This window comes from Theobroma cacao, chromosome 9 (genome assembly GCF_053813885.1).
Source record: "Theobroma cacao isolate CCN51 chromosome 9, ASM5381388v1, whole genome shotgun sequence".
Taxonomy (NCBI): Eukaryota; Viridiplantae; Streptophyta; class Magnoliopsida; order Malvales; family Malvaceae; genus Theobroma; species Theobroma cacao.
In genome coordinates this window covers 15,337,135-15,409,223 of record NC_142647.1, presented here as the reverse complement: position 1 = coordinate 15,409,223, position 72,089 = coordinate 15,337,135, and the positions used below count along the sequence as shown (strand labels likewise).

The window sequence follows — 72,089 nt, the reverse complement described above, 5'->3', positions numbered from 1 at the left end:
TTCCTATATTTTTGTTTTCTATTATTACATTTTCTTTAAAATTTTCTTTGTTATTATCTTTTAGAGTTAGAAATAGTAATCCTAGCTATTTATGCTTATTATTCACTTTTTGTGAATGTAGGCTCTCCATATTTGAAAAAGTCAGAGAAAAGATATTGACTTTTCAAGTGATTATAATTTGTATTTTAATAATTTAAAAGAATTTCAATTTTTTATATCTTCAAAAAACATAAATTTGCTTCATATATGTGTGAGTGTGTGTGTGTATTCATATTTTAATTGATATAATGAAATTGTTGGGTTTTCACATGTTATTTGTAACAAATTATTACCATAAAACCAAAAAAAGGATAAAAAATTATTGAGTTTTCATATGTTATTTGTAACATATTATTACCAAAAACCCCAAAAAAAGAGGGGAGGGCAATAATCTTTATATAATTTCATTTAAATGTTGTGTTCATATTTGATTTCTTTTTAATATTGTCTTTTAGAATCGGGTATGAGAAAGTAAATGAATGTGAAGAGATTTAGTACTTACTTCATTTTACTTATATACAATTTCATTTAAATGTTTTGTTCATATTTAATTTCTTTTTATATTGGTTTTTAGAATAGACTGAATGAGAAGTTGATAAAGGTGAGAAATATTCTTGTAGTTTGTTTCAAGTTGATGAAGGTAGTTTTAGTTTTAACTTTTGTGAATAAGATTCTTTATGTTCCCAACTTATACTGTTAGCCTTTTATGTCTTTTAGAATAAATGTTGTTACAGAGAAGTTCAAATCTTTAATCTTTTCACATAACCTCTTTTAGACGCCACCACACTTTACCCCAAAAGCCAAACCCTTAACTTTTGAATTTATAATCTACTGAATTGAGAATGAGTGAACAGGGAATAAGGAAAATGAGTAGAAATGTAGAATGCAGTTGATGTTAACAACCTTTAACAACTGGCAAATCCACCACTTCAAGAGCAAAATTGTCCTCCACAATGACGCCATTCTTCGACTTCACGACTCATTGAAAATCGAAGACTGCAAGTTCTTAACGGAGAAACCTAAAGATTTTTTTTTGTGTGTGTGAAAAGCAAGCCTATTGTCGTTAGGGCTTAACACAATGATTTAATGCTAATAAGATGTAGGACACTTGTCATTACAATAGAGATGGGACACCAATGAAGGCACTAAACTGGACAGGAGATTTTTATTCATATTCGTCATGCATATAAATTTTAAACTAATCCAAATATCTAATACTTAAAACATATAGATCAAGAATAATGTCTTATATATTACATACAGTAACAATTGAAACTTTTATTTTGTTAACCAAATATTTAGGCTTTTTTTATCAATATATTGTTAAATTTAAGTATCTTAAAATTGGATGGGCATAATTTATATTAATAATGAAATATTAAATATAATTTTTGGATTACACAATGTCAATTTTAGAATGCTTTTCATAAATGGGCCTCAAGCATAAGGTGTTTTTGAGAATGATCCTCTTTATAATTTTAACTGTTTTTAGCCAAGAGAAAAAAAATGGACAAAATTGTCCTTAATGAAACCGACCCATTCGCTAGGATCCGCACCTCAACTCGAAACCTATTAACGGGTCAAGTATGTCCTTTATGTGGACCACAACTCTTTGGTTTTCATCAAGAGACCATACATATCCTCAGAAGTAAGTCTACAAAAGCATTCCTTGACAGTTCAACTTTCGAGCATTTTGGAAGTGGTAGGAGCCTTTTGGAGTGGTTATTATTCGCACAAAGGTGGTTCACATATTGAGCAGTTTGAGGAAGTTGACATTACGCTGAGAAAGGTATAATATTTTTTTATGAATTTTTTTATTTTATTTTGAACCATGTGGAGGTTTTTGATAGAATGGTTATTGTTCATGTTTAGGGTTAAGGTTTTTGAGCATAAACCTATACATGTTGCACGTTCATATTGATATTTTTGTTGTTTGAAATTTTTGAATATAAACATGAAGATGGTATTGTTGGTGTTTAAGGGTGGAAAGGTGATCGGCCATGTGTGACTAGTTGATATGTATGTGTTAGGAATTCGGTTGAGGCTTTAGATGTTGCATGAGTGAGGGCGTGCTTAGGTTGTTGGCACCTTTTGCGTGAGTGGATTTTGGCATGGGGTCACATTGAGGTTGCGTGATTGAAAAAGGGTTCAACTTAGCGTGACTGATTAATAGGCCATTGCGTGACTAGTTTCTATGTTATTGTGTGAATATTGTTCAGGCACGGCGTCAGTTAGTGTGTGCGTCATTCGATTAGTTGTTCTTAGAATTGTGTGACTTGTTTATAAATCATTGCGTGATTTAATGTTAGTAATTGCATGACTAATTGAGTAGGCATTGCGTGACTATTGTTGTAGGAAATTGCACGAGTGTCATAACTACATGAAATTTACTTGCATGGGTCCATTTTGTATTATTTTGGGTCAACTATAATGCTTTAATGTGTATATGTTGATTTACTTAATAATCCATGCTCCACACTTGGATTAATTATTCTATTTCAGGGATGTCTAAAAACAGTTAAAAATATTGTTAGGGTTATTTTTTGAGTGAGCTTATGAGGAGGGCATTTCTCAAAAATTCCTCTAGTTTTTTTGTTAATCTACAATGATGGTATTGACATGACTAAAATGGGAATGTTATCTGTTTTATGTTGCAGATGGCCAGCACAGGAATAAAACAGTAAACGTGGAGTCCTTGCTTTGTGTGCCAAGGCACCGGTGGGGGTTCAATGAGGGCATTAACATCCACTGTAAGTGGTCACATCTGCACTTGATACGTGAGATGCTGTGTCAAGTGAACGAGCTGGAAAACTTTAAGAGAACATGCTTCGGGCACATGCTGGATGTCGAAGCAGACAAGGGTTTATTCTGCGCCAGTCTAGTGCACAATTTAATGCTGTGCAGAATCAATGAACCTGACGCCACTGAGGCAGAGTTATGGTTCGCAATAGGGAAAATGAAGGCCCGCTTTTCTAAGAGGGAGTTCTGTCTGGTGACAAGACTGAAGTTTGGTCCCCCATCGGCCCTCATTGTCAATCTGTACGAGGCCCTTCTTGGAGGAATTCACTTAAGATATTGGGGACCGAAGAAGGAGGTGAAGATCCAACAGATTTTAGATACGTTCAAAGGAGGGCAGTTTCAGCATGAGGGAGACGCGAGCAAGATGGCCCTCGTCTTGATCGCAACCAATGTTTTATTCGATCAAGACTACAGACGATCTGTGGTTCCATGGTTGTTGTCACTGGTCGAGAACATCGACGAGTGGAATGCATTCCCATGGGGCACATATGTGTGGAGTTTGACCGTGAATTACCTACTGAAGGGTTCCGAACCTCCTACTACAGGCGAAGCAGAGAAAAAGCGCTACCAACTCTATGAATTCATATGGGCATTTCAGGTAGTCTGCCATAGCCTAATGTTTATCATTATCATTATTCTTTTAGCATAAAAATTTATGAGGTGAGTAAAAATGTTACACAATTGATGTGCAATTTTGGGCGTTGGAAGCAATACCTGAAATCAGAAACTTGTTCGGAAGGCAACGACAGTCCGGACAGGTTTAGCCAAGAATGCTTAAATGGCAATGTGACGAGAGGCCTTCGGGCTTCCATGCTAATATTGCAAGTTTGGAGAGAGAAGGCAAGGTGAGTAAAGAAACACTATTTTTTTATTTTATTAATTTTTATTTTGATTGTCATAGGGTAGCAAGGGTTATACCTAATGGCAATGTATGTTTTGGTGCAGTTGTGAACAGTGAGGACATTGGAGCCAAAGGCAGAAGAGATGTTGACCGCATACTGGGTGGACATTGAGGTCAATATCTCCGAAGAGCAGCAATACATTCCATTATGGAAGTTGGAGGGTCGGCCAAAATTCGATCCCCAGCAAAGGAGGAAAATAATAGACCGTAAAGAGAAAAGTTCAGTACGACGAGCCGTTAAACAGAGACGCACCACCGACGAGGAGGTCCATTCCGAGCGAGGTACTACTGAGGCACCTCATTCTCCTCCTGTAGCTCTTCATGGTGCATCTCCTACTACTCTTGTTGCTGCTCCTCCTGCTTCTACTGTTGCCCCTCCTCCTGCTTCGAGTGTTGCCCCTCATGCTGAGCCACACAACCGGGTGCTGTGTCTGCAAATGACTACGAGCATTAAAAAAGAGCTGCAAAAGATGCGAACATAGTGGAAGAAAGACCTCTAATCCTTGCAAACGAATATGTAGATGCAGATGCAGTAAATGCAGTTGAAGATCCAGCAGTCAATGCAGTTAGAGATCCAGCGGGCGATGCAGATGCAAACACAGTCACTACATGAGCATATCTAGCACTCACTACAAGGGCTGAAGGATCAAATTGTCGATCGGCTGATCGACCATTTTGAGGTATGAGGTTTTACGTTATTCATCGCGCTAGTTATAACATGTACGATGTATACACTGTTCTAATGTGTTTGATTTTGTTGATCGTTTAGGGTCAAAGCTCACGTCTCGGTAGCCCGATTAAACATCATCATGCGCCTATCCCATCTTCGGTAGAGGCAGCCCAACATTCTCAGCCCACATCTTGTCTCGAGGCTCCACCTCCTCCGTTTGAGGTCAAAGAGGTACCTCATCTTGCGAGTAATGGAACTACAACTTTCTCGTGTACTACTCCTTCCCAACTCCAGCAGAGCCCCCCCCCCCCCCCCCCCCCCCGCATGGTGAGATCAGACCTTCTGCTGAGCGACCACCTCGACCTAAGCCCGAAGATGCACGTGTGGTCTTGGCTAGCAAATACCTTCGAAGCCCGTACGTTAACCCACTATTAGTCCAGCACAAAGCGAAGGACGATTTGAAGGACAGATATGAGTCCTTCCTGAAAAATGACCAAGCCAGGTAAAATGAAAACAATAGACCATATTAGGGTTAACGGTTCTAAGATATTTATTAAACAGTCCGCAATGTTATAATTTAAATATAACTCCATTTTAAATTTGCAAGATTAACATTCTGGGCATCGAAAGACAAGAAGGTCCTGATTTTTTTTTACGATTGGAGATGCCAACAGAGTTTATGGACACCGAACAGATTCATGCATGCATCAGTGTGTTGTGTAAGCGGACGCCCAAGCACCATCCACAACACTACAAGCAAAGAATATTGATCGTTGACACCACATTCTATGTAAGTATATTATATTTTACTGAGTTGTAATTATTCAAATGTATGGGGTTTAGGGTTACGTAATTGCATCTAACTATTATGCATAACGTAATTGACAGCTTATTTTACTCCATCTGAGCGAAGAAATGCAACCTTCCCCCACCGATAAGACATTCAAGTTGAGTGAGGTAGTTATGCCAAACGAGCTGCTTGAGTATGCAAGGGGTGGGAGACCTCCGTGGGGTTTGCCATGGCATGAGGTTGATGCAATTCTCGTACCGTGCTTCTTCAAAGGCCATTGGGTGGTAGTGCGCGTTAACTTGCTGAAATGGACTATGATGTTAGTGGACTCATCATACGATCAGAAAGAAGTACTAAATTCCAGCTTGCATGATAAGCAGATGAGTCCACTAACATCATTGTTTCCCATTATATGCCACCGGGCAGGGTACTTTGTCAGCTCGCGCCGTCAAAAGTGAGGTTTGATGCGGATGAAATATAAGTTAAATGAGAAGACCCCGATACAACAAGATTCGCACAGTTGCGGGGATTAGGTTATAGCCTCGTTGCAGTGGTTGATCGGCTTGGAGGATCAGATGTTGAAGGCAAACTCCATAGAAGGCATTCTAACAAAGTTTGCCCTTGAGATTTTTGCTAATAGCTCAAGTTGTTAAATTTTTGAATTTGTTTATTCTTTTTCATTCTATAATTAACGCTAACATTATTCTATATCATTTTTATATTATTTTTTATTGTATCATTTATATATTATTCTTTGTATTCATTCATGTGATACGCATACGGGTCCAATAAGAACAACATTGTTTTTTTCTTATTCATATCGTAAACTCTGTTAGTATTTTACACAATTTACATGACAGCGTTCATTCGTTTGCATATGCCAACCCGCCTTTACTTCTTTACTTTATAGCCTATATGACATGTTGAATTGCACTACGTGACATAGGGTTGTAAATAGTTGCTATTGAATGGCTTGAATGGTGTGGATGGAATCGCGTCACCAGTTGATATTGATTCGCGGGAGTATTTGTTATGGAGTCACGCGATAACTAAATTTTGAATCACATCAGTTGTTAATATTGAATCACGTCACTAATCCACTTGGAATAGTATGAATAGTAAATATGGATCGTGTGAACCGTTAAGATTTAAAATCGCATGAGTATTTGATATTTACTCTCATTAATAGTAAATATGGAGTGGCGTTATTAGTTAATATGAAAGCGCGTGACATGACTATTTTGTAGAATCGCGTGACAAGTTGATATTGACTCGCGTGACTGGATATTATGGAATTACATTAGTAGTTTATATGGAGTCGCGTGAGTAGTATGTATGGAGTGGCATTACAAATTCTTATTGAATCGCGTGACTATATGATATGGGATCGCGTGACTAGATGATCTTGCATCGCGTGACTCACCTATTTTGTGTCATGTTCTTTGAATAAGGGTAAGACAATTACCATGGACAATATCAAACCATAACTCAACCCCAAGCACCATCATAACAAAATATCAAGTTAAAGAAAATAAAATACCACAAGTGAATTATGAAATACAAACTACAGTATCCATAATCCAATTAACCCACAACTATCAAATATGAATGTTCATCTGGAATGGTTGACTCAGCCAGAAAATATGACAACTGACTTCCTTTTTCTCTTAGGTTAATGTCGGAGAAACTCATTTGAAGACAATCAATTTTGCCGCGCTTCTGCTACCCGAACAGTTATATCTGTTCTTTACATTAGAAGATTCTCAACATTCTGTATCCTCAATTCCAATGCCTGCATTGTAGCAGTTTGATTACTGAGTTTCTCATCAATCCTCAGAAGCATATTATACATCACATCATTGGAAACAGGAACTCTAGACGGTTGTCTGGATGGAGTATCATGGGCAGGATGAACTAGGCTACCTTCGACAGAGTTCGATGGCTCATCAAGACTCAAGTCATATCCCCTTTTCATGAGCCATCGAAACGAGAGATTATCAGGCTTGCAATTGGTTCAATCAGCTAGATACCTATTGCTCCATGTCCCTTTTTTCTTAACTAGAGCCGATATGATGTTCCCGTATGGAAGGGTCGTCTCTTCCTGCATGGCAACTTTTGGTGATCATATATTCTGTAATATTCACTCCAAACTCACTTCCAATTGTTTCCATCATCCATAGATCCTCAACGCTAACATGTCTTAAACGACTGATCCTTCCCTATAATGTGGACGCTAGAAAATTATGTACCAGCCTATCTAGTGCAGAATTCAAATGACGAGCAGAACATGACTTTATGGTGTACGGTTCTCTTCTACCTGTCACTTGGGCCCACATGCAGGATGGGTCATATGATGGTGGAGGTCTGTATTGTCCGTGTCTATACTCTGTTTTCAGGAGCTTTCCAATATCAAAAAGAGTCACTGTAAACTCTATTCCTCCCAAAAACACGTTCAAAACGTTAGGGTCAAAATCTATAGGATTTTTAAATTCATTTTCACTCCGGTGAATGAAAAAAATGGAAAGGTACTTAGACCCTTAAGTTTACCCATGTTGAAAAACGAAGATAGGTTACCCTCAAGGTATATGTTTTCCTGTAAGCTTTCCCAATCTACCACTTTCCCGCACGATACTATGGCATTCTCTATTATCCAATACCTACCACTATGTGATATGTCGTTAAATCGTAAAGGAGAGCACATATCATTACCTGGTTGAATTGAAAAACCAAATGATGCGGCAGGCAACTGAAGATCTAGTTTCCATTTCTTCCTTGATCGTAGGGTAGAGTATTCATCATCACCTATACTTTGGTCGCCATTGTCATGGACATTGGGTCTGCTAGAAGATGCGGCCATTACTTAAGACAGTGTAGGACGGTTCAGCTTTAGTGGTTCAACTTCCCTTCACCCTTAAACTAAGTTTGGAATGGTTGGAAGATGAAACGGCAGCTATCGATAGATATTAGAAAGACTGGAATATGAAAGAAACGGTTGGAAGCTATCTTATGCCCTTTATGTTTTTTTATTACAACAGTTGACATTAAGGGTGCGTTTGGTATAAGGGATGTACAGTCACATTCCTTGCAATGTGCCCAATTAAATTACATTGCAGTGTTTGTTTTGTAACAACCCACTGCAATGTAAGATTGTAATGTAATCACATTGCAACCAATGGATGTAATAACTCAAATTTATGTTGATTGAGACATATTTGTAATAACTCAAATTTTTGTTGATTGAGACATATTTGTATTTGTTCTTAATTAGATAAGTTATGTTTCTTCTTTAATTTTTAATTAACTATTGTATACTATATATTTGTTATTATGTCGTTTCTATATTATGTTTTATACTTGTAGATGGAAGTTGCATCATCTCAAGAACAACTATTACTATTATTATACATCATTTTTTGGGCAAAAATATGAAGCAAGATGCGTAATCAATCACGCAAATATTATTAAATGAACTATTTTGTGCTTTATTCAATGGTTTACAATGAAATACAAATTATTAAGGAGTACAATGAATTTGATGATCCAACAAATGGGCTAAGTACTGTAATTGGAATTTGATTATCCAACTATGCAATGGCATTTTCGTAAATAATGGGAACTGTAGTCAACTATAGAAAATATATCTAATTTTTTTCAGCACTTTCTCCTCACTTCCAGTAGCTTCTTATTCTTCTTCCCATCATTCTTCCTCAATAAACGTTTTCCATATTACGTGGAAGCCATCCCTTGAAACATCCATAACTTTCTCAAAGTAACTTCAATTCTCATGCTTTGGTACACTTTTTCAAACCTCCATAACTAGCATAAGGTATTTCTCTTCCATATGGACATCTTATGTATCTTACTTTTCATTCAAACTCTGTCAAACTCAAGTTGAAATAGTATTATTCAATGCAAATATCAATGGCAACTTCAAAACAATCCCTAACAACTAACGTTTGAAGGGCCACTATATTCAGGTACGACACCAATAACGTTATCAAAGTTTGTAGTCCGCATTGGACAACAGTTTCATCTGTGCTTGGGTTGTTTGCAAATTGCACATGCCTTGGGTCGACGTCGTCAAGTTGTCGGCTGAGCAGATGATGTTTCCCATTTTGTCGGTAGAGATGCAAACGAAGTCCGACAATTTTGTCTATTATGACCATAGCTCTTGCATTGTGAACATCTACGTCGTCTGCTGCCTTCCCCAACTAATGGAATCCTTTTCCTCCTAGGTCTTTTTGCTTGACCTCGCCAACTTGGTGGCAAAACGACATTTTGTTGAATGTCATCGGGGATGTCCCACTCACTAGGATGCCCAACTGGGCGAATAGGAATAGCATATCCCTCCGCCCAAGACCGAATCTTGTAATAGTCCAAGCAGTATTCAATGGCTGCACGTTTGCACTTACTACCAAGGCAATGAAATCACAGATAGCGAACAATGTAAAAATTCAATTCATCATGCACAATATAACAAAACATGATTGCCCATACCTTATTGCCGTCATGGCATGTGTACAGGGGAGTAGATCGGATTGAAACTCTCCGCATGAACATTCCTTGGTGGAGAGGTTCACGACTCTGTCCTTACTCCCGCCTATAACTTGAAACTCCACCTGATCGATTGCTTGTATGGAAAAGTGACATGCTTCATTGAACAGTCTGTTCAATAGATCGGTAGCCCAAGGGTTGAGGGGCATGGTCAAATTCAATGCCTCATTGTGCCGGTCATGGAACCAACGTTGAAACATGCCTCTAATGCACTCGATCAAGACCGTTATTGGCATTTTTCTTGCATGCCTCAGACAGGAGTTAATACACTCTGCAGTGTTGGATGTCATTAACTTGTATTGCCTTACTGGTGACTGTGCACATGCCCATCTCTCAGGGCCTAATCTCATAAGGCTGTCATAAGTAGGTTTGCAAAGCTGTTTCAACTGATTCATATGTCTGTCAAAATCGACGACCCTATAGCAGTTGGCGGCCATGGTGAAAATCGCTGCAACATCTTCGCACTTGAACCTGTTTTTAACGTTTTTCCCTAAGTGGTAATTGCATAAATCGTGATGAGCGTCCTCATACACTTTCTCAATTGCATTCTTAATGCCAAGATGCTGATTAGAAATGAAGATTGCATTTTCAGGACAACTAATCACACGACATAATTGGTTAAGAAACCATGACCAAGACTCTTCATCTTCGATGTGGTCAATGCCAAATGCAAGTGGATATATCTGTTCATTCGCATCTTTGCATACCGCCACAAAAAAAATACTCTTGAATCTGCCTTTCAGATGTGTGGCATCGATAGCGACTACAGGCCAATTACAGCACTGAAATCCCAAATACATGACTCGAATGCCCAAAAATAATATTTGAATCGTTGTTCCCCATCAGTAGTGACACACGTCAGAGTACCAGGATTTTCACGTTCCAACATATGGAAATACGAGGGGAGGAGTTAGAATGACTCTTCTGAAGGACCGAACACAAGACTCTCTGCGTACTCCTTGGCTTGCCAGGCCGTACCATATAGGCATTGTAATCCCCACTTGCGATTCATCTCTTCCATTATTTCCTTTGGTCTTAATGGGATTACACAATTTTCTTGCACCCTACTAGAGATAAGCTCACTAATTACCCTCGCGCTCGCAGTTCGGTACCCACATTGCAAACCATCGACAGCACACATGTATACCTTATGCAACGTCTGAATATGCCAATATTCTCCCTCAGGCAACTTCGTTGCACGCAAAGCAAACTTGCATGCCTTATCCTTACAACCAACCTCAAAACGAGCGTGACATGACTTTTTGACTCTAAACTCAAAATTCTCTTTTAGTGCCAACATGCTCAAAGCTCGTTTCAATTCAGCCTTCGATAAAAATACTTTTCCATGATATAAGTGGTCATCCATTGATTTGGATTCCTCACTCCCAACTATTTAGAAGGATATCATATCTAGCCCGAGAATAATCCATTGACGAGATACCCCTGTATTTACCCTTTCTTGATCATTGTCATCAGGGGAACGAATGTCGTTCTCAAGTGCAATGGCGTTCTCGTAAATAGGGTCCACACCCTCAACATCTTCTAATTCAATGGTTCTGCAATGGTCATCCAACTCAACCTTTTCTAACACAACAATTGTGGTATGACCTCTACCACCATCTGCATGATTGCAATCAGGAATATCGGTTTACTCAACCCTATCGTCCTCTGAACGGTCTTCATGTCCGCCAATGTAATCATCTTCATAGTCATAACACAACTCATGGTTCTGATCCGTCATGTCGTCTTATTTAACATTATCTTCAATCTGATCAAATGCATCGTCATCACTCACAACCATCACAATGTTGTTTGCTAATGACAATGGACTTAATGCATTTTCGAGCGACAGTTGCAAAGTACCGAGTATTTCGTTCGATGCACATTCCGATCGAAATTGTGCAGACATCATTTACAGACACCTAATGTGTGCGCCGAGCTGCTGAAACTCATAAGGATACATCAAACGTGATTGCCATGGTTGTTTGTTAGGAAATGAATGGTGTGGTATGTCAGAATAATTAACATTCTGTTCTTGTTGATTACTATGTTGGATACCATGCTCATGTGGAATATTTTTTGCATTTTCTACCTTAACTATCACAAACACAACAACTACCCTCTCATCTCACAAAATACTCGCTACATCTTCATCATCCCTGATACTTACGCGCGAAACCCCTGCGACATGGCTGAGAGATGCATGTAGCTTGATTTCATTATTATGTGAGTTGCAACAACCTCTTCAACCAGCTTCACTAGTCCCAAAAATGACAAATCACTCCCAACACCCCTCACTCATGTCTCACCACCCTTGTAAGTGTCATCGACCCAATGACCACCGGATGTAATCATAAGCTTCACATTTGACAAGTCACTGAAATTTAACAAAAAATAAGTGTCAGATCAGTCAATTTATCAAAAATAGCCCCTCAATGCATAGAAACCACTTATGCAATGCCTAAGTCACATTTGGTCGGCCGCATAAATTTAACAGAAATTAAGTGTCGTAATGTCTAATACACATTAATGCAATGCCTAATAACTAGTGAACAAACGCCCCTAAACAAGAAGCGAATTACACAAGTCACGCGTCATCGCTCTCGCAATATATAACAACAGGTCACGTAATACATAAAAACCAGTAACATAATCCTAAAAAACTATTGAACAAAAGCCTCTAAACAACACATGAATTACACAAGTCACGTGCAACCACTCTCGCAATACGTAACAACAGGTAACGCAATATATAAAAATCAGTCACGCAACCCTAAAAAACTACTGAACAAAAGCCTCTAAATAACACATAAATTGCACAAGTCACGCACCACCACTCACGCTACAACAAGTAACGTAATATATAAAAACCAGTCACATAAGCCTAAAAAACTACTGAACAAAAGCCTCAAAACAACACATGAATTGCACAAGTCATGCGCCACCACTCTCGCTATAACAGGTAACGTAATATATAAAAACAGTCACGCACTGCCTAAAAACTACTGAACAAAAGTCTCAAAGCAACACATGAATTACACAAGTCAGTCAAGCACCGTCAGGCTCGCAACACCAAAGAATAAGTCACCCAATGAATAATAAGCCTCTAAATAATAGGTGAATTGCACAAGTCATGCACCACCAGTCTCACAATACCTAATAATAAGTCAATCGATGCCTAATATCCACTCACATTATGCCAACTTAAACAATCACGTACTAGCCCAACGTCATGCAATACATAACAACACGTCACCATAGGTACTCTATTCCATATACATACAAACCACTCACGCATTGTCTCAACAGAAGATATGCATTGCACAATTCACACACCGTATATAAATCATTTTCCCAATACCTAATAATAGGTCACCCAATGCCTAACATCCACTCATGAAATTATACAGCATAATATAACTTAAACGAACAAAATAACTCAACGAAATATGTGCTCAATGAAAATAAAAATTGCTATAAATTTTATTCAAATTTTATTAAAAAGACCCCCCCAAAATACAAGGAGATGATACAAAAAAAATGAACCGTAGTTCATTTCTTCATAAGTTCATCTACTTTGAACTCTATCTCGGCGAGAATCTTTTCGTTGCTCAAGATGGTAGCCTCCAGATCAAAAGTCCTTTGCATCAGGTTGTCGATGAGGACTTGCATCTCCTGCTGGAATATATGCAACTGGTCCCTCACACTCAAGAATATGTGCAACTAGTTCCTCACACTCAAAGGCACTTCCTCCTCTTTGGAGGCTACCTCTTTCCCCTTCTCGACTCTTGGATCTCTGGACATCATTTTTCAATTATCTGAGATTGATTAAGATAATTGAATTTGATTCAAATTGTCACGATCCGGAACTCCATCGAGCCCGTGACAACCGTCGCGACGTCCCGATAGACATTCATTACCAGGAACGTCAATCGAAACCTCGCAAGGCTTAACATCTGTTTTTCTCGCTTCCCCTGTGAGTATTAGTTACTAAAATCATGTTTTGAGAGATTATAAACTATTTTCAAATCAAAACAATAGAAAAATAATTTTTTCTCACAGAGGCATTTTGATCATTTTTTCTCAAAAATCTTGAAATCCACTAAAAATGTAGTATGCGAGTACAAAACACATAATTCATAATCAAAAATAAGTTTAAACATCTAAAACCTTCATTTAAAATGAAATTATGATTATTTGGATATAATGAAAAAAATAAAAGAAATATTTAATAAAATATTATATTTTCTTATAAAACAATATTTATAAAGTTACCGATAAATAATTTTTGCAGCGTAAAAGCTAAATAAATTCATACATACTGTAATACAGATAGCCAAAATATAAAATTTAATTTACAGTGACGCGTGGGCCCACGAACGACCAAAAGTATTAAAAGCAATAAACCTACAGTTTTTGAGGATGCAAGTCCAACTGTAGCCCTCAACAAAGTGAGATATCTACCGACTATCCTGAGCCTGAAAGGGATAGAAATGAGGGTGGTGAGATTATATAATCCCAGTGAGTAAACAAATACCATCTAAAATATCTAAAGCTGAGTAAATGGAGACAGATAAAATAATTTAACATACTGTAATTCATCACCTTTCAACTCATTTCAACCAAATAAAATCAATTCATATAAATCGAGTAATCAACATGGCTTATGAATTTCTTAAAACTTTGGCTCGTGCCAAAATCATTCTCATACTTAGTTATTAGGGATACCTTAGTCGAGGGCTATCCCAACCGAGACCGCCAAGGCTGTTAAAAAGTTATGTACGCATAAATCGTGTTTTTATTTTGAAAACATAACCGTTCATTGGCGTTGGCTGAGTTCACCCTTACGTGGTGGTTGGGAGTGAAGTGAATTCTAAAATGTTAACCTCGGGAATTATCCATCCGTGCCTCTCACTAAGGTATGAATATAATAGGATTACCGTGCCCCTCTAATAGGCTGATCCACGAAACCCATCCACTGCAGCTACTAAACCCACCATACAATAAAATTTACAATAGCATGACATGGCAATTATTTTATTTTACAGTCTCTCAAGTCAAATTAATAGTTCATACATTTTCAACACATTTACCAAATCAACCATTCATGCCAATATTATCATAAGCCATTCAATTCAAACCATGATTTATAACACAGCAATTAGTCTCCAATTACTCCATTTTCCAAAACCATCATTCAATTTCAAGACAATTTTATAAAATCATTTCATTTAATCACATTTTGCTTATAAAACATAAAGATTTGCCATTTAAACTCATTTTCCATAAAATCACAAAATCGGATAAAAACCAATTTAGATAATTAAGACGATAGTAAGGTTACTCACTATTTCGGGAGTCGAATTCCAAGTACTCCGATTCTTGATCCTCGGGTACTATCTCTTTACTTTTGCCAGAATGCTTATCACCTAGACATAATGCACAATAAGCCATTTACTACATTGTGCTAAATTGTTATAAAACCAACTAAGACTTTATACTAATGTATGAAATGGGATGCAAATTGTTCGGATTATCGTCTAAACACGGTGTTCTACACAAATTCAATTGTGTACCTAAATAAAACGATATTGGCCTAATTCGATCTATCTTTCGATTAATTGGCCAATATGTCCAATTTAACTCCAAATAAATTCCCTTTTTCTCCCAATACTCCAAATCATCAAACACAAGTCAAGTAGCATAAAATCTAACAAAATCATTTTCACATTTTCTCTTGAAAAATTCGGCCATGGTGCGTGCATCAATACTATGATTTTTCCTACTTGATTTTCTCACCATAATTCATCATTTCCTAACCAATTCACTTGAAATAAAATCAAAATCATCATCCACACTCTACATGGAAAATTCAACCAATGAAGAATCCATGAAGAACATGTGATTTTTCTTACTTGTTTTCCTTCCAAACATGATAAATCAACTATAAACACTAAAATATCTCAAAATCTAACCAAATAAATCATCAAATCTTCTCTCTCTAAATTCGGTCAGCCATGAATCCTTCATGATATCTTGTGCTTCAACCATGGAAAATGCAAAATAATGCACGGGAAAGGTAGATCACAAGTCAAAATCAAGAAATTTTACCTTTGATTGCTTGATTACTTGAATTTTCACTTTTCCCTTGAATTTTTCCACCTAGGGTTTGTGTTCTTCTTTTCTTCCTTTGTTCTTGTTTTGGCCGGCCATATGAAGAGAAATGGGCTGATTTTTAAGCCAAAAAAATAAATGGATATAAATTTGACACATGTCACCATTCCATTGGTTCATGTGTTATACTTAGCCATTAAGCAATCTCTCTCCACCACTTAAATTTCTTCAATTATCCATGATAATATTGGATAAAATCCATGTGCTGGACAAGTGTTGGGTGGTGTAAAATTATAATTTTGCCCCTGGGAGGCAAAATGACTATTATACCCTTATGCTCGAAAAAAATACCGAAATTAAAATTTTTCACTTCTCAAACTCAAATTATGTTCTAAATAGTCAATCTTGATCAAAAACTTCTTCCAACATTCCAATTTTAACCTCAGGTGGCAAAATGACCATTTTGCCTTTGGGTCATGAAAATTCTAATTTGACTCCAAATCAGTCCTCGAACTCTGAATCATCATTTTAAGTCATTTTGAGGTTTTAAAATTCTCAATTTCATCTTAAAATCTCTATTTGGACTAGTTCAAGGCTTAAATCAACTTAGTTGTACCATTTGGTACATTGCCGTCCTTTAACGATTTTCAAGGTACCCAAGTAAGCAAACATGCATTTTTATGTAGAAATGGCATAATAAACATATTGTAAAGCCGGGCTTGACACAAATGGTTAATGGTTCCTTTTATTTTTAGGCATGAAAGCTGACTCTTCGTTTTCTACAGCCATATTAGTGTAATGAATGGGGGTTGAATTGGTTATTAAGTACCTGTTTGGCCTGCCCTTTCATCTTATCTACCTCTTCAAAGCAAAAGTCAGGCCAAACATCATTTTCCAAGAAATTCTTAATAAAAAGCAACTTAAAGGTTTTCTCTCTTTTTCACTAATCAACAAGAATTTTAATGTTACATCTTTTCTCTTCTTCTTTTTTTTTTAATTTAGGCATCATGGTAGACCAACCAAAATCTAATACTATTGCTACTATACAAGTCTGAAATTATATATATAAACTTCAAGAATTACATTAGAGCTTATTAGGTTATTAAAGATAATCAGTAGAGAATCACCTTCAGCATTAGGTAGCTAAAGTCACGCAATGCTCAACAAATATTCAATCACATAATATTATGTCACGTAACGCTTGTCACGCAACACTAACAAATATTCAGTCACGTAATGCCTATAAAGAACTCACGCAATGCTCAACAAATATTCAGTCAGGTAATATTCAGTCACGTTTTAACTGTCACACAACGCTCAACATATATTCAGTCACGTAATACCTATAAAGAACTCATGCATTGCTCAACAAATATTCAAGCACCTAATGCCAAATAAACAGGTAACGATTCCTAATATCCAGTCACACACCCTAATATCCAGTGACTCAATGCCTAAGAAATATTCACGCATCGCCTATAAACTGATTGATTTCGTTACCCCCTACCAGATTTAAGTTTTCAAACTCATATAATTTACCCATCAACTTTTTCGTTCTATGAATAACCCTAAATAAACACAAGAACCCATAACAAATACCTTGATGTCATCTCTGCACTTTGGGATCGTGAGAAAGTTGGCTGCCGATATAGACCTCGATGGCGTTGGAGAGTTGGACGGAGGGATAGCTAAATCTAAATCGAGATTTAATTTTGAAATTTTAAGCTGAATGGCAGGAAAGCAGAAAGAAAGAAACTGAGACGCGCCTTCATTTGGATTAATTGGATTAAAGGGTATTCTTGTCAAGTCGTGCAAAAAATTGGCTACAAACAGTTAAAATTATAGAGACGGTCATTTTTGAAGTCATCTTACTACGAATGTCATTTCTCACAATTTTCTCTAAATTTTATATACATGCATACACACATGTGCATACTCGCGCGCGCGCACACACACACACACACACACACACATATATATACACTGAATTAGTATAACAATCAATAATTGTTTTATTGATTGTTAGCATGTTTGTGTGTATTTTTTGTATAGAGTAAACCATACATAATAAACTTAAATGAATTTAATTTGTAAAATCCATTAATATACACTTTTATTAGAGAATATAGAAGATAACTTAATACGATGAAGTCGAGAGTCTGTATAACTTAATGAAATCAAAACACTTAACATGCAGGGTGGCTAAACTTGGCTTAGCCATAGTTGACAATGGCTAAAATTTTAAGTTTTAAGAGCATTTTATACTTTTTAGATTTTCTTTGATTGTATAAATTCTCTTAAAATATTAGAGTAAGAGAGAGGAAAGAGAGTGGAGACAAGCAAAGAAGAGAGAGAAAATAGAGTAGGGGTAAGGATACGTCAATAAATACCTTATAATCGGATATCTTACATTACTCGACTCAATCAAATAAATTTAGAGCACTTTTAGTTGATGAGTCCGGTTAGTAAAATTTTATCCATATAGGCGAAGTTAGAGGGAAGGAGCTCTACTAGGGGCCCCAGACCCCTAAAGTTTCAAAAATTTATAATTTTGTCTTTGTTTTGTTTTAAAATTTTATAATTTTACTCTTATTTTTTAAAAAAATTTATAATTTCATCCCTTCAAATATTAAATTTTTTGTTTTTGCCTTGCCAAGTTTCAAAAATTTATAATTTTGTCTTTGTTTTGTTTTAAAATTTTATAATTTTACCCTTATTTTTTAAAAAATTTTTATAATTTTATCCCTTCAAATATTAAATTTTCTATTTTTACTCCCTCAAACTGGAAATCCTGATTCCACCAATGCATATAGGTTTAGCTAATGATCTTAGGGTACTCACTACCTAAACTTGATTATAAATAATAATTTTTATATTATATTTTTGTTATATATATATATGTGTGTGTGCATGCGTACGTGTGTTTATAAGATCAAGTTGGTACCACTTGTGACAACTGTGCTCTGCGGTTAGGCCTGAAGCTGATGGCTATTTACAGAAGCAAACATCATTTATTTTTTATTACTAAAGGACTTCATTTGTTTCTTTTATTAGTACTTGGTTTTTGCTATGGAGTAAACAAAGTAAAAAGTACCTTTGACAGTTTTTATTCTTTTTCTTCTACACGTAAAACCTCCTGGAAATTTGAGCTACTTGAGTTTTGCTAGCGTTTGAATGTTACATGGATGAGCTCCCTTAGTAGAGTTGGTTCGGTAAGCAATTTTGGCTACGAGCTCATTCCAAGCATCACTAGGATGGATTGCGTCCCAAAACACGTACCGGCTTCGATCACTGCATGGCTTTGAATTACGTATACAAAGCTCTCCACCACTACCCCCAACTTTGCAGCATGTACCATTCGTCACTGTGAAACATGACCCCAAAAACAAAATAGACTTTAAAGTTTTCCATTCAATAAAAAGGCAAAAAGGAGGAGGTAAGGTAAGGCTATTTACCGAATGATAAAACAACTTACGGAGATGGATAAGGATAAAGATAGGTAAATTTGGCATCAGTTAGATTTGTATTAGGTTCCTTGACAAGCGGCATCAGTCTCTCATTGAAAGAGTTACAGCAATGTTTTATTTTGTCTACGCAGCGAGCGCCATTGGTTCCGTACACTGATATTGCAATTGGAGTGCAGCCTAATAGCCCCAGTCCATACAGGGCAAACTTCCTTGCTCCAAGGCGGTACAAAACCTAGCAGGAAGAAATAAGAAAACTCCTTGGTAAGTTTTCCAATCACAATATATATATATATATATATATATATATGATAATTTATAATTAATTATTCATATATAAAAGAACCTTTATTTGCTGTGAATATTGTTCAACGAGCGCCGCAGCGTATTGCTGTGGAGTGTATTGGCGGCTTGTGTTGTAGACCTCCAGCAAGAAATAATTGTTAATGTAGTCATTAACTTGTACCAATTCGAATGGAATAAATGCATTGATTTAGAAGCTTCCTTGTAGATGTATCATTCCTCAATATCCGATTAACTCTTGAGCTTATAATTTGGTGGTTTTTTACCTGCTCCTTCAAGGGTATTCGAACTCCCTGCAAAAGAGAGGAGAAGTCGGTGGCTATGTACTATCTTAGACCATTAAATCAAAATACTCTATAGTGTTATTCTTGTGTGTATATGATGTAATATGAAGCCAAATAACTGAAAAGATTTAGTTTAATATCAGTTGACATGTTAACTATAAGTTTCTGAATAAATTATTGAGATGCAACTGCGAATTTAATCATTGAGTTTGACCTTTCTTTATAAAGAAGCTTTTCCTTTCTTTTTTGGTCAAAGTCAAAGATAAAAATAAAAACACATTGTGCCAACGATGAATGCTTTTGAAATATATATACCAGTTGAGATCCACTTTCGTCGCGAATGCCTGTGGAACCAGACGCATAATTGACACCTTTGAGAATGCTTCCCCCTTTTGCTCTGGCGAATGGAGGCATATAATTTTGGAAACACAGAAGTTCAACTGCCATGTATAAATTAACAAGCACAATCAAAAGATTGGTCAAAATGTCAATTCTACTATAGTTGACAGAATATAATAATACAGCCTCAAAAACACAGAAACTGTGAATGCGTGGTGGAAGAGAAGGCAAACCAATAACATCCTGCACGTTCCGGCCATTGCTAAACCTTCATGTTGGTCCTTCTGGGAAGTCAATCCCGTACGGCCGATAGTTTACTTTGGCCAACGTTTTAAGGTTATTATTGTTCCCGTTATCGGATAAAGAGTCCCCGAAGATGAAGTAGCAGGGCACTTGAGGTCCTGCATTTGCCCCGTTGTGCAAGCAATTTGAGAGTAGCAAAAATGAAATAAGCAGCAGCCAAAATAGCTTAAGCTTAGATGCCACGGAGGAAAGGAAACAAGGGAGAAAAATTAAAAAGGATAAGATATTTTAATTGGGAAATCACGAAGGAGTTTTAGTTATAAAAACATATTTGTAGGTCAGTCCCGCGGTAGGTTGGATATGTGGGGAGGACATCCAGCCCGCTTTTTGTCACGTGTTAGTCTAAAGAAAGGTCACGTTTTCAAATGGAAGCATCACATTTTGCCACGCGCCAGCTTGAAAAAAGACACGTTTTCAAGTTAAGATTTTTAAATTTGTATCAGAATTTGCAAAAGAAAAAACTAACGGTCCATAAGTGAGTTAAATTAAAATATCTTTTACCAATGAGCGAATTTACTAAAATTTAAAGAAAAATAATTTATCCCAATATGACGGGGCCACATTCTAGTAACTATAAATTAAGTGATGATCAGAGACAGATGCTAGGTGGCTGCTTCCAAGTTCACCCCTTTTACTTGTTTGTTTTGTCTCAGACTTACAAGATTGTAATTGTCTTTTTTTTTTTTTTGTAATATATCCATAATTACTGTTTCATTCAATCATAAATTGTAATTCTCACTGGTTTGAATAATGATCAAATATATATATATATATATATATATATATATATATATAATAAGATAATAAAGAAAGTCGATCTTGTTTACAGTGTGTTTGGTTGTTTGGTATAGACTGTGTAAAATTATTTTTATGAATACATTTCATATTTGGAACACTAACTAATAAACTATGAAATTAATTTAACTCAGATTTATTACGATTTCAAGTCGATTTCCATTAATTGAGTTTGATTTTTTTAAAAAAAAATAAATTTTATTAGCACTAGAAGCCTTATGCCAACTAAAATCTCTATATAAAGACTTCATTTGGTATATAACAACGGACCTGTGCTTCATCATAAACCTTACAATTACAAAACGATGGGTAGTTTCTCAGTCTTAAATTGAGCTAAAAACCAAGAAGAATTGGCTCCCTACCGTCTGGCCATTAAAAACCTTTTTCATTCATTCCTTTTCATTATATCCATTAGACCATCGTTTACATAAAGCAATTGAAAGAAAAGTAATTAATGGATTCATTTGACTTTGGTGGAAATTGAATATATATATATATATATATATATATGAAAATGAATTAATTTCATTAACTTATACATTAAACTCAAACCGTACTCTTTTAGTAAAAGACTTTTATGCACTGTTTAGTTAGGAGGCTATGAGAGTCCTTTTTGTCTGAGACAAAGGGGAAGATACGTATGGCTGAGGGCACCCATTCTTCAAATTGACTTAGTTTGAGTAATTAATTCCCTGGTTCAATTTAATATATAGAGTAATAAATAATTTCTATCCCAGTACAACAGAATTCCTTATTTTTATTTTGAATAAAATTCATTTAAATTCCTAAAATTTTGTTTTAATTCAGTTTAAGTTTGATAAATTTCAAAATAATCAACTTAGTAGGTTTCATAAATCCTGTGGTTAAGATACCGTTTCTTTTTCCGTTAATGAAGTCACTCCATTATACTCATTTTATCTTTTTCATGAAACGGAAAATAAAGAAACAATAAGAGATGATGATTTAGACATAATTTAAACAATCTAATAGATAGAAAAATCATGGTGAAGGATGCTCTGCTTGAAGCCTCAAGGGAAATAGAGAATCAATGGAGTTCATTTGCACTTACTACCCACAGTGGAACTCCTATGCGGCTCCAAAAACTTAAGTGGCTTCGACCAAAAGTTGCAAATCTAAACTTGTTAGGGTCTGTAGGATGGACCCAAATACTTTGCTTTGATCATAATCAATAAGATGAAGAAGAAAGTGTTCAAGTTGATAGCTATTTTCATGGCCTTATATTTTCATTAGTATTAGCCATTAGCCTTAACATGATAAACTTACCATGTGAGAACTCATAGTCGGCTATCTTAGTTTCCATTTTCTCATCTACAATCCCACCATCATTTCAATCAAACAGAGACAAGGGAGCAGCCTTGGAAGAGAGATATCAAGATAGACAGGGAGAGAATAAAACCTTAGCTCTGCCTAAAGCCAGGGTGGCTATACAATAAAGCACATGGGAAATTGCTAAGATATATATACATATATGGAGTTGGTGAATGCCATTTGCAGAGACATATGGAACTTTACCCTGCAAGAATTTACCTCCTAGCTTAATTCTTCAACAATTTGAACCCAAAAAGCTAAAAACAAATTCAACATATCTGGACATTTGCCATATCCCGCTGCTGCTAAAACTCTTCGATCACCACCACCAGAACCTTGAAATGTTAGGACCACTTTAAAAGATACTGTTTTTGCAACAAATCAATCAAATATATAATTAATTATCCACGTAATTTCATTAATTAATTTTGTGTTACTGATGATCCTAAATTTCAGTTAGTAGGGGGTCTAGTCCAGACACAATAATACGGTGCAAAACCATTTTCTTTTGAAGTGCTAGCTCTGATTTAAGCCGAGAACAAAAAAGCTAGTACTAATTTTTCTCTACCAATCTCTTTGTTTTGAAACTGATGGATTAATTAGGATTTCCTCCCTCCTCAGCTGTGCATTCATCGGCAGTGGGGTCGAAAGGTCAGGCGTCTACCTTAATGAAGAAACTTTGTGAAAAAGCCCATGATGGAGCAAAGGAACTAATAGAGGGCCCTCCTTGACAACTTCTACAATTATTTTGCTGAGTGATTAAGGACAAGTCATTGTTGAAACCAAATGAAATTTCCAGAAAGTGCAATTGGAAAAATTAGTATTCTAGTACCTCTTCAATAAGGATGGAAACCATCTCTTAAATTGTGTTCCACCTTTTCATTCCTTGACAACCAAAGCCAACCATATTGATGTTTAATTGGTGTAGAAATCTTAATTTCACCTAACTATATATTTTATAAAAATGGAAAAATAAAGGAGAGAAAAAAAAAGTAATATTTAAATAACATAATATCTGAAAAATCTTTGAATTAGTCATGAAATTCAAATGAAGTCACTTGTTAAGTTTTTATGCTTTTATTTTGAACAAATAAACTCTTATTACTAATAATTGATTAAATTTTGTTATTCAAAATATCATTTGTCATTATATGTCATATGGTTTTGACGTGACACGTTGACATGTTATAATAGATGATAACATAATATACTAATGTAACACAATGACATGATTATTTAATATTTTCACCTCTACGTTAATATCACGTAAATGCTAAGTTAACATAAAAATAACATGTAATATTTTGATTCATGACAACTAGTCAACTATTAGTCAAAAGTTTATTTGACTCAAAATAAAAATATAATAACTTGATTAAATATAATAAAAAAAATAAAAATTCATTTAAAGTTTTTCAAGTATTATGCTTATTTAAATTTGTAAAAGAATAAACTAAAAATCTCCGGTCCAAAGATAGAGAAGGTGGCATCCATGCTTCATAATAAGATTTTTGTACAAGAAATGATTTGTTCATCATTCTCCTTTTACATGCAATACTTCCTTTGGTCCGCCACTACTTTTCCACGTCTAATTGCATGTTCCCCCTACTTGCTCTCCAAAGCCAATAATTTTCAATTTTTCCTATCCAAATTGTGAATTTACGTAAGCATAAAGCATGGATCCCAACAAATATTTTTCTTTTTCTTTATTTGCTTTATTCCCCTTTGATTATCGAAATTTAAGATTCCAATATCTCCCTCTTCTAAACAATTTTATATGAATAAAATAAAATTTAATATTATTTTCAAGTTAATCATATGCGAATTAATTTCGTCTGCCTTTACGTCAATATTCAAAATATTTAATATTTAAAATATTTTAACTCATGAAAACATTTAGTTATGCAATTACATTATTTTTGCATCTAAATTTATTATTCTTTGCTACTTTTACTCAGATTATAATCTGAGTGGAAAAAAAACAAGATTAATTATTCTTTTAAAAAATCAATTTAGCTATAACTTAATTAACCATTTCTATTTTCATATTAAGTTGGAAACCTAATTATACTTGCATATAATATAAATTTTTCAAAGAATCAATTTATATTGACTTTAATTAATAAGTAGCTCTCAACCCATGTGATGTATGGGAATTTTTGTTATAGTTAAGATTCTAATTAATTACATTTTTTAAAAACTTTTTTTAATCTTCTTTTTATTTTTTTTAAAATTCATTATTTTGTAATTGTTCCATTATTTTCTTTGAGTTAAAGTATATAAAATTCACTTTCAATAATAAAAAAAAAAAAAAACAAGATAGACACTTTTATTTTGCAAAAAATTTATACATACTCTAATTAACCTATTACTTTATCAAGAAATTAAGAAACACTATCTACATATTCTTATTATTATATAATCGTATAATTAAGTGTCATAGATAAACTTTCTTATGAAAACATTTATAATTTTTATATGCATGTCTAATAATTACTTATTGTGTGCATATATTGTTATGTTATATGTTAGAAAAGAAAGTGGGTATAGACAAAGGCTGCAAGTACCCATGTTGGAGGAATACTAGTAGTTGAGACAAAGTTTGAAAGATGCAAGCTTGGAAGATGCAAACATTGGAGCTACCTGACAGTTAACACCGACCCCCAACAAAATCTAATAAAATATCTCCATGTGCCCTATGATCATGGCCTGTCATTAAATACATGACATACAGCCAAAACAAATAAATATGTACTCTAGATTTTTTTATATTTAAAATTATTTTCAATTTTTTGACTTTAAAACTTTTGATATAGTTTTTTTTTGTAAAAATTTAAATGTTTTAATATTTTTATGATAAAATTAAAGGTTTTTTGTTAGATTTTGTGAAAGTCAAAAAATGTTAAAGATGACAATAAGTAATATATAAATGAGATATTATATGATTCAGTTAAAAAGGATTAAGGCACCTTACAAATGAATACAGGTAATCAAAACAAAATTAGATCTGAAGAAAAAATAGAAGAAGAAGAATTTACAACAAGTACCCACAAAAAGGTTAGACTTTGTTCTTTTTTTTAGGTCTTTTCTAACACAGAAAAAAAATGAGAGCAAAAACAAATGGAACTGGTCTCAATTTTTCTCTTTCTTTTAGAACAGAAGGTAAAATTTTTGTGAAACACAATAACAAAAGCTTAGTCTCGGAGAAAGAGAGAGATGGAGAGATATCCACATCTTCTCTGGTAATTCTACTTCCTCTATTTCAAGGTAGAAAGAGAAAGAGAAAAGATGTTGAAGCAAAGAGAGAAAAAGAGAGGTGCAAAGAGGTTCGTGTGCAATGCATGAGGTCATATTCTAAGTAAATTAAAAGAAAACTATAAAACAAATTAATATTGGGTTCACAACCATCAGTTGATAAAAAAATACTAATCACTGTAACAAGAGCATAAGCTAAAGTATTATCAGATTGAGAATTAAAAACAACCAAGAACCTAAGAACATAAACCTTAAAATAATTGAACCTTCAAAGCATGAAAGTAAGTAGAATAAGTGATTAGATCGTATAATCATAACCAATTCAATATTTACATAAACAATTAAGTAAAAAACATGTTCATATAATTTAAATGATTCATGCATTAAAGTCATTTAGTTATAATATTTCAAATTTATAATGCAAATGCTAAAGAGGAATGAAATTGATGATTGCAAATGAAACAAATAGACCACATAAAAAATACCAAAAATAAAATAGTAACACATAAAACAAAACGAGGATTTTTTTTTTTTTTTGGTCTTTTGCCTCGCCTCTTCCAAATACAAAACAAAGATCAATAAAACAAAACATGGTAGTAAAGAGAACCGGACTGATAGCCCCCCAATTATTTCAGGGCGAAAGAACGAAAAGAAGCAATTTGAGAGTTATGGGATTATATATATGCTGCATATAGTTAAAATAATTCGTGCATTAAGTCATTTTGTTATACTATTCCAAATTTATACTGTAGATGCTAAAGAGGAATGGAATTGATGATCGGAAATGAAAGAAATACTCTACATAAGAAATACCAAAAATAAGTCATAAAGGGAGAGATGTATAGAAGGTGAAGAATAAAATTGCCAAAAGCACAAAACTACATCATTTTTGTGCCAAAAGCACAAATTGCAGACTCAATATCTAAAAAGCCTTTCGCTTTGAAATAGCCTTTCCTACCAATGAACAACTTGAGAGTTTTGTAAAGCACACTTGGCATTTGACAGGAGAATCTATTTTTTCTAATGAAATCCTAGGCTTAACTTAGGTTTATTAAAAATGATAGGTTCTGATCTACGAAACACACTAAGTTCGGGAGTTCAGTTACATATGAGGAAGGTATTAACACTCTCACAACACCCATTTAAATTTGTACCTAATTAATCATGTGCTATTTTTTAGCCTTACTAAATTTATTTTAGTTCCATATTCAATTTTATTTCCTTTACCTATCTTCTATTTTCTTATTTTCATTGTCTTTGTAAGTTTATTTTATTTTATTTTTCTTTGAAACAAATAAGAATTCTTTGATATTGAAAATTTGTCAAAATCTCCAACTCTTATGGCATAATTTTGGAAGATTTCCTCACTTAGAAATTCCTAAGAACTTATCTCTTATAGCATTCTTGAGATTTCATCATTGGTAGATTTTCATAAATTTTTTAAATTAAGTTAAATTTTCATGACACAAACGCAAGAATATTATGACTCTATTCCCTTTTCTTTTTTTACTTTCTTATTGTATAAATATGTGCGTAAATTAAACTAACAAATAAAAAAACTAAATAAATAAAAATTGGTTTATAATAAGATAACTAAAAAGAATGATGATAATAAAGAAATAAGACCTATTAAGAATTAATTTATAATTAAATAACTTTAAATAAATAAATATAAAAGTATAGGAAAATAGAAAATTAAAATAACCTAAAAATAAAATACTTACCTTATTGGGTTTTAATACCCATCACATAAGAACCTTGTTTCCTTATTTCAACATCCTGTTGCCTCCAATGGAATCATTTTCTCTAAAAGAGAAAACTTAGATTTCCCCGGATCTAAGAAAAATTAAAGTCACCCAAAAATCTTAAAAATCCAAAAATCCCATTTTCTTTTGTTGATTTTTTTCTTTTTTCTTGCGATTTTTTCTTATTGATTGCTCGATCCTTTTGGTTGTTGATGAATGGGTCTTTTTATACCCATTGTTGCTGTGTTTCTTTTAAATTTCTTTTCATGATCTTTATTGTAGCCTTCAAGAGAGAAAGGTTTACAGAGAGAAATGGAATGTTTTTTGCAAGTAGGCATGGAAGAAAGGGAGTGGCTACGGACTATAGATAGGAATGGTTTCAGTGCACAAGGGTTCGTGGACAATTAGAGTTAGGTTGATGGAAAAAATAACCGTATTTAGTATTTGTGGATAATCGAAAGATTTAGGAAGGAGGAAGAAATGAGGTTAGCAATTCAGCATGGTAATGGTATGTTTGTGGTAGGAAGAAGGCTGATGGTTAAGAAAGCTTTTGATGAGAATGAGGGCAGAACTTCCCAATATAGTGAGCGACCATTGCAAGTTCCAAGAAGTGGCAATGGTGTTGATAGATTTACTAATGGTTGGAGGAAAATTCACATGGTGCAATAGGAAGGAAGAAACTATCTTTTATAGGTTAGACAGATTCTTTATTGAGGCAGATTGGTTGGACGGCTATTCAAACATGGTGCAAAAATGTTTGCCTTGCTCACTTTCGGATCATAATCTGGTCATTTTGAAAGGATGGAGTTTAATTGGAGTCCTAAACCTTTTAAGGTGTTCAACTTTTGGTTAGAAGATAATTCATTCCAAAAGGTTATCAAAGATGGACGGGAGACAACTAAAGTGGGGAATAAAAGAGGCCCTATGGTGTGGTGGAGTCTTAAAAGCCTTTGACCAATTATCAAACATTGGCATACACAAAAGTATGGGCAAATGCATCGTAGATAGAAGATTTGGAGAGTGAACTGCATGTGTTGAACATGAAATGGCAAGCCATGGCAATATATTTTGATAACAGGGATAGTGTTATGTAAAAATGTTCTAATTGTTGGTCCCAAGTAAATGTGCTAGAGGGGGTGAATAGCACAATTAGGCTTTATCAAAATTGGCTCTAAGTGAAAACAAATGCAAGATAAAAGAAGGAATGAAAATAAAAAATAAAAATAGAGTAGACAACACAGCAAAATTTAGAGTGGTTCGGTCCAGACCTATATCCACTACCTTGATTGTTCAACTAAGGATTTTCCAATCAATCCATTAAGAACGGTGAAATTCACAAGCTTTCACCAAGCATTTACAACGGCTTTTACTAGGCTTAGCTAAAACCTTTCACAATAGTTTTTACCGGGATCAACTAAAACCCAACACTTAACTTTTCAAGGCCAAGTTAGAACCTATACTCAATCAAGCAATCTTAGCTTGAATCAATCCCTTAGAGTGACCTGCTCACTCTAAGAATACAAGAAGATAAATGATAAAAGTATACCTATGATCACAATGTTGATCTAAGTGGTACAAAGTGAAGTGCAGATCACAATTACAAAAATAGGAGTTGTGTCAAACCTTATTCTATAAAATAATTACGACGTCATTTACATGTTCAATAGAATGGTTACATATTTAGGAAGTTTGAGAAAATCGTTAAAAGACGATATTGCTCATAATGGTACTATTAATTCGATTAAGTCTCGAACTAGTTCAAATAGGAATTTTAAGGTGAAATTAAGAGTTTCACAGTTCAGGGATGACTCAAAATGGTAATTTGGAGTTCGAGGATCAATTCGGAGTCAAACCGAAATTTTCACTATCTAGGGGTAAAATGGTCATTTGCCACTTGGGGACAAAATGGAAATTTTTAAAAAAGATTTTTTGGCCCCATTTAACTTATTGGAATATGATTTGAGTATTGGAGTATAATTTGAGGGTTTGGCAGTGAAAAAGTTTAATTCCTGTGATTTTTGGAGTGTAAGGGCATAATCGTAATTTTTTCACCCGCGGACAAAATTTGAGATTTTGAGAGAATTTAGATCACATTTGAAAAATTGGAGAATGGTATGAGTATAAGGGATGAAAAATATGTCTATGAGCAATTTTTCAGTTTTTGGGGTAAAAATGTAATTTTTTACTTTTACGGGGCTAAAGTGTAAATTTCAAAAATTACTCCACCAAAACTTTGGATAAGTCTGAGAATTTTATCTAAGCTATGGATATGTGGGACAAGTGTATGGTGAAAAATTGGAAACAAATGGATGGCTAGAATTTAAGAAATTAATAAAACAAAAAAAATAAATAAAATAATATTATATTATTTAGCCTTTAAAAAGGCCAAAATTTTCAGAATTCTCATCTTCTTCAAGCTGTCCAAACCAGGAGAGAAAAGAGGGAAAAGAAATAAGAACCCTAGCTGAAAATTTTGGGGAAAATCAAGAGAAATCAAGAAATCAAGCATTAAAAAGGTAAATTTCATTGATTTTCCTTGTGATTTTCACTACCCATGCATTTTTTTTCTCATTTTCATGCAAACTTAGAAAGTGGGTATGGACACCCATGCTGGCCAAACCTCCATGGATGAGTTTTGAGCTTGAGTTTTGGTTGATTTTAATTGAATTAAGTTATTTAGTTAGGTTATATTAAAATATAGCAAAAATAAGCTAGAGAAATAATTTTCTCCCATTGAAACCCATTATGCTGAATTTTCTAGGAGAATATTGGCTGCTGATCTTGATTTTTATTTGAGAAATTATGATGAATAATGATGAATTATGGGCCTAGAAAAATAATGGGAATTTTCGAAGCAAAAATATGAATTTTTACCCACTAGGGGTATTTTCGTAATTTGCTATCGAGACTGATAAATTGCACCACACTGAGGGACATTAAGTCAATTTGGGTGCAATTGAGGTATAGAAACTGAAAAAAATTAATTTGGAGTTTAAATGGACGCGTATATCGATTTAATCGAATAATAGGCTGAATTAGGTCAGCACCGCATTTAAGCGGTAGTCGGATAAGTTGCATATCATATCATGCATATACATCGAGCCTGAAATAGCTTATGACTGTTAGACACAATTTAATTGGAATATGTGTAATGGATTATGACTAGGCGGTGAGCCATTGGATACGGGTAAAAGACTGTACCCGCGGACTGAAAATGGGAGTGTTTATACTCCTAATACAATGAGTGGACAATTTATCGTCTTAAATATCTAGAGTAATTATACTTGTTTGATGCTTTTATTGAATGGTGAGTTTAAATTATAAAATATTATGTTTTCCAATTAAAATATTTTTTAATAAAAATGAGATTTATACTGGTTTTGAAATCAAATATTGTTTTGGGAAAATTAAGTATATGGAGACTGTATTGAAATTTATGATTTTATATGTTATTGAAATTGGGGCTTATGACACTATGGTAGCATGATGGCTAAATTTTTGGGGTTAGCATGAAATATATGAACAGTTTTGGATTGGTCTCGGTACACTGGATTAAATTTTATTCACCATATTATGATACTGAAAATTTTATGGGTCTAGTGATATATTAAACAATCACTGCAGTGGTGGGGGTTTTCGTGGACTGCCTATGAGAGGGGTACAGTAACCCAATTATATAATTACCTCCAGGGGGAGATGTTGGATGAAGTATCTCCTGATGTAAGATTTGAGTGCACCTCACGTTCGGGCCACCACGTGAGAGTGAGACTCAGCCAACGTCAAGGAACGGCTGTGTGTCAGATGTGAAAACATGTTTATGGGTATGGGTCATTTAACAGCCTTTGCGGTCTCAGTGAGATACCTTGACGAGGGTACCTGCGAGAATGATATTGGCAGGGGCCAAGTTTAAGAAATTCATAAGTCGAGAAATTTTGATGAAAAGAAATTGTTTGGTATAGATTGAAACGAAATTTGTGTTATGAACATTATTGAGATATAACATTTTTATATTGTCTCCATATACTCGGCTTTAGATGCTTTTGATGGTAATTGTTTACTCATTGGGATTTTATAATCTCACCACCCTCACTTCCCCACATTTCAGGCTCAGGATAGTTGGTAGATAACCGATTGTATCAAGGACTTCAGTTAGCCTTGCATCAACAAAATTGTAGGTTTACAGACTCGCACCTTATTGGTTAGTTGGGAGCCTACGTGTTACTGTAAAAAAAATTTTATACTTCAGTTATTTGCTTTAAAGTACGTATGAATATATTTAACTTTTACACTACATAAATTAAATTACAGATTTCTCTATAAATATTATTTTTTTTATAGAAAATAGAATATTTTATTAAATATTATTATTTTATTCAAACAATTATAATTTTATTTCAAATAATTACTTTAGACAACTAAATTTACTTTTAATTACGAAGCATGTGTTTTTCACCCACACACCATGTTTTTGGCGAATTTTGGTATTTTTTGAAGAAAGATGACAAAAATGCCACTGTGAGCCAAAAAATAATATTATATTGTTTTGATTTGGAAACGACTTATGATTTCTTGAAATGCGAGATTTAATAACTGTCGCTCACCGAGGAGATGCGGAAGCTAATGCTAAGCCTTGCGGGGTTCCAATCGGCATTTCGGGTAATGAGTGCCTATCGGGACGTCGCGACGGTTGTCATGAGCCCGATGGGGAGTTTCGGGTCGTGACAAGTTGAGTGCAGTAAATGAGCAGAGAGTATTTGTTGGTTTTTCTAGCTCTTTTGGACTTAGAAGCCTTCAATTTTCTTTTCTAGCCGTTTGAAGTCCTTTTTACACTTGAAAAATCAGCTTTGATGTGGGTTAGACAGTTTTTGACTGTTAAAAATAATTTGGTAGCAGTTCTGGCCGTTAATCTGTCTTATAGTGCACAATTTAAATTTTTTAGCAGAATATTCTTAGTCGACTAAGTTGTCTTTGTTTTCTGTTTTCAATTTTTTGGCAGTGAGTACTTAGTCAACTAACTTACTTCTTGGTCGACTATGTCGGTTTTGTTTTGAAGTTTAGATTTCTAGCAGTAGCTTCTTAGTCGACTAACCCACTTCTTGGTCGACTAAGTCTTTTCTGTTTTTCAATATTCTTGAGCCCGCCAACTTTTGATTTGAATTTTAGCTGACTAACCCTTCATTATTCAACTAAGGAGCTTCTGTTTTGTTGATTAGTTGTGGCTTTTTATTCATATGCCTTTTTAATATGTCCCATTGAATAATTTATTTATCATTAGCATATAATTCTTATCCTGCACACCCAAGTAGAAATATTAGACACAAATGAATGAGAATGTTTTATTATCATCAAAAACTAATGGAGCCAACATTAATCTATGGGATTTTTATAAAATAGAAGAGTGAAAGTGGAAACAACAATCAAAGACTAGGGGGGTTATTGAAAGTGATGGAAATATCAAGTATTTTAGTGCAATGGCCTTGATAAGAAAGCGTGTGAATAGAATGATGAGCATCATGGTGAATAATAGGGTAATAGATGATCCAACACAAATAAAGAAATAGGTGGTAAGGCATTTCTGCATGTTATATTCGAATAAAAAGACCTTCTAGCTAGCAGATTTGAAATGTGAGTTAAGAAGAATAAATGAGGCATCTATGAAGGAGTTGGAGCTTCTTTTACAGAGAATAAAGTGTGGGGTGTCATCAAAGATTGTGATTGGAATAAAGCACCAAGTTTGGATGGTTTTAACTTGAACTTTTTTAAAGCTTAGTGGTCAATAGGAAAAGGTGATGTGATGAATTTTATTAATGATTTTTATAAGAATGATAAGCTAGGACATAGGGTGAATGAAAGATTCATAACCTTAATCCAAAAGTTACAAATACTAATTCCATTGGTGAGTACAAACCCATTAGCTTGGTAGAAAATGTATATAAAATGGTTCCAAGAGTCCTAGTAAATAGAATTAAGAAGGTAATTGGGGATGTGATTAAGGAACAACAGTTTGTTTTTGTACAAGGGATACAATTGCTAGATGCAAGTTTGATGGCCAAAGAATTGGTTGACTTGATGAAGAAAAGAAAGAATGGGGGCCTTATGTTTCAAGTGGATTTTGAAAAAGCTTATAATAGTGTGTATTAGGATTTTCTTGATTTAACAATGGCTAAGATGGGTTTTGGTAAAAAAATGGAGGATATGGGTTATGGAGTATGTGACAACTGCTTCAATGTTTATACTTGTGAATGGTGTTCCAACAAAACCAATTAAGCTTCACAAAGGCCTTCGCCAAGGATGCCCATTGCCTCCGTTCTTATTCAATTTGGTTAAAGAGGTTCTATGTTGTTTCATGAGGAAGGCTAATTAAGAAAATATTTGCATTGGTATTCTAATGTGAAATAGAGGTATGAATTTGTCCATTTTATAATATTATGTCGACACTATTATTTTGTCCATCGAATTTAAAAAGTTAATTGAATATGAATAGAATATTAAGGTGTTTCTAGATTGTGTCTGGCTTAAAGATAAACTTTCAAAAAAGCAACCTTATTGGAATTGGAGTTGAATCAGAAGATTTAGAGTCATGGACGAACAAAATTCACTACAAGGTAGGTTCTTTACCTACAATGAACCTGGATTTACCTTTAGATGCGTGCCAAGATTATTTGAAAATTGGGAATTCAGTGCTTGAGCGTGTGAAGGGAAAACTTGAAGGATGGCAGGCTAATTAATTTCAAAATGAAGGCATGTGACACATGAAATTGGTTGTTAATAGCTAGCTGATTTTTTTTATGTCTTTATTTCAAATACTTAGAGGTGTCAAGGAGGAACTGAACAAGCTACAAAAAAGAAGGTTCTTATGGGTAGGTAACAAGCAAAAGGATGGAATTCATTATATTCCATGGGATGATAATTGTTCCTACAAAGAAGAGGGAGGAATTGGGTTAGTGGATCTTGAAGTTAGAAATAAAGCATTATTAAATAAATGGTTGTAGAGATATGGGAAGCAAGCAAGTAGTCTTTAGAGAGAAATTGTGGCAGCAAAAAACAAATATGACCCTTGTGCCCTACTTCTTAACACTCGGTGTCTCGTAAATGCTCTAAAACTTGGCAAAATATTATACCAACCTTATTACCTACTAACAAATTTTTCTTGCAAGTATCATTTAATTTGGGGTTAATTGTAGGTAATGACAAATCAATCTATTTTTGGACAGACTTGTGGCTTGGGGATATGATTTTGAAAGATGAACTCCCAAACTGTTTGCTTTAGCAATTAATGAAGAGGGAAGCTTAACGTGAAATACCTCATACTTTGATATGGTGATAAATAAAATTGATCGAATGCATATTGAGGTCAATTAAAATGTTTAGAAGTGATAAAAGACGAAATGAGTAGTTTAGGATAAAATGTTTCGCAAGTGAGAAAATAATAATAATTTTATCAGAGGAGAATTTGTGAGATAAAAGGCGATTTGGAAGTCAAGTGAGGCATAATAAGGTATTTTGGGTACCAAGGAGACAAGATAAAATTTTTAGAATAAAATAATATTTTATTAATAAAATATTATTAAAATATTAATATTTAGCCGGATGTCGAAGTCAATCAAGAAGAAAGATCATATGGTTGATCCAAGTGGGGGAGAAGATGACAAGCTTGACTCTATAAAAATATTTATCATGACATACATGTGATGGATAGCATGTTTGCATGCTAGGAGAGTTCCGAAAAATTTACAAAAGTCGGTATTGTACCTAGAGGTACAATAAAGTTGATTTAAGCCTCGACTAGATCAAATAGAGAATTTACGATGAAATTAAGAATTTTAAAGTCTCAGAATGGTTTAATATGGTGATTCGGAGTTCGATGATCAATTTGGAGTCAAACCGAAATTTTCGCTATCTAGGGGCAAAATGGTCATTTGCCACTTGGGGACAAAATGAGAATTTTAGAAAAGATTTTTTTGGCCCCATTTGACTTATTGGAGTATAATTTGACTCATTGGAGTAAGAATTGAGGTTTAAAAGTGAAAAATTTTAATTACGGTATAATTTGGAGTAAAAGGGTAAAATGGTAATTTTACCACCCCAGGGGCAAAATTGTAATTTTCCACCACCAGGACATTTTCTAGCACATGGTCTTCATTTATCCTCATTTTGACCATTGACTAATTGTGTGGTGGAAATAAAAAGGATTAAAATTTTAAAATTTTAAAAACGGGCCAATGACATGATGCCATGTGTCATACCTTTATTAATTTATTATTTTCCTTTTTAAAAGGCATAAAATCAGCCCATCTTCCACCCCATGGCCGGCCAAACCAGCAAGAAGAGAGAGAAAACAAAAACAAAACCCTAGAGAGAGAAAATCAAAGAAAAAGTGTGAATTTTCAAGAAAATTAAGTGAAAAAGGTGAGATTTTTTTCTATTAAGCTTGAGTTTTCTTATTCCCAAGCATTTCTCTTTATTTTCCATGATTAAATTACATGTTTTCATGATGAATTCAATTCTGAAAAAATGGGTTAGGAGAGAGAAAGTTGTTGGATTTTTTTTATTTTAATTTATGTTAGTGTTTTTAGTTAGTTTAGCATATTTAGAAACAAAACAACAAGAAAAGAATTTATTTTCTCCCCCAACCATTAATGGCTGAATTTACCATGTAGTGAGTGAGGATGAGTTTGATTTTATTCTAGGAGAATTGGTTAAGGAATAATGAATTATGAGCCTAGAAAAATAATGGGAATTTTCGGAGCAAAAATACGAATTTTTACCCACTAGGGGTATTTTCGTAATTTGCTGTTGAGACTGATAATTTGCATCACACTGAGGGACATTAAGTTAATTTGGGTGCAATTGAGGTATAGAAACTGAAAAGAATTAAATTGGAGTTTAAACGAACCCGTTAGGAATTTAATCGGGTGATAAGACGAATTAGGCTAATACCGGATTTAGATAGTTACCAGTGCATTTTTGCATTCCATATCATGCATTGGTAGTCCAAATTAGTTTAATTTTGATTTAGTACCAACTTAGTGAAATTCTCGATTTTGTATTGTGTCAAGGTGGTGAGTCCTCCAATAAAGGCAAGGAAATTGCATCCGAGGACCAGTAGACAGAGTGCTTCGAAAGTCTGCATTCTAGACACAGTGAGTAAACTTATTATCGTCTTAATTATCTAGAGTAGTTTTATACAACTATGTGATTTTATGAAAAATGGGTTTAAATGGTAAATTGTTATGTTTTAAGGGAAATTGTGATTTTATAAAATGATTTTATAAATTTTCTGAAAAATCGAATATTGGTTTTGAAAATAGAGTAATTGGAGACTGCTAGTTTGTGTTGCAAATTTATGGTTTTGAATTGAATGGCTTATGACAATAAATGAGCATGAATGGCTAAACTGATTTTGGTGTTATAATTATTTATACTGTGTATTCAGCCTTGAGAGGCTAGGTTGCGATAAATTGCCATGACATGCTAGAATGAATTTTATTGATTGGTGGATTATATATTAATTATTTACTGCAGAGGGGGTTCCGTGGACCAGCCTATTAGAGGGGCACGGTAAACTCCATTATATTATTACCTCGAACGGAGAGGCGCGTAGGGTATCTCCTGGGGTATAGCTTAGGGTTCACTTCACGCCAAACCACCACGTGAAGGGGAACTCAGCCAACACCAAGGAACGGCTGTATTTTTTTCAAACAAAAATATATTTTAAATGTACACAAAATTTTAACAGCCTTGGCGGACTCGGTTAGATGCCCTGCGTAAGGTATCACCGAGTATGAGTTTTGGCACGAGCCAAAGTTTTAAGAAATTCATAAGCCAAGTTGATTACTCGATTTTTATGGATTGATTTTATTTGGTTGAAATGAGTTGAATGGTAATGAAATTACAGTATGATGATTTATTTTAATTGTCTCCATTTACTCGACTTTAGATAGTTTAGATGGTATCTGTTTACTCACTGGGATTTTATAATCTCACCACCCTCATTTCCTCACATTTCAGGCTCAGGGAATTTCGTAGTTAGCTGACTTGAACAAGGACCTTCATTTGGACTCGAATCGGTAAAAGCTGTAGGTTTCCAGCTTCCGATGTATTTTGGATAGATATGGGCCCACGTGTCACTGTAAAAGAAATTTTATGCTTTGGTTATTTGCTTTATAGTATATATGAATATAATTATCTTTTACGCTATAAGAATTATGTACCGATAGTTTTATGAAAATTATTTTACAAGAAAATAGTTTATTTTATTGAATATTTTTATCATATTCAAATGTTCAAATTTTCACTTCAAATGAACGTTTTAGATACTTAATTTTTTTTAATCATTAAATATATATTTTCGGCTTACCTACTACATTTTTAGCAAGTTTCGAGGTTTTCGATAAAAATGACGAAAATGCCCCTGTGAGCAAAAAAAAAAAAACACAATATGTTATGTTATGATTTGGAAATGATTTGTAATCCTTCGTATTTTGATTATTTGATAACTATTGCTCACCGGGGAAGTGCGAAAGCTGATACGAGAGCCTTGCGAGGTTTCGATCGACATTCGGGGTGAAGAATGTTTGTCGAGGTTTCGCGGCGGTTGTCACGGGCTCGATGGGGAGTTCCAGGTCGTGACATAACGAGTTTGGTATATGGATAAATACAAGATAGTGCTGACGAGTTGAGCTCAGAAGAAACCTTTTCGGATGGAAACTCAACAATTGGTCAAATTTATGGAGATGTCTTTAAAAGCATAAACTAAGTAGAGAATTGGAAAATGGTGTCATCTAGAAAGCTACAACTAGAGGAAAGTACTCTCCAAAATCCTTTTGCAAACTTGTATTAAATACTGACCAGCACAATAGCTAATTATAAAAGAATATTTGGTTGGGCTTTACCCTTCATAGAGTTGAAGTCTTTGTCTAGTAACTAATGTAGGAGAAGATAATAATGAAGTCAGAACTGGAAAAGAAAAAACTAATTGCAAATGAGCAATTGATGTGCGTGATAAGTAAGTAAAGCCCGAAAACAGTGAGACATTTTTTCTGTACATGCTATAAAATGTGGAAATTTTGGAATATGTGGTGTGATGAGTGGAAAATTAATTAGGTTTCACATAACAATCCAAAATCTTTATTCTTACCATAAAATAGCATTTTATGTCGTCATATGGTCTGTGTGGCTGTATGATTCAATCAAAATGTGTGCGGCAGTATGGATGAAAGCTAGATCGTCAAAGTTGGCCAAACAAATGGACGATATATTGAAATGGTCTAATTATGTGAGTATGGCGAACAAAAAGGTAGTGGTGCATAAAACAATTGTGTAGACGGCTTCAGAAAATGAGTGGTTTAAATTTAATACATATAAAGTGTCATCAAGGAATACAGGAGATGCAAGCATTGATGGAATTCTCCAAGATCATTGTGGCTCAATCAAAATTTTGTCCTCAAAGTCAATTGGTAAAGGTGATTCAAACCTTACTAAGGTCCTAGCCATAAAGGAGACATTGCACATCTATGCTAATAGTGATTCTCAGAAGGTAGTGTTATGGATTAATAATCCTCAAGAGGCACCTTGAAGGTTTAGGAATTTATTAGTCGAAATAAAAGAATTGAAAATTTTAAATCTCCAATGCAAAGTAACGCATGTGTTTAGAAAAGCTAATGAGGAAGTTGATCTTTTGGGTAAAAATGGTATAAAAAGTTGTGAGGACATGTTACAAATATTTGGCTAGGATTAAGAGAGCTTAAGGTATGGTTGGACATTGATTTAATTTGGATTAACGGTACGTGATCTATTTATTAAGGTGTGATAAAGGAAGGTTGGTCAATAGATTTATTTATCCAAGTTAATTAATTAAGTGTTCCAGCGGCGCAAAACGTCAAGTTTAAAAGGTGGGAAAGTTATATAGAGTTAGATAGCTATAACATAGGACGGTTGTTAGTGGAAGGAGTCTGATTTGAAAATTGATCAAGAAATCTAAAGAGTAATGAATGGTCAGAATACTTAGGAAGTCCCTATACTAAGGTATTTTCTTTAATTTAGTCCCTTTACTCAAAATCGTAACATTTTAGTTCCTTAATTTTGAGAATTATTTTAATTTAGTCCCTTTAACGTTTTTCATCCAAATTCATCGTTACGGTGCTGATGCCGTAACTAATGTGGCGTCAGATGCTGACGTGGCATATAAAGGGTTTTTTGGTGCTGATGTGGCAATGCCACATCACACTTCAAGGTTGGGTCGATGATATGGCGATGCCACATCACCCTATGGATATGGATTACCACGTAGCAGGTCAAGAGGCTGCCACGTGACATTCTTATTTGCTGACACGTGGCAATTTATTCTTCAAAAGAAGCACTTGTTAAGATTTGAACTCAAGACCTCTAACAAATAAACCAATGTTTTTACGATCACACCTAAACTCTTATATTTAATAATATCTTGCTTGAATTTCTTTTCTTCTTTCTTACTTTTTTCTTTTTTTCTATAAAACTACATCGTTTTGGAACCTTTTTCTTTTTCTTTTTTTCTATAAAAGTACGTCATTTGAGAAGAAGGTTTCAAAGAGTTTTTATGGTTATGGTTTCTAAAAGTATAAGAAAGCTCTAAAACGACGTCATTTTATGGAAAGAAAAACAAAAAAAACAAAAAAGAAAAAGAAAGAAGAAAGAACAAAAGAAATTCAATCAAGATATTATTAGAAGTTAGAGTTTAGGTGTAATGGTAAAGACACTGCTTTATTTGCTAGAGGTCTTGGTTCAAATCTTAATAAGTGCTTCTTTTGAAGAATAAATTACCACATGTCAGCATCTAAGTGTGCCACGTGGCAACCTCTTGACGTGCCACATGGCAATCCATATCCATATGGTGACATGGCATTACCACGTCATCGACCCAACCTTGAAATGGGGCGTGGTAATGCCACATCAGCACCCAAAAACCCCCCCTTTATATGCCACGTTAGCATTTGACGCCACATCATGCCACGTTAACAATGACGTCAGCGCCGTAATAGTCCATTTGGACAAAAAACGTTAGAGGGACTAAAGAGGCAAATTCGAGCAAGTGGAAGCTAAATATGATGGGTTCAGATAATGTATTGTTAGAGAGGTCTTAACGAGTTACAATTAATGAGTCTAGATATTCACAGGTCTAAATGTATAGATAAAGGGTTCTTTTCAATTTTTATTTGCATGTAAATATAATCCATGGTTATTCTTGCTATGGAACTAAAGCAATAAAAGCTATGTACTTTTAAAAAAAAAACCTTGCTATTTAACATTATCTTGTTTTTTCTTATATTTTAGTGATTTTTTATGTATTTTTAAATTTTTTATTTTCTCAACAATTAGTAAGACACTCTGGACAAAATAGGTTTTTACAAGCACGCAATAAAAATGGAAAGAACTAAGAATGCCAAACAATTGCATCCATCGATGTTGTTGATCATCGATAACTTGCTTGATTGGTAACACAATAACATTACTGATGAAATTGCTAAGGAATATTTCATCAATAATGCCTTTCTAGGGATTTTTGAATTACTAGTAGAATTTTCATCGGTAATTTAAAAATAAAGGGAGTTTTCTTTCATTTTTATCTCTTTTCTATACCCTTTTAGCATTGTCAACCCCATTTGGGCCCTAAATCGACCCCCACCCTCCCCCTTCGTCGACCCACCTTCCCCCATTGCCAAACCACCCACCTTCAAATTTTTCTTCACTTTCTCTCAAATTTAGTTTTACTTTACTTCTTTCAAAAATAAAAAAGTAAGCTCATTTATTATTTTAATAAATTTTTTTATTTTTTTGTTTGTCTTATTTTTCTTAATTTTACTAGTACTAGGTTTTGAAGACATACAAGCTGTAATTTTTGCTTATGTTGGTATTAATTAATTCTTTGTAAGTTCACTGTTAAGACATTCAAATACTGATTCTTGATCATTTTTACCTCTTTAATTTTTGCTGCAATTTTAGGAGTGTATGATCTTTGATTTTTGAATGAAAAGTTGTAAATTTATGTGTTTGTTTGCTTTAAAGGCTGCGAAAGTAAAGTGGAAATGCAAGTCTTAATGTATATGTGTGATTGAGCAATATCATGAATGCAACTTTTTTTAAGGTTGTATATGGCTTGTTATGTTTCTACTTGGTAAGATTTATGATATTTAAGATTGTATATGAATTGTATATGGATTGTTATTTTGAGGATTTGGTAATATGTATTATGTTTTAGATAAGTTGAGATTTTTCCGTTGATTATGCTTGGTTGAGATTATGTGAGATATTGATTATGCTATTGTTATGAAAAATTGGGTTATGTTGTTGTTGTGATAGATAATGTTGTTAGATTAATTCATTAATATGTTTTATTTAGCAAATTTTTAGGTGTTTTTATATACACACTCACATGTAACATATTTAAAATAAACACATTTAAATTGTGTTATTAAACACTTTCATTTTCATATTGCAATCTAGCACATGGATATGATAAAAGCTAAACAAATTTGTAGTTTTATAATATGTACCTTGAATGCTTGGCTGAGCAAAAATTCAAGTAAAATAAAAAAAATGATTGTTTATATATGTTATTCTATGTTGTTTGAAGTAAGTGCATTACTTTAATATTTGATAACTTTTTTAAAATAGAATAATTGTAAGTGTATCTCCATTTTATTTGACGTTTAACCTAGTGATTAGCATGAGTCTTCAACTTCATTACTCTCAATTCTATTAGTATTTGTATGTATTCTCATCTTCCTAGTCGATTGAGGACATAGTAATGGGGGTTTTTCTCTTTTTTTCTTGCTTGGTGGCATGTCATCCAAGATTTTAATAGAAATATCACTATCTTATTCTATTGTTGGTCCTCGAGATTTTTCATTAAAATTGAGATTTTCAACTTGACTGCTATTTATTGAGTATTCTATCTCTGAAGCATTTTTATCAAATATGATTACATTGAGAAGACTTTTCCCTTCAATGTAATCATACTTCATAAACAATCATTTTATTACAATGAAGGGAATGGTCTTTTTAATGTAATCATATTTTATAATGGAGTTTTAGAGATAAAATACCCAATCAATAAAAGTTAAGCTGGATATCTCAATTTTAATGAAAAATCATAAAGGCCAACAATAGTAGATGATGATGATACCTTTATTGAAATCTAGGATGACATGCCACCAAGTAGGAAAAGAAACGAAAAATCACCATTATCATGTCATGAAAATGATTGGGTATTCAATCCAACAACCTTGCACCCATATCTTAGCATTAGACTTTGTTAATTATACTTGCCAAACTACTCCACTGAGGACTATTAGAAATATTAGGCTTGGAATTTCACTTTCATATTTTTTTAACAAACTTGTGTGCTTCTTTAGTTTTAAAGTGATTGTAGTTTTGAAATAACAAAAATGATCAAAATTGCTTGAATGAGTTTCAAAATTGTTTGAATGAGTTTTATAATTACTTGATTGAGTTTTGAACTTGTTCAAATGAGTTTTAAACTTCCCTTACATTTTCTTTTGAAATATCCAAGTATTTGGCATCAAACTGAGTTAAAAAAGAAGCATTTTCTATATTTTAAGCTACAAGTATTGATACCTTAATACTGGATATCGATACATTTCATAGAATACTTCTAGATGCTAGGTATGGATATTTGCCTCAAAGGTATGAATACATACCTTAAAAGCATCGATACCTTTTCAAAAGTCAAGGTATTGATACCAATAAATGAAGTATCAATACTTAGTGTCCAGAACTGATCGTTAGACACAAAATCAAAGGGAAAATTTCTATTTTCTTTACCAAACCTTCTCCAATGGCTCTAAAGCTTCTCCAACTATAAAAAGACTTCTCCAACACATTTTGAAGGCTAGAAGAGTGGAGAAAAGTATCAAATCATCAAGTATCAAATCCTATGAGGAAAAAGAGAAGAAAAACCAAGCTAGAGGAAGCAATTCACATTCTTCCATATAGTTTTTAACCTATCTTTGAGCTTCAAATTCTTAATGCCTTCATTCCTATTTATTGTATACACCTATTTACTAATCATACTCTTCCAACTTTGTACTTAGCAAAACCCACCTTCTAGAAGTATAATTGCTTTAATCTTGTAAGAGAGAAAATGGTTATTCCACAACCTTCAAAAGGTAGTATTTAGATATTGTGCTTGATTCTTGAAAGGCATAGAGGTTATGCCTTAGCCTTCAAAAGTTAGTGTTTAAAAGTTTTGCTTGAACCTTGAAAAGGCAATTGTTATACTTGATCCTTGGAAAAGTAATGGCTATGCTTAAACCTTTAAAAGGCATTGTATTTGATTTAATTAATAGTGGATTAAACTCCTTATCTTACTAAAGGAAAAGACGTAGGCACCAAGGAGAAGTCGAGTTTCTATAAATTCTTTGTCCATTTTCTCTTTACTCTTCATTATTTATACTTGTGCATTTTACTTTACTTTAAAGTGGATTGAAAATTTGTTCTTCACTTGTTTATTCTTTAATTTACTCTTCAAGTTACTTTTGGCACACTTTGACAGCAAAACAAGTTTGTGAAATTTGTTTTTAGCTTGCCTTCATTGAAAATTTTATTTTAAGAAGAGAATTTTAATAAATCCAATTCACCCTCCCTTTTAGATATTTTCACATTATTATTGAGTTAATAATTCTAACAAAATTGTATCAAAATTTTCTGCAACAAGCTTTTAATTTAACACATATGTAGAAATATTGGGACCATGAGAAATATTGGGCTTGGAATTCCACTTTCACATGGTGCGACTCCTTTTGTCAATGTTGCGACAATTCTTCACAGAATCCCAAGGCTTATGAGGCACTGAAGGAAAGGGTGCATTGGATGGAGAACCGTTTAATGAACTTAGAGTAAAGCGCCTAGCAGATCCTCTAATGCATGATTCGGTCAATTGCCCATGTTGGATCTTCATTAGAGTAGTTGGCAAGCCTTTTTAATAATGAGGATGCATGACCAAGGGACGATGGTAGTAGATAGATTTATTTTTTTTTTTCATTTGTATTCTTAATAAACTTTTATTTTTTTTTTGTATTTGTAGTTTTTATTGAATGTAATAAGAATAATATAATTTGTATTCTTGTTTTTATTAATTAATTTTTTTTTACATATTTGTAATATTTACAATGATTCATCATTAGTATTTTTATTTTTCATTCAAAACGACAAAAGGAACCAATTAGTTTCAATTTTTGAAAAAATTTTGTTCGTATTTCACATCATTAGCGATAGAATTTTTGACAAAATATTAACTTTCATTGATGGAAATGGACTCAAGATCACTGACAGAATGAACTTCATTGTCGATGGAGTAGAGCACATTACCCAAAGAATTTGACACAATATGAAACTCTTAGTTCGTCAGAAAATCTGTTGAAATAATGCTGATAAAACTTACCATTGGACATCACCTAATATCGACCATAAAATATTATGATGGAGTCAATGCTTTATCAACCAAATATGCCAATGAAATATTCCATCAGAGTTTATTGACGAAACTTTCATCTATCGGCAGAATAACTGTTTAAATATTGATGAAATATTTCGTCGGTAATTTAAAATATATACAGATTACTAACCTTTATCGACAAAAAATTCCATCGAAATGTAAAAGTCTTAAATTTTGTAATGAATTACATGTAATGAGGAAGAAATAAATAAATTAGTTACATGCAATGAGGAAGAAATAGATACATCAATTACATGCAATGGGGAACAAAAGGGATAAAGAAAAAATGAAATAGAAAACCAAGAAAAAGAGGAAGAAATGGACCCAAGTTGAGAAGATAAAAAGAAATAGAAGAAGAAAACCAAGAAAATGAGGAAGAAAAGGATGGAGAAAACTTGAAGAAGAAATCCATTACAATCCTTTAAAAATCTGGGTAAGGTGAGAAAATAAAAAAAACAAAAAGAAAGTCAAGAAAATGGATAGAAAATTCTAAAAGCACGACCCAAGCAAAACGCTAAAGAGGTACTGCCATTTTAAACTAAAAAGCTAACACTCTAACTAGACAAATGTCATCACCAAACTCTGTTTAGGGACAATTTTAATATATAGGCATAGATATTAATAGAGATTAATTTTAATGTACCCCTAAACACTTAAAGTTTCAATTTTCAAATCTAAAGAACATTTATAAGCTAGAAATGAAAAATGGTCAAAGTACCCCATAGGTCCTCCTACAATAGGATTTTCGTCAATTTAGTCCCTTTACCTCAAAACTGGTTAATTTAATCCCTTTACTTTGAAATTTTGTGCAATCGAGTCCCTCTTCTTAATGCCTTCTAATTTCACCGTTATCGTTATTGACATGGCGCTATTTGTGTAAAAAATGCTGATGTGACGATGATGTGTCAAACTAAAAAAGGAAATTAATTACATGGCTTTTCTTTTTGTTTTTTTTTCTCCTTTTTCCTTTGTCTAAAACTAGGTCGATTTAAGTAGGAATAACAATGGCTACTAAGGTACCGTGGATACTTGTTCCGATTATATAGGGTTAGGGTACGCTATAATCAAGTTTGAGATGGGTTCGGGTAGTGATTTCACTACTCGTATCGAGTTCAGGTACTACCCCTTAGGTGCTCGCTACTCGACCTCGATTACCATTTATAAATATTTTATTATTATTTCAATAATTATATTAAACATATACAATTTTTACCAACTTTACAAGCAATTCTTTTTGTTAAAACTAACAAATATATGAAAAGTATGGTTACTCTAATTATTAATGTGATGACATTATTATATTTAAATTAAAAAATTATTAGATTATTAATTATGTTTAAATAATATGTCATATTATAAAGGAATATAATTACTATTATATATATATACTTTTAATATAAATATATTTACTTTTTATTTTGTGTTAACATTATAAAAATTATAACTTATAAAATTATTAATCATAATATATATACCATTATTTATATAAACTTATAATATATATATACTTAAAGAGAGCTTTTGATATTAGAATAGTTTTGAAACCTAATTATTTTTTTTTAATTTCATGAAATTAAGGATAAATTCATATAGTTAATTAAATTAATTCATGAAAATATGATTATTAATTAACTTGTAATGTCTTTTAATATATATATAGTTTATATATAGTGTTAATTTATAAGAAATATAATTACTATTTTACAAATACTAAAATAGTTTTAGTATATATATACTTTATATATAAAAATATTTACTTTCTATTTTGTGTTAACATTAAAAAAATTATAACTTATAAAATTATTAATTATAATATATATACATTTGTTTATATAAACTTATAATATATGAACTTAAAGAGAAGTTGTGAGATTAGAACAGTTTTCAAACCTAGTTTTTTTTTTTAATTTTATGTAATTAAAGACAAACTAATATAATTAATTAAATTAATTCATGAAACTATAATTATTAATTAACTTCTAATATCTTTTAATATATATTTTATATATATTAAGTTCATTTATGAGGAATATAATTACTATTATATATGTATTAAAATACTTTTAGTATATATATATATATATATATATATATATATATATATATACTTTAAATATAAACATATTTACTATCTATTTTGAGTTAACATTATAAAAATTATAACTTATAAAATTATTGATTACAATATATATACTTTTGTTTATATAAACTTATAATATATAAATCTAAAGAGAAGTTGTGAGATCAGAATAGTTTTGAAACCTAGTTATTTTTTTTAATTTCATGTAATTAAGGACAAACACTTATAGTTAATTAAATTAATTAATGAAACTATGATTATTAATTTGCTTGTAATGTCTTTTAATATATATTCTTTATATACATTGGGTTCATTTATAAGAAATATAATTACTATTTTATATACTAAAATGCTTTTAATATATATACATTTTAAATATAAGTATATTTACTTTCTATTTTGTGTTAACATTACAAAAATTATAACTTATAAAATTATTAATTATGTTTGAAATATTTACTTGTGATTATTTAAATTGAAATTTTATTATTTGTGTGTTTTATTAATTTAATTATCAGTAAATTCTATGAAATATGTAAGAAAAATATTATTGTACATAGATACAGGTACGGATTTGAGTTCGGGTAATTGGTTATCTATGAATAGCATTTTGATAATTTTTTTACATAATCAGATTTTTAAATGGGTTAGAGTAATTATAAGATAGTAAAGATGTATTAGGGTTACGATTAAAATAGTAATTTTAAAAAATATTTGGATAGTTAATGGGATTCAGGTACTTTATTTCCTATAAGATTAGGATTCAAGTACCTCAAAATTAGTAGGTACTTTACCTGTTGACAACCTTATATTTAAGCCTACTATTTAAAGCAGTTTAGTTTTTATTTTCATTTTCCTTCTTTCTTTCTCTAGATTTATTTTCTCTCTCTACCTTGCCCTTTCCTTCCCACATTTCTACTCTAAAACTCAAATTCTGACCACCATTGTTGCTAGTCACTGATGGTAAGAAAATTTAATAAAAAGTACCAAAAAATTCATTTTTTTCACCCTCTTTCCTTTAATTGAGATATTTTTTTTAAAAAAATCTATCTCGGTTCTAGATCTAAAATCATAAACTTACAAAAAAAAAAAAACTCAAAAGGCGTGGAGGAGCCATGGAAAGGTGGAGGGTTGGAGCCAATAAGGCGCATTTAGGTCGCGAGAGGGCTCATTCATGCTTCTGAGCATTCTAGTAGCCACCCAGAGTTTGAGAAGTGCAGAACTTGCAAGGACAGTAAAGGCACGAGAACATTCTCAACGTTGGAGTTGGTTTTCTGGTGTGTGCCTTGTGAGTTGGTTGGTTCAAAAGATTGTAGAGCCTTAATATTTTGTCTCTTCGATTTTGTTAAGTTTTTGGATTTATTATTTACTTTCCAAACTTGTATATTTCTTTGTTGCTGGTATTGTAAATTTTATTGGTTTTTCTGTGTCTTTTTTATATTTTCTTATGTATTTTGTGATCTTCAAGATGTTGCAATCTAATTTCTTTTGTTGGAGACAAATATTTTTTGGGCTGGTGAAAACTTTCAAAAGAATAAATTGCAGAAAAGTAATAGCTCTTCTTTGATAGAAATGGAATTGTTATCCCTTTTTTATTTGAATAATTTTCAAGAAACAACTCTATAATTTTTGTTTGGTTAAGTTATGTTGATTAAATGCTTTCTCTTGACCAAACACTTCATCACTTGGCCTTTAGTTTGGTAATCATACCATTTGACAAGCTTAAGCACAAATTTAAGATAATCCAAAATGTCTTGGACTTACAATGTTGTTATGGCATGATATGCTAATCACGTTGTTGATTTTTCTTTTTTCTTTTTCAATTTGTATAACGTTTTTCTCATTATATGATTTTCTTTTATTACAGAAAGGATTCAATTGAACGTTTTAGGTTCTAAAATCTACAATGTTTTTCTCACTAGTGACCAAAAATGATTTTTTTTTGTATTTTTAGTTGAATTTTTTGACCACCAGTGACCGACGATAATGGCGACCAATGCTGGAATCTAAGTTCGAGAGTTGAAATCTGGGAGAGGAGGGCAAGGTAGAGAGAGAAGGAAAGAAGGAATGCAAAAAAAAAAAAAAAAACTAAAGTGCTTTAAATAGTAGGCTTAAAACTATGTAGTTTTGGATAAAGGAGAGAAAAAAAAGAAACAAAAGGAAAGGCCATGTGGCGAATTTCCTTTTTTTTATTTGACACATCAGTGTCATATCAGCATTTTTTGATACGTCAATGTCACATTAATATTTTTCTAATACATCAATAAAAATAATGGTGAAATTAGATAATATTAGGAAAAGAGAACCAATTGCACAAAATCTCAAAATAAAGGAACTAAATTAACTAGTTTTGGAATAGAGGGACTAAATTGATGAAAACCTCATAGTACAGGGACCTATGAAGTATTTTAACCAATAAAAAACTAAGTAAGAATTCTTGTATCAAAATAATTTTAGATTCAAATCTTATTAGTAGTTTGATATGGTATTACTTAGTGCAAGATATAATTTTCAATATCTACACCTTAAATTGGAATTTAGAGAAATCTATTCTAGATTTTTTGACAAAAAAAGGAAAAATAATTTTCACCATTTTGAGATTTTATTGAAAATATTTAAATATGCACTTACTCACGTTAGTTTGAAAAAAATACCCTCTTGTCTCATGAAAATGTATATGTTTTTCTTTTTTTTTTATGAAAATATTATTAATTGTTGTTTACCAAATCAAAATTTACTTTAAATACCAAAAATATTATTATTTTTTATTGTTTCCATTTTTCTCCTTTTTTATTTCAATGATTTTCTTTATCACACAATCTTTGTTTTTTACAATTTTGACAGTAGTTAAGATAATTTATTTTAACTAAAAAAATTATATAAGTTAATAAAGAAAGCTTTATTGATTCAATTATAATTTAACTTAATTCAAATTTAATCTTTTACTAAATGTTGCAGCCTAATTTATAACTAACTAAATCTCACTATTAAGGGAAAAAACGCTTTGGACGAAAGGAAAGAAACAAAAAAGTGAATTAACAATTAATGAAGGGTATATTTGTTTTCTATTTAAAATTAACTTAGTAATTAGATTGTTGTTTTTCTTAGTAAAAGAAAGAAGAGTTTTCAAATTACTAGAGAGTAAGCATATTTTCACTAAAAGCTTGAGACATTTTGTTACCAAAAACATTTGAAACTTGTTTCACTACATATATTGTTGTAAGAATAGATTTCTTAAACTTTTAAATGCTAAGAAATTTGAACTTGAGTGTCAACTTTAAAAAAAATTATTTCATATATTGACAGTAAGATTTTTTAAACTTTACAAGTAAACTTAAAAGATTGACACGTATTTCGTTAGTATATTTATAAAAATTAATAATTAAATTAATTATCAAATCAATATATGATAATAATTTATCTTGCTTGTAAAATTAAAAACTCAACCATCAATGCGTGGAAAATTGATCCCAACTTTTAAGATAGCAAAACAAAGCAAATATTGACACATTTTTGGAAAACAATATGTCCAAAGCTTTATCTATTTTATTTGATATAATGTTTGAAAAAATTTTTGATTTATTGAAGAAAATTTAAATAAAATTTTATTTTTTATTGTGTTCAATTAAACTCTTGTACTTTTTATTTTAGATCAAATAAGTTCTTATAAATAATAGTTGATTAATTGTTATTAATTAAAATATCACTTGTCATTTTATATCTACATGACAGTAACATGGAATATGAAAAATATCATATGATCATATTATCGTGTTACATTAATATGTAATGTCATTATCAATTATTATATGTCAATATGTTATGTCATCATCAATTATGATATATCAACATGTCATATTAGTATTATATGGTATAAAATGATAAATGACATTTTGACCAAATCAATTATTAGTTATAAAAAAGCTTAAAATAAAAATATAAAGATTTATTTAGTTCAAAATAAAAATATAAAAATTTAATTGAATGTACTAAAGAATAATTTTTTTAAAAATAATTTATGAACATTTTTTAAGTATTATCTATTTTTATTTTTAACAATTTTAAATTAATTTAAGACAACAAAGAATAGAAAATATAATAAGTAAATGAGGTCTAAAGAAATCCTAACTATTTGCTTAGTGGAAAAGCAACAATACTAATTACAATTAAATACCAAGTTTAGTCTTTAGCCACCCTGGCTGAGGTTGGCGGCGGTAAGAATAGAATGTATCAGACCATTTCTTGTTTTTTTGTCCACGGTTGAATCTTACTATGACGTCATCAACATTTTAAACTCCTAAAATAGCTCTCCTAATTACTATAATGACCTTCTGTTCTCTTAAATAGTATAAAAAAGAATATTCCTCAATAAAAGGGCATAAAAAAATAAATTACATGAACATTCAATAAGATTTTACAAAACTCCCATTTTGGTCATTAAACTTTAATTTGTTGCAAAAAAGTCACTAAGTTTTGCATTATACTACCATATCAATTACCTTAACAAATTTTATCCAACCAAGGGATGCAAAAATGACATGGCTGTCACATATTTACCGCATAAATTGCCACATCGATCAAAATCCATGTCATTATTTTCTATTTCACTTCTCCCCTCATCTTTTCCCATTTTTTCCTCCTCACCTACAAGTATATAATTTTAGTTTTTAGATGAAAAAGATACATTAAAAAGCTATGAGTTTTGATTGATATGGCAATTTATGTCATTAGACTATCACTTGGCTGATTGAAGTCTGTTAAGATGTTTTTCGGATTTGATATAATCGACAAATCTAAGTGACTTAATTGGAACAAATTAAAATTCAGTAACCAAAACAAAAATTTTATAAAAATGTTGTAACCATTCTTGTAATTTATCTTAAAAAAAGAGCGTAAATAAAGTTTTATTATTATTTTTTCTCTTAAAAAAAAAGTAAGAGAAAAGGCAACCTCATTACCAACATATTTAATTTTTTTTGCATGATAATTTGAATCATTTAATAAAAAGTAAATTATTCTTCATCTTATAAATTTCATTTTATCTATTTTAGAATTCGAATTTAAGAGCTCTAAAATAGAATATCAAATTATAACCGCTGGATGTCTCATTCAAAGTATAATTATGACATTATATCATTTTTATCAATGAAGTTAATTTTAAGGAGATACAATTCTAAATTTGTGTTGAATTTTTCAGCTGTAAGCTAATTTATAGACGATTATTTGATTATTATTGTAAAATAAAATAGTCTGCGAAATTTAACAGAAAAGAAAAATGAAGTTGTCAAGCTAGTTAGTACGTAAAAGGGGAAAGGAGAAGAGGAGCAGCAGCAAGGGCAAGGCGTAAGCCGACGGAGAAAAGAAGGGCCTAACATCAAGCCCCACCTCAACTTTTTATGTGCAAATTGGCGATGCATGAATCATGGCCGGTGACCGACCCTTTCCTTTTTTTCCACTATCAATCCTAACAAAGCGGAACTCACCTTTCTCTCTCCATCAACCTTAACCATTAAACTTTAGTCTTTCTCGGACCTCCCCTTTCAATTTTTTTTTTTCTAATTATTGTTTTATTCAATCAAATTCTGCACTAACATACAAAATAAAAAAAAAATTCATCTAATTACAAGAGGAAAAAAAAAAAGAAAGAAGAGATATACCCATGTTCTTGCAAAACACAAAGATTCTGAGATCGTCATCGTCGACCACAACAACAAATTCTATCTGTAAAACAATTAAAAAGCCATAAGGAAAGGTAATTACTCTTTTTAATCTTTTTTATACCACTTTCTTTCCATTTTCAATGTTTATTTTTTTTTAATTCAGCTTTCTACTGTTAATTATTGATTATACTTTCCATTGATAACCCATTTTTGTAATAATTATGACTGTGACTGTAACTGTAACTCCTCCCAATTTTATCTAAAGCAAATCACACCCCAAAACTTAAATAAAACAGGTAAAAGGATTATTACGAAAGATCCAAGAAGAAGAAGCAGGAATGCAGCAACAAGTTTTTACCTGTTGATGACAAAAGGAATCAAGTACCAAATCCCATCATCCCAAAATTTTCAACTTTCTTTTTTACTGTGCTTGATTGATCTTTAAATATTTCTACCTGCATTATTAATAATCATGCTCTTTTTTTTTTTGGGTTCTGTATAAATAAGGTTTATTAATTAATTATTAATGAGATTTTACAGTTCATTTTGAGTTTCTTTGGGTGTGGGGTGTGGCCTTTTTTTGTTGCCGTTAGTGATAAGCACGCCTGGCACTCATCATTCCCTCCAACTCCCTACAGCCCTTCCCTTTCTCTCTTTCTCTCTCCAACTTTTCTCTTTCTACAACTCATGCTTTCTCTCTCTCTCTAGAATTTCTATTCCAATTCTCTCTTTTTGTGTTTCGCTTTTTCTTCTTCTTAGCTTTTTGCTCTTAATACACTCTCCTATTATTTTTCTCTATTTTTTCTTCAATTTTTTGGATCTGGGTTCTGCTTTGTTTCCAGATTATCGTCTTCAAACCCAGGTATTTTTTTTATCATATTTTTATTTTATTTTTTTTTGGATTTTTGGTATCTGGGTTATTTTGAATTAATGTTCCATTTGCTAAATTCAAGAAGACATATAGCTTAAAGAATGCCTTTTCTGGATTGTTGAGCTTTGTGAAGTTTGGACATTTTTTTATGTTTGTGGGTTATTTTGTGGTATGCTTTTGTTTTTGGTTGGTGAGGATTTGATCTGATTGGTTAGTGGTGTGTTGGGATTTAAAAGTTTAGCGCATCTTTGATGAATTAACTTCATTTTACTTTCGCCTGATTTTTGCTAAGTAGACCAGTTTTTAAGGGAGCATGATTTTCCTTTGTTTTTGTTCCTCTGATATGAATTTCAACAACATATGGTCTCTTTCTCACCCTCATGACATTGAATTTCGATATGTGGGAAACTTCAAATCTAAAACACAGTGTTAGAATGTTGGATTTCCAATTTAGATAAATCTTTTTTGGTTTTCTCGAAGATGGCACTAGTAGGACATCCAAACGAGTAGTTTGCTTTCATGGGATTAGCTGAAAAGGATAAAGATAAGATAGTGGTCAAGTGGGAACTCTTAGGAACCTAAGCTTGGTCTTAGCTGATCTATTTGGGTGACCTGTATGCAGTTTTAAAATTTTGTCTTTTTGTCGATGGTTTTGTATAGCCAGCTAAAATTTGTTCTACAGTTTGAAATGGGACTAATTTCAAAGAGAGCTGATTAAGAGAAACGGGCATACCTGCTTATTAATCACATGGAAAATGAAAATCAAACTACAATCTCGTCCTTAGCTGGCAAGCACACCTGGAAAGAAGTGAACAATGCAACCAAATAAGAGATGCAGGGGGTCTCTGTTAATGTTGATAAAGTGTTTGATGTGAAAATGCAAAACAATGATAGATTGCTTAGAAGTAAGCATGTGCTTTGTATAGTATAATACAGGAGATTCTTGTACTTAATGAGCAATAAATACAGTTCCAAATTTAAGTGGTTCTCAAATTTTGCTTTGAAAATTATGTTCGAGTCATATGTATCAAGATTGGATGTGGTGAGATATTTTGTTACTAAAATTTTCATTTCCACAATCATCAGGAACGAGGTCTAATCTTGATGTTATTATCTCCTTATATGATTTTTGATTAATAAATTGGATCACCTTTTCAACAGCATATCATAAAAAAGTGTTTTGAGCAAGCATCATTTCTTCTTTTCTTTAGATTCTCTTCCTGCTGTAATTTATATATCTATTTCATACTCACTTAATGGTGCCAATTATGTCTCAGGTTAAATCTATTGTTTCCTCCAGCTTAAGACCTAGAAGATCAAAACAATAAAGCTGCATAAACAGTATGTCCGTTTCCATGAGAGATTTAGATTCAGCTTTCCAGGGAGCTGGGCAAAAAGCGTATCCTTCACTTTTGGAAAGTTTGAGCCACTTTATGGATCATCAGCATGACTATTTACCATTCTTTAGATCGATAGTCTGAAAGTATCATTCTTCCTAGTAAATTTAGGTTGTACACTGAGTCTAGGATGAAAAATTTAGAGAAAGCCAATAACTATCTCATCTACTGCCATTTTAATCTTGGGCATGTCTGGTTATTAGTTGTGCTTCTGCATGAATTATTCTCCTTAACTGTGTGCAGTGGAATTGAAATCTGGCGCATTGAAAACTTCCTCCCTGTTCCTGTTCCAAAGTCATCTTATGGAAAATTTTTCATGGGGGATTCCTATGTTATTTTGAAGGCAAGTTATTTTGTTGGGGGTATCAAATTGTATTTCTTACATGTTGCATGTTTTTGTTGGCACTTGGCACCAAAACTTGGCAGTGAAGATGGTAAAATTTGAAGCTTGTAGACTTAAAAATGTTTCTTTGTATTGTGACTGCTAAAAGGCCATGTTAATGGAGAAAAGAGTCTGTTAGAGGCTTTAATGATAAACTTTGCCAGGTCTTTAGAATTTGGCTGATGCTGTCTTGTCATTTCCGTTGGGGTTATTCATAAATATTGACTACTAATATTTACCAGATTCTACTTCTGGTTTAAGGTTTGCACTTAAGTCTTCATTTTCCAAATATTGTTCTTTAATATACTATTTTTTGGTGCAGACAACTACCTTAAAAAGTGGTGCCTTACGCCATGATATCCACTATTGGCTTGGTAAAAATACAACCCAGGTAAACCTTGTTTCCACAAATTTCTATTTCTTGTTGAACTCTAAGATTCAGCAAGTAATAGATTACATTTTGAACTAAAAAACTTTAGACCGATTTTGTGACCACAACTCGTTTAACATAGGATGAAGCAGGTGCTGCTGCAGTCAAGACTGTTGAACTTGATGCTGCTCTTGGAGGGCGTGCTGTTCAATATCGTGAAGTGCAGGGCCATGAAACTGAGAAGTTTCTTTCCTATTTTAAGCCTTGCATCATACCCCAAGAAGGTGGGGTTGCATCTGGATTCAAACATGTTGAGGAAGAGGAACATAAGACACGTTTGTTTGTGTGTAGAGGAAAACATGTTGTCCATGTAAAAGAGGCAAGTTTTTGGACCTCAGTGATCTTCTTGGACTGATTATTCTCATTCTTGAGCATGATTTAATCCTTTTTCTTTGTGAATTTCATAACATGTGTTGTGGCAGGTTCCTTTTGCTCGATCCTCACTCAACCATGATGACATCTTTATACTGGATACCAAGGCTAAAATTTTTCAATTTAATGGTTCCAATTCATCCATTCAAGAGAGGGCAAAAGCTCTAGAAGTTGTCCAATATATTAAAGATACTTATCATGATGGAAAATGCGAAGTCGCTGCCATTGGTGAGTAAACTAACAGATTGTGATCACAAAGAAAGAAAAGAATAAGATGAATGGAGTGAGAAGTGGATAATTGAATATTTGAATATAAACTAATGATTTCAGTCTAATTACACTATGCAGAAGATGGAAAGTTGATGGCTGATGCTGAAACTGGAGAATTTTGGGGATTCTTTGGTGGCTTTGCTCCACTTCCAAGAAAGACTGCTAGTGAGGAGGACAAGACTGTTGGTTCTCATCCAACCAAGTTACTAAGGTAAAATTTTGTCTTGGGTTTGGTGGTTGTGGTGGTGGTCGATCAATGTTGAGTTGATTACCTCCACAAATGCAATTTTTCTTTCTCTAAATTGACCAATAATTTACCTGAGTGGAAATCAAAAATGCTTTTGCGTTTGGTGAAAGAAATTCTTTTCTTGTACTGTAATTTGTAATTTGAAAAATGTTCTCATTGGGTTGTGATTGCTTTTCAAGTGTTGAGAAGGGGCAGGCGGTGCCTGTTGAGGCTGATTCCCTGACGAGAGAGTTGTTGGAAACAAATAAATGCTATATTTTGGATTGTGGGTTAGAAGTCTTTGTATGGATGGGAAGAAGTACTCCTCTTGATGAAAGAAAGAGTGCAAGTGGAGCAGCTGAGGTAATATCAATTCCTTTCTAATGTGATCTAGATTTATTTTTATATGGATTTCTCATTTACTTCTTTTATCTTTCTTGATGACACTGAACAGGAATTAATCCGTGCTTCTGATCGAGTGAAATCCCACATAATTCGTGTAATTGAGGGATTTGAGACTGTTATGTTTCGGTCGAAGTTTGAGTCCTGGCCTTTGGCCACGAATGTAGCTGTCTCTGAGGATGGCAGAGGCAAAGTTGCTGGTCAGTGACTGAAATATCTTGCAGTACTGTTGTCTTTGCAGGATGAATTGTACTGGCTTGAGATTTTACTGTTTTAGCCATCAAATAATCATCATTGCCATTGTTAACTTGAAAAACTATCATTCATATATAATCAATGGTGTTGCAGCTCTTTTACAACGCCAGGGGGTGAACGTCAAGGGTCTTTTAAAAGCTGCTCCAGTGAAGGAAGAACCTCAACCATATATTGATTGCACAGGAAATTTGCAGGTATATTTGTACTTACTTGTGTATGGCTATTTGTCTGTGTGCTGAATCTTTGTATTTTCTAGATCCCTTATAGCCTTGCTCCCACAGACGGTGGTGGAGCTACAAATTTTGGCTTGGGGGGGGAGGGGGGCAGCTGAGATGAAAGTAATATAGTATTTTAATATAATTAAAGTAAAAGTAAAAATAGAACTGAAAATACTAAATTTGAATTGTAAGGTAAGTACATAGCAAATTATAAATTACTTTTTATGTGTAAAAAGTATTCAAATTTCAAATGTTAGATCATACAATATATTTATATATGTCGTACTACATTTAAAAAGTATTTTATACGAACTCTCAGCAATTATACATACTAGTTTTTAGTTTGGCAGATGATTAAAAATCCCTGTTTTACCTAGATGAAAGGTAAATCCCACTGAACACACTTGTATGCGTGAAACGAAAAGTTGAGGCAAGCAGAGTCAATGGCCAAGCCTCACCCAGCATAATAGAGGAACAGCTTGGGTAGCATCATATACATACATGTAGACACACCCAAAGAAAAATGTGGAAAAGAAAAACTATAGTACCTACAATTATTTTCTGGACAATTACAGTTTTGTTTTTGGCTGCAATGCTCTATGAGTATTTTGGAGATGCATTCAATGGGCAATAATATGTTATCTATGACTGGATTGAGCGGTAATGTTGCTCTTCCTTCCATCCTATGGACATAATATAGATGTAGCATATTTACCATGAGTTTGATACCAGCTGACTGATGACAGTATTGTCCTGGCTGTGCAGGTTTCGCTTGTGAATGGCCAGGAAAAAGTTCTCCTTCCAGCTGCTGATCAGTCAAAATTTTACAGCGGAGACTGCTATATTTTTCAGTATTCCTATCCTGGAGAAGACAAAGAAGAATATCTTATAGGAACATGGTTTGGAAAGCAGAGTGTTGAGGTGATTAAGCATTCTTTAACCTTTTTTTGGTCCCTCAGTTCCCAAAATTGTTGAGTGCCATAATGCTTTCAACATAATTTCTCCAACTATCTTCATGAACTACCATTGAGAATAGGAAATGACTGAACTTTTGCTTTGAGATATATTGGAAGATTACTTTAGAGATCACCATTCTGTTTCGGCTACTGCTTGCCTTATTTCCCTTTACCTGTATTATGACTTTCACCTGTCCATGCCTCTACAGATGATGATGGACCAGAAAAACACTCTTTAGCAATTTAGAATAGTTCTATTTAAAGAATTGAATCCAAGTGCTTATGTATTAGAGTTTTATCAGCTTTAAGGCTCTCTTTATTTTTATATTATTAACACCTCAGATGATATAAACCTGCTGCTTTCCACATTTGAGTACCACGAATTTATGGAAGATGATCGAGCTAGTTCCCTGTTTGGGATTTTAATCATTTGTCTGCACGATTATCTTGAGTCTTATATTTTTAATTATAAATATGTAAAATCATTAGTCTAATATCTGCACATTGGAATATAATCTTTTGCAAGTCAGTTCTTGTCAATTCTGCTGAATAGTATGTGTACTATAGTAAAGGTGGCAATTGGGCTGGTTAGGCTTGGGGTTATGTTGTTTCAGGTATTGACTTTGTGGGTCATTTCAGAATTTAGGCTGACTTTTTAACTCATTAGGTTTGGGTTTACGGGTAGGTTGTGTTGTTTTGTTGGTTAGGTTTTGCCACATTTTCTTTGCTACATAGCAATCGAGTTTTTCTCTATGCCATTTAGATATGTGTTATTTGAATTGACCAGGTTTGGGTGGCTAACTTTTAGAGTAAATTTGGGTTGGGTAGGGTTGGTTTTTTCATATGTTGAACGTTTTCCATCTCTATACTATGGTATTGTGATAAACATCTATTACAACATTTTCCATGCATATGACTGTGATTCATGATGTATTCATGGAGAAACTTGTTTATATTGGCTAAATTTGATCAGTATACTTTCTCTTAAGGGAGAGTCCCTTTATACTTGTAGAACAATCATGAAGAAAAGTTGCTTTAATTGGAATTAGCATTAGAAAAGAAGGTTAACCATTTGTAGTTGTTTATTTGCCTTATGTTCAGCATTCTGCTTGAGCCTTGTGCATGTGAAGTTATTTGTTTCTAACTTTTTGTCTCTCATTGGGTGGTGTTCTTTATAAGCATCTTCTTGTGTGATTCTGTATCAGTATATCATGTATGTAACATGCATGTGCATTTTTTTCCTATACCTATATTATATCTGTGTATACTTGTGTATTTATTGTGCTACCTTTTCTTACAATGCTTGTATTACTGTTCTTATTTTACTAATTATGCAATTTCCCATAACAGGAAGAAAGAGTTTCTGCGGTCTCTTTGGCAAGCAAAATGGTTGAATCGATGAAGTTCCTGGCTGCCCAAGTAATTTTCTTTTGCCTCAGGCACTGTCATTCTATTGCTGAAGCTATGAATTAAATACATTTTTAATTTGCTTCTGATTGTATCTTTTGACTGATTATCAGGCTTGCATCCATGAAGGAAGCGAACCTATTCAATTCTTTTCAATCTTCCAGAGCTTTATTGTGTTCAAGGTTTGAGGAATTTTAATTCATAAACTTTATTTCCTTCAATGGATACTCGTACTTAGATAATGAGGTTTTCTGTAGATGACTGGTTCAATTATGTAAAATTCATCAGGGTGGTCATAGTGATGGATACAAGAATTATATTGCGGAGAAGGAAATCCCAAATGGGACATACACAGAAGATGGTGTTGCACTGTTTCGAGTACAGGGTTCTGGACCTGAAAATATGCAAGCCATACAAGTTGAAGCAGTATGTCCCATGTTTATATCTACTATATTTGTGTCCTCCAGAACTCAGTAACAAGTATGATCCTGATAGAACTAATGTTTTGTGGGAAAAGGTGTAACATTTCATCTTGATTATGGTCTGGTACTCATTTTTGTTGCATTTGAACTTGCACAAGTGACTGGACCATGATCTGCCATTTTCATGTCTTTGATCTATGGCATTCCAATGTGATTTACATGCATAATTCACCTGGGAAAAAAAAAGGCAAAATAATGCGAAGGGTAGATGAGCTAAATTGAGCAAACCATTCCCCAAGTGATTTTATTAGTTGCTGGTGAACTTGAGTACTTGAGGTGAAAAGTAGAAGGAAAAAGCTAGTATGAGTCAGATAGTGATGTGATACTGCTTACGGGTAATGCTATATTAGTCTGCTAAAGTTTAGCTTAAAAAGAGTTGAACTCCACCAAAAAACTTTGTTGCTTGCAAATAAGGTTACAGTTGTTTTTGATGAATGTTGTGTAATACTCAATCTTTTCCTTGGACCTCCCTTAGGGTTTTCACACTCGTTTAACTTAAACATGAGACTACCATAGAAGTCCTTGAATTAACCTTAGCCTTTCCTTGGGGATCAAATCCTATTTGTTTTACTGGTTGCATCTATAATTTTAATTATGAATTCAATTTGTTCTGGAGTACATTTATTTTGTGTACAGGTTGGAACTTAAGCTCTCTTCACTTTGTTTTTATTTAACTCCTATCAGGTCGGATCATCTTTGAACTCATCCTACTGTTACATATTACATAGTGCTTCCACTGTCTTTACATGGGCTGGAAACTTAACTTCTCCAGATGATCAGGAGCTTGTTGAGAGACAGCTAGATCTCATAAAGGTTTGATGTTATTTTTAAGCAACTTCCTTCTCAGAACTTGATTTAGGCTTGACAGAATAGTATGGCTAAGTATGTTGGTTGCATTTATTTGTATTGAATATTGTGAATCACTTTAGATTTAGTTATTTGAGTTTTCAGTTTGGATCTTTAAGTTTCTATTCATGTTTATGTCTAATTGGTTGGTGCTCCCTTTTTTTTTTGTTTACAATTCCCTTTTGATGATCTCCAGCCTAATTTACAATCCAAGCCACAAAAGGAAGGATCAGAATCTGAACTGTTTTGGGAGTTGCTGGGAGGAAAATCTGAATACCCAAGCCAAAAGATTTCAAGGGAACCCGAAGGTGATCCTCACCTATTCTCTTGCACATTTGCAAAAGGTATTGATAACTCTCCCTGGTGTTTATAAAGCTTATTTCTGGTCTCTTGATTCTAGAAATGTAAAATGTTAATTTGTAATTGTAAATTTCTAATTACTTTTCTTTGTTCATTTCCATGGTTATTTGCAAACTGCAACCCCGATTGCAGGGAATCTGAAGGTGTGTATCTATCTTTCAGCTACTTTCCAATCCCATAGTATAGACAATGGCTGATGTGGTTTGAATTTTTAATTTCATGTATGTTGATTCTGGTAATGTAACCATTTTATCAAATCTCTTTGTTACTTATATGTTCCATCTATTTACAAGTCATGCTAGCACAGCTCATTCTTGTTAAGCGCACTTATTCTTATTATATTGCAGCATTATTTAATATACTGCTGCTTTGAATTTATTGACATTATACTGCAGGAAAACTTCTAATATAAGAAAAAAACATTATTGTACCTGCTTGTTGTTTATCTGTACCGTGGTTTTGAACTGAAGTTTCATTGCAGGTGATGGAGATATATAACTTCACCCAGGATGATTTAATGACTGAAGATATATTCATTCTAGATTGTCACTCAGATATCTTTGTCTGGGTTGGGCAACAGGTTGATATCAAGACTAAATTGCAGGCCCTAACTATTGGTGAGGTAAGATCAACTGGTTGCATGGAAGGTGAAAACTATAGTTGCACTCTCCTTTTCAAGGATATTATTTTTACTCTCATAGACAAATCATGGATGATGAGTGCCACTGCATTTCTTTAAGTCATACAACTCCTCCCCTGTAATTAGAAGGAAAAATACATGCTAAGACTTGGTAATAGTTTCTGGTGTGTTTTGCTAGGTGTGTTCTTACCTTTCCTTCTCTTGTTGCGCAGAAATTTCTTGAGCAGGATTTTCTCTTAGAAAATTTGTCCCGTGAAACTCCAATATACATAGTCATGGAAGGGAGTGAGCCTCCCTTCTTCACACGTTTGTTCACATGGGACTCTGCAAAGTTTACAGTGAGTGTCTTTGCTTGCATGCATAGTCATCATGGTTGTTTTATCTTTGCAGGGCTCTTAGTGTTTTTATTTGCATGCAGATGCACGGAAACTCATTTCAAAGGAAACTTACCATAGTGAAAAATGGGGGTACACCAGTTATGGATGTAAGACTTCTTTTTACTCTTTTCAGATTAGTTGAATTTTCTCTGCTTTTGATATTGATCGATCACTATCCAAGCCCTAAGCTGTACATATGCTGCATCATTACTTCTTGGCTATTGATATTGAATGTATTTTGCCTTAAGTCTGACATATGATAATTTTCAACATGGAAAGGAACTCTTGGTTACATGTTATGTCTGCCAAAGAACTACACCTCTTTACTTTAGAAGGAACGGTTCTCTTTGGACTTTTCTCACTTGAGATGACTGCTTATGTTCTATTAACCGTGCATCACCTTGGTCATAGAGCTATAATCAGAGAGACTTGGAACATTTGTCAAGAATTGGAAGTTACGAGGAGTCTTTCTTTAAATTATGCTCTGTAAAACAATAACAGTCCATAACATGGCATGTTCAGAAAGAATAAATATTGCAAGATCACCACTAAATAGGTCTATCTGTCATATGTTTGGCACATGTTTGATGTTCTTTTTATTATTCTTTTATAAAAACAATGCAGATACTTCTTTCTTGATAATATTCCTTCTTCCCACTTTCATTTCCAAAGGATAAGAGAGGGGTGGTCAGGTTAGTTGTCTTGCATGTGGAAGTTAAAATGCTGATATTGGGGGTTCACAAGAGTAGTAGCTTCTAGAAATTATTACTTCTAATTGCCTTCTCGACATTTTCTGCTATGTAATAGCTGTAGCTGTGGTAAATATACTGGCAATGCTATATGCACTCTTCTACACTTCTCTCTCTTTCTCTGCTTCAGATTGACCAAATCATTGTTTTAACTGTATTTTGTTAGGTAGTGAGAGTGCCAATAATACTAAGCAACTATATTCCCTTCGTTTATAAGCAACCATGAAAGCGAACTTTGTACTTTGGGTTTTGTAGAGGAATTTCTTTTTCTCATTGTAGGATGTATGCAATGGTAAGGAGAAGGGATTTGGTGTTTTTGCAACTTTGCAACAGTTGCTACATTTAAAAAGAGTTAAAAAGGGAGAAGGGGGTGTGAGGAAAAGGAGAAAAGAGCTCTTTCCTCTGACATGCTAGAAAAGTAGTGGTGGGATATGGAGATTAACCATAAGTGGTCATACTTGCCAGTATAACAACTGCTTATTGCCATCCTGCATCTCAGGCTTAGATCAAAGTTTTCATTCTAAATTAATAGCCAATCGCATGGACATGATATCTGGATAACTCAGGCTGATTTGTGTTTACAAAGAAATGAGTGCAATCAGTATTGGTAGTATTTAGTAAACAATGTGAGGAGTGTGCTTGTTTATACGTAGGAGTGCAGGAAACAAGGCTTTTCCTGTTAGGAAAGACAATAGTAGAAATGATAGTAATTGAAACAGATTCAGTAAATACTCGTGTCCAAATGCAGCATGAACATTAATTGAAGAATAAAGATCTATATTTGAAAGTGATTATTCTGCTATGTGGTGGTGGTGGTGGCATCATGAGCAGATAGGATAAATTTCCAATATTTTACCAGATACGTTTTTCCATCACTGTTTTTTTGCAGCATTGTATCATTAACCTAGATATACAAATATCTGAGTGCAAAATGAGAGACCAGTACAATGAAGCTTTCGTTGTAAGTAGCGTGGACAGATATGGTGAGATTTTGGTGGGATTTGTGTAGCTTATGGTCCCCTCGAGTTTTTGCTTCATTCATCACTGTACAATAGAGTGCAATAGATATGTCTGAAACTATGTCTTTATAATCATTAGAGAGGGTCAGGCACTTACTCAAACCAAAATATAGTCAGTAGAAAGAAAAAAGAAACATAGAATCTAAGAGGTATCTGGTAGTGATTCTTAAAATTCCTTTCATCTCAAAATTTGGATGATTCTCTATAGTTTCTTTTTTAGTTTGGTGTTTGGCTTTCTGATGTGAAAAATGCTTTCATTTGAATGTCATGAAGTTTAATTGAACAGAAAGTTGAAGGTGTTAATGATTGGTGCATATCCTTATATCCTTAAAAATTAGAAGCGAGAATGACGGAAATCGAATAACTATTGGTTTGATTCATATGATGCTTTTACACTCATTGATCTTATTTTGCGTTTAGTGGTGATAGAAGGTTAAATATACTCTGAAGCAAAAAAAGGTTCAACATTCACTATTAATGAGGGTGCATATGAGTCAGAAATTTGGGTCAGGATTTTAATGAACAAGACATTGAATTGAAAGGGATGAGTAAGTGGAATAGTTGTTCAATGTTTTTTTTTTATTTAAAAAGAAGTTGTTAGAGAGTTTTAGTAGACCCCTAATTTTGAACACAACTCGTTAACACGACAAGGAGTTCATCGGGTTTGGGTTTTAAATGATAATGTTCATATTATAATTGTGTCAACCTGTTTATGCCATGAAAATTTGTGTCTAATGAAGGTTGACCCCCCTAACCCATTTAGGTACATTTAAATAATAGTATTGATAGGTCAATCACATAACATTTCTAACTTGTTTAAACCTATTTATTGAATTATTAATTAAAGTACATAAAATAACTTATTATTTGTGTTTAAACAAGTTACTGGTGCTAAATAAGTTAATTATTTTGTGTCTAAACAAATTAATCAAATTATATAAACGTGTCATCTGTGTCATGTCATATAACTCATGTAATAAATGTGTTGTGTTCATGTCAAGGCCCTTGACATGATTAATTAATCATGTCATGTTCTTGTTGACTTATTTATCTGTTATATCTTATCTTGACACGACAAAATTACAACCCTCTAACATGAATTGCCAGCCTTAGGTTTTAGTTTTTAGCCTGGGAGGGAAACATAAGCAGTTCTTAGTCCTCACAACCAAACCTAGTCTGAAATTGGTTTGTCAGTTTAGAGGTATACTGATGTTAAACTCGTACACAAATCTATTTGTCAAAGCTTGATTTTCAACCACATTTTTCTTTGAACCCTGTTTATGGTGTTGGAACCTTAAAATACTTTGTTTTACTTGACACTAGTTAATTCATGAGTGCTATGTGCAGATTTGTTTGACCTATTTTAAAAAATAATAAATAATTAATAGATCCATAAAACTAATTAGATATTTTATCATATTTTTTTGCAATGATTATTATTTTATATACTGGCAATGGACTTTTTAAACTCCACAAGCGGGTTAAATGGTTGTCATATATCTATTTAATAATTAATTAATTTATTAATTATAATAAATATACCTAATGGGACGTGTCAACACTCTAAACCCATTTGTGGAGCTTAAAAACGCCATCGCTTGTGTGTAGGATAATTTTTGTTTTTTACAAAGATAATAATAGTTTCATTAATTTAGAAAATCTAATCATTCTCTCAAATAAAAAAATTAATGGTTATTTTGATGTAACATTTTGTTTTCTATAAGTTTAGTTAAACATTGAACAAATGGGTGGGTTCAAATTCTTTTGGGGGTTCAAACAAAATAAATGACCAAACTAGAAGCTACCCATGGATAAGCTACACTCATGTATGTGTGTTTAACTTTTTTGTTCTTGTCAATACTTCAACTGTCCTATTGAGTGTTAATTCTCTGATTTAACATCTGATTGCATGGTCAGAAACCTAAGCGAAGAACACCTGTTTCATATGGAGGAAGGTCTAGTGTGCCAGACAAATCACAACGTTCCAGAAGTATGTCCTTCAGCCCTGACCGAGTTCGAGTGAGGGGCAGGTCTCCTGCTTTCAATGCACTAGCAGCTACATTTGAGAACCCTAATGCTAGAAACCTTTCTACTCCACCACCAATGGTTAGAAAACTCTACCCAAAATCTGTGACCCCAGATTCTGGGAAACTGGCATCGAAGTCTGCTGCTATAGCAGCTCTTACTGCAAGTTTCGAACAACCCCCATCAGCTCGAGAGACTATCATACCTAGATCTGTGAAAGGTATGCATTTTTTATTATTTGAGTTTTGAGATAAATTTCTGTATTTTTTATTTGTTATCAAAATTGAAATATGTATCCCTCATGGTGAAGTGAGCCCACCTGCACCGAAATCAACACCAGAGCCTAACCTTAAGGAGAACTCTATGAGCAGCAGACTAGAATCCCTGACTATACAAGAAGATGTGAAAGAGGGTGAGGCTGAAGATGAGGAAGGCCTTCCAGTATACCCTTATGAACGTCTTAAAGTAACATCAACAGATCCTGTTTCCGAAATAGACGTGACCAAGCGAGAGGTATAATTTTAAGATGGGTGTTGTATTAGTTAAAGCTTATTAGGTTTTTTGTAGGTTTATATGATGATTGCTTCTCTGAGATTTTTATGTTTGTCACATGTAGACTTACCTGTCATCCGAGGAGTTCAAGGAGAAGTTTGGGATGACGAAAGATGCCTTCTATAAGTTGCCGAAGTGGAAACAGAACAAGCTTAAAATGGCTCTTCAACTGTTCTAAGTCTCCATGACGGATCTGCCTTTTCTTTAGACCCCTGCAAATGAGGCTGCAGGTGGATGAAGACTTGCTTGCAAATCTGTACACATTCTTTCCATCAGCAAGTTTGCTTTTCTTAAATTACACTTTGTGAATAATTCTAACTGCACTTATTTCTTTCGGCTGCAGTGGGAGAACTCGTTTTCTCAGGAGTGTAAGGGACAGCGTCAGTGCATTTTTAGCTGCTTCTGCTCCCAAGAAGCTTGTTTATTCATTGATAGACAAATATCTGGATTTCAACCAATTTTTTCTCATCTGGTTGTTTGAATGTCTAGCAATTCTTCCTTTTTCCCTCCTATTTTTGGTTGAGTTAGCTAATTGGTATTCTTTTATGGTCACAGGTTTGTTGTGAGGTTGCATTTTTGTTTTTGGTTTTCAAATCTTTGTTTAAAAAATTGATTTAAATAGAGCAATATTAGGGGCTTGCAAATGCAGACGATTTAGGTTGTATTGTACAACCGAGGATGAAAAGTGTGTACAGCAGAGTGTAATATCTAGTTCACTCTTCATTTGTTTTTGGTAATAAAAGTGTGATTTATTTTTTAATTTAGCCTTTAGGAGTCTTTTACATGTCTCATCTTTTTTCTTTAAAAGAGCCTAGGCGCTTTAAGATTTGTTTGAACAAGGTAATTTGCGACTGTGGGAAACATTTGTTTCTAAAATGTTTTGACTTTATATTGTTTTCGTTTAACATTTTGCTCTGTATATTAACTATTAAGCCCCAAAGAATTAACTTATTTTTTAAAGAAAAAGGATAGACATTGAGTTTTGTGAATTGTTGTTAAACTTATTGTTCCCTGCCTTGGCCATTTTGGGATCGGTCGTGTGCTTCAGCCGAGGCTTACAAACGGTAACATTCTGCATTTATACACCTGAAGGTAAGAAATCATATTGCAAGAATCCGTACATAAAAAGCTTCAAAAGAAGAAGTAGTCTTTGTATATTGATTCCAAAGGATCATCCATGCAAAAGATCATTCGTCTTCTTACTGGAAAGGGTTTTAATGGCCTTGGCTCTTAAGGTTTGCAACTTTGTCACTGCTGCTCTTAGTCTTACATTTTCTTCTATGCTTACACAAAACTACAGATTGAAAGGGTAAAGAATGGGAAAAAGACTACAATCATAACTATATCCCTTCAAGACATCATCCCCTGAATTCTTTATACATCATATGAAATTTCAGTTGAGAAAGTGTATAAGAATGAAGACTGCAATCATAGCTATTCCCATCCAAACTAATGTCAATCATCTACATCAAAATCGGGCTCAACTGACTGCTCAAACTCAGCATCCATAATCACACCATCCATAACATGCACAACATGCTTCCCTCTCCTTATATCAACCCTCTCTGACTTCACTCCATTCACCATCAGCACTCCTCCTACATCCTTTGATACGAACAATGTGAACCCGGACAAGGAATCATAAGACACCTCTCCACCAGCAGGCACCGTAGCTGAATCCAGAATGCGAGGAATAGCTGAGAAACCTAACACACGAGAGATCACTGCGTATGCATCATTCATCTTTTCTCCAACCAAACTCTCATTCTTGCGTAACCTTAGATCGCGCGTAAAAGCTGTTTCGGAAGGGATAAAAACAGTGAAAGCAAGATCTTGGGGTAACATCTGAATCATCATGTTCCCAAATGTAGAGAGTGGCTTGTCATTATCAGAGACTTTAAGGATGCTTAGGTTCTTGTACAAGGGCATTGCTGCATTGCCTAGTGCTGCATCCGGAACGTTAAGCATTGAAATGATCACCACCAAGAAACAGCAAAGGGACACCACCAAGAGTACAAAAGCAATTGAGTTTTTGAAAAGGTAACCTCTCCTCATCTCCTTCTGCTGATTATTCATGACTTGCACTCAATTCTTCCCCGTGAGAAGCGAAATCCGCCTGATTTTGACTGTCTTCCTCAAAATTCTCCTGGAATCTATTTACCTGATTGCCAAATGAATCAAACTGGGAGCAGGTAGCACAAAAGAATCAAACGGATTTGAAACAATAAAAAGAAGAATTAAAAATCAATGTATTATTATACTAAAAATGATTTCCTATAAAAACAATAATTCCTTGCTATTTTATTTTATTTTTGAAAAATGATTCTCAGAAGAAAAGAAAGAAAGAAAAAAGTAAACACCCATCAGATGAGCAAGGAGAGTTCCTTTTGTCATCAGATTTAGACCAAAAAATCGTATTCGATCCCACGTCACAAGAGAAATGGAAACACAGATACTGAGCAAAAACAAAAAAGATGGAAACACAGGTCAAAAGACAGATTCTGAAATCAAATTGCAAGAGAAAAAGGATACCTGGTTGACTGCATGCAGATATAGCAATGAAGAATCAACAAGAACGAAACCTTCCGAGGGTCGCCAGCTCCGGTTTCCAACTTTTAGGGGTGGGTTTGGCTGAGCCTGAGCTGCTGGCGATGAACGAGTCTCAACTCTGGAGCGCACTTCTTGAATAACGAGAGTTTTTTCCTTTAGCTTTTCCATTTTTCAGTTAAAAATGCACTTGTCACTGTTTAGCCTCAATTATAACAAAACTAGTGCGATGCCACTTTACGATGCAAGTTGTTTATTGGCATTATGCATGAAAACTATTCAATTATTTAAAAGATCTGATTAAATTATATAATTAGATTTATACTCTATAAAAAGTAAGAATTTTATTTTTTATAATAATTTGAATAAATTAAATATTATATTTGATCAATTTATTAATTTTAATACGATTAAATTTAATTGTTAAGTAGGTTAAATTTTTACTAAATTGATATGACATTTTTTGTTGACACGAAATTAATTACGTGCTAATGTGACACAAATGCTGACGTGGTGGAAAGTGGACATGGCAAAAACTTGATAATGTGAAATGAACAATCATCCGTTGTAATTATTTGGATTGACGATACCTCATTTGAAGTAGAAGTGTAACATCCTCAAGATCGAGCATCCTGCAATGTTTGGGCTAAAACCTGACCCCAACAATGAAAAAGACACAATTTTTAACTAAATACTACTATACTTAATAATAATTAATTCAATAATGAAAGAAAATAGGTAAAACTAGCCGAAGAAGAAGCAACACCCTGCCTTAGAACTGCCCACTTTATTTGTTCTTTGATTGCAATGCCTAAACAAACAATAGCACAGATATCAGTGCCTTCGAATCGAAAGCTTGGTTGGGATAGAGCAGAAGAAGAAAAGGTAGTAGAAGATCAGAACATAAACTTGCTTTAAGATTGCTAATGAATCAGATTCTTTGCAAAAGAAAAACAAAGAAAGGCAAAGGATTGGGTTTGGTTGAGTTGTCTGAAAAGGAACAAAGTGACTCAATTAAGTATAGACTAGAGAGACAGAACTAGCTAGCCGGTTTGCTGGTATGGTTTATGGCAACTTTTCTCTAGGATTAATCAAGCGGGATTCTTTTTCCTTTTGATCTTAAGATTATGGCACTGTGATTCAGTGATTAATAGTTTTTTTTTTGTCTACACTGTATAGTAATTAACATTTACTAGATTCCATTAGCATAACCACATTACATCAACACATAGTCAACATTATGTCAACTTAGTGAAAATATCATAACAGCATACTTTTTTTTAAGTAAAATACCTTCACCACTTTAAATTTTGACCATAATTCCACTCGAATTCATTAGTATTGAAAATAGAGCATCTGTCTCAAAAAATTTCTTTCTCTAAATACATAAGTCTAGCTGTTAGTCAATTGTTAACATTTTCGTTAGTTTGAAGACATGATAATTTTTTTAAACAAATTTACCCTTTTTTAAATTTTAAAAATTACCATTATATAAATTATAATTTTTTATTCAAAAAAATTTGTCTATTGGTCGGTCATCTCTTGACTGGATCTAGCTGGAGAATGCCAAATCCGACTGGTGCTCCCTTAAGAAGCCAAGCAATGCTCCCTAGAGGAGCACCAGTCTAGTGTTCCCTAAGGGAGTGCTCTCTTGGGGAGTCTAAATCAGTGCTCTCTTTGGCATTCCATTGCCAGATTCAGCATCGATCGACTTGAAAAAAATTGAAAAAAATGATATTTTAAATATTTTATATTTAAGTATTAATGTCGTTTATACATTTGGAGCAGAATGTTTATTTTAAAAACTAATCGACCTGCGTTGAATTATTGTCAAATTTTAAATGGTCAGGGTATTTTACCTTTTTTTTTTAAAGGTAAAATTTGAGATTTCATCAATTGAAGATTGCAATGTTGCATCAAGTCAACACCAAGATTGTTAAGGGATTTTAGCAATAGAATCATAGGCTGCTTAATAACCTTAAGGGCCCAAAGCAAAATATTCAAATATGACTTTTTTATTGAAATTAAGAAATTTTTTTTAAAGCTTGACTAACCAAATTCATATTTTCAATTTGACATATTCAAATATTTATTATGAAGTACAAAAAATATTTAACTATTATAATTATTTTATATTTTTAAATATTTAATATAAAATCAACAATAAAAATTCTAATTCAAATAAATTAACTACCACATAAAATAAAGATAATATAATAATATAATATAAACTCTAAATTAAAGTAAAAAAGTCTGCAAAGATTAGAATAATAGTACCTAATTATTGAATACTTATTGCAAATCGTAAATGAGACTCATAACTTTACGAAGATAATAATATAATAGACTTCTTGTGTATTATTCGGAGGAAATATGAAGTTAAAAGAA

At 33.1% G+C, this 72,089-nt stretch overlaps 4 protein-coding genes and 1 pseudogene across 9 annotated transcripts; 2 read left to right on the top strand and 3 right to left on the bottom strand.

The window, feature by feature from the left end:
* The first annotated feature begins 2,821 nt into the window (after positions 1-2,821).
* On the top strand, positions 2,822-3,796 carry LOC148760779 (uncharacterized). The gene is made up of 3 exons (XM_088809680.1): positions 2,822-3,436; positions 3,547-3,683; positions 3,784-3,796. Exons 1-3 carry the CDS (start codon positions 2,822-2,824, stop codon positions 3,794-3,796), a joined length of 765 nt encoding a protein of 254 aa, XP_088665806.1.
* Positions 3,797-9,279: 5,483 nt separating this feature from the next.
* Positions 9,280-10,553, bottom strand: LOC148760778 (uncharacterized). The gene is made up of 2 exons (XM_088809679.1): positions 9,697-10,553; positions 9,280-9,610 (listed from the first exon to the last, which is right to left on the bottom strand). The coding sequence occupies exons 1-2, from the start codon at positions 10,551-10,553 to the stop codon at positions 9,280-9,282; spliced, it is 1,188 nt and encodes a 395-aa protein (XP_088665805.1).
* Positions 10,554-18,966: 8,413 nt separating this feature from the next.
* Positions 18,967-20,749, bottom strand: LOC148760777 (GDSL esterase/lipase At5g45670-like; annotated as a pseudogene).
* A 32,106-nt stretch (positions 20,750-52,855) lies between these two features.
* VLN5 (actin filament bundling protein P-115-ABP protein) lies at positions 52,856-67,918 on the top strand. 3 transcript variants are annotated; one of them, XM_018127899.2, is made up of 24 exons: positions 52,856-53,010; positions 55,067-55,188; positions 55,430-55,529; positions 55,891-55,959; positions 56,081-56,317; positions 56,421-56,598; positions 56,719-56,851; positions 57,067-57,229; positions 57,321-57,468; positions 57,617-57,717; positions 58,507-58,662; positions 60,048-60,116; positions 60,218-60,286; positions 60,393-60,530; positions 61,271-61,399; positions 61,629-61,776; positions 61,925-61,935; positions 62,274-62,414; positions 62,645-62,770; positions 62,851-62,916; positions 66,495-66,822; positions 66,913-67,115; positions 67,219-67,410; positions 67,498-67,918. In XM_018127899.2, exons 2-23 carry the CDS (start codon positions 55,133-55,135, stop codon positions 67,330-67,332), a joined length of 2,883 nt encoding a protein of 960 aa, XP_017983388.2. In that variant the 5' UTR covers positions 52,856-53,010; positions 55,067-55,132; the 3' UTR covers positions 67,333-67,410; positions 67,498-67,918. The 3 variants fall into 3 exon arrangements, with proteins under 3 accessions (XP_017983388.2, XP_017983389.2, XP_007014317.3); XM_018127900.2 differs by lacking the exon at positions 52,856-53,010 and adding an exon at positions 53,452-53,780 and having other exon boundaries at positions 67,219-67,384; XM_007014255.3 differs by lacking the exon at positions 52,856-53,010 and adding an exon at positions 53,452-53,780.
* A 366-nt stretch (positions 67,919-68,284) lies between these two features.
* On the bottom strand, positions 68,285-69,890 carry LOC18589333 (Fasciclin-like arabinogalactan family protein). Of its 4 annotated transcripts, XM_018126668.2 has the most exons (3): positions 69,687-69,890; positions 69,200-69,336; positions 68,285-69,100 (listed from the first exon to the last, which is right to left on the bottom strand). In XM_018126668.2, the coding sequence occupies exons 2-3, from the start codon at positions 69,228-69,230 to the stop codon at positions 68,610-68,612; spliced, it is 522 nt and encodes a 173-aa protein (XP_017982157.2). In that variant the 5' UTR covers positions 69,231-69,336; positions 69,687-69,890; the 3' UTR covers positions 68,285-68,609. The 4 variants fall into 4 exon arrangements, with proteins under 4 accessions (XP_017982157.2, XP_007014314.3, XP_007014313.3 ...); XM_007014252.3 differs by having other exon boundaries at positions 68,285-69,336; positions 69,687-69,889; XM_007014251.3 differs by having other exon boundaries at positions 68,285-69,315; positions 69,687-69,889.
* Positions 69,891-72,089: the final 2,199 nt, after the last annotated feature.

Coding starts and splice junctions, on each gene's coding strand:
- VLN5 (XM_018127899.2), top strand. CDS start 55,133: ATGTCCGTTTCCATGAGAGATTTAGATTCAGCTTTCCAGGGAGCTGGG. Junction 56,852..57,066: donor CATCCAACCAAGTTACTAAG/GTAAAATTTTGT, acceptor TTGCTTTTCAAG/TGTTGAGAAGGGGCAGGCGG. Junction 57,230..57,320: donor GTGCAAGTGGAGCAGCTGAG/GTAATATCAATT, acceptor GACACTGAACAG/GAATTAATCCGTGCTTCTGA.
- LOC18589333 (XM_007014252.3), bottom strand. CDS start 69,230: ATGAATAATCAGCAGAAGGAGATGAGGAGAGGTTACCTTTTCAAAAAC.
- LOC148760778 (XM_088809679.1), bottom strand. CDS start 10,553: ATGTATTTGGGATTTCAGTGCTGTAATTGGCCTGTAGTCGCTATCGAT. Junction 9,611..9,696: donor CATGCCATGACGGCAATAAG/GTATGGGCAATC, acceptor TTGCCTTGGTAG/TAAGTGCAAACGTGCAGCCA.
- LOC148760779 (XM_088809680.1), top strand. CDS start 2,822: ATGCTGTGTCAAGTGAACGAGCTGGAAAACTTTAAGAGAACATGCTTC. Junction 3,437..3,546: donor AATTCATATGGGCATTTCAG/GTAGTCTGCCAT, acceptor GGGCGTTGGAAG/CAATACCTGAAATCAGAAAC.